The sequence below is a fragment of the Scylla paramamosain genome, chromosome 1, assembly GCF_035594125.1.
Source record: "Scylla paramamosain isolate STU-SP2022 chromosome 1, ASM3559412v1, whole genome shotgun sequence".
In the NCBI taxonomy this organism is placed as follows: domain Eukaryota; kingdom Metazoa; phylum Arthropoda; class Malacostraca; order Decapoda; family Portunidae; genus Scylla; species Scylla paramamosain.
The window spans coordinates 18,825,460-18,897,548 of NC_087151.1; the positions used below are offsets into that span (position 1 = coordinate 18,825,460).

At 32.9% G+C, this 72,089-nt stretch overlaps 1 protein-coding gene across 2 annotated transcripts; it reads left to right on the forward strand.

Annotated features, from left to right (window-relative positions):
- The first annotated feature begins 13,590 nt into the window (after positions 1-13,590).
- Positions 13,591-33,244, forward strand: LOC135101876 (uncharacterized). 2 transcript variants are annotated; one of them, XM_064006186.1, is made up of 3 exons: positions 13,591-14,472; positions 16,170-16,301; positions 32,385-33,244. In XM_064006186.1, the coding sequence occupies exons 1-3, from the start codon at positions 14,422-14,424 to the stop codon at positions 32,526-32,528; spliced, it is 327 nt and encodes a 108-aa protein (XP_063862256.1). In that variant the 5' UTR covers positions 13,591-14,421; the 3' UTR covers positions 32,529-33,244. The 2 variants fall into 2 exon arrangements, with proteins under 2 accessions (XP_063862256.1, XP_063862263.1); XM_064006193.1 differs by lacking the exon at positions 32,385-33,244 and adding an exon at positions 19,889-20,464 and having other exon boundaries at positions 13,595-14,472.
- The last annotated feature ends 38,845 nt before the right edge of the window (positions 33,245-72,089 follow it).

The window sequence follows — 72,089 nt, forward strand, 5'->3', positions numbered from 1 at the left end:
ACTCCAGACAAGGTATTCTACATGCATTCTGTCGTTTTGGTACCTAACTAACCTAAAACACTTAAAACACACGTTTTTGTTAATGTTCTATTTCTCAGTAAAGTGCGTTTTGCATCACTTTTAGAGTTTCGTTGCGTACGAAGCTGAAAAACACTCAAAAGATATGTTTTTGGTAATGTTTTTTTTCTTCTTCTTCTCTTCTTCTATAGGATGCTTTGCATGTACTTTGGCGTTTTGATAACTAACAAATTCAAAAATATTCATAATACATGTTTGTGATCATGTTCTGTTTCTTCACATAAGGTGCTTTATATGTATTTTGGCGTTTTGGTCCCTAACATGGGGAAAAGCACCCATAATACACGTTTTTCGTAATGATGTTCTGTTTCTTCATATAGAATGCTATTTACGTGTTTTAGCGTTTCGTTACATAAGAAACTGAAAAACAGCGTTAATATCTTTTCTTTTCCCCATATCTGAAACTTTGCATGCATTTTGGTGATTAGTTATCTAACAAGCTCAAAAACACTCAAACACGTTTTTTCCTAATATTGTTGTTGTTTTTTTCGTAAATTGTTATCGTTTTGGTACGTAAGAGGCTCAAGAGCACACAAAGGACACGTTTTTGTTGAAGTTGTTTCGTTTTCCCATATAGGGTATTTTCCATGTTTTTTTTTTTCTAGCGTTTTGGTGCCTAATACCCTAAAAAAAACCACCTAAATGACACGTTTTTGGAAATGTCGTTTCGTTACTTCATATAGGGCGCTCTGCATGCATTTTGGCGTTTTACTAATTACGCTGATAATACACATTGCTGGTATCTTTTTTTCTCCACAGTGTTTTCAATGTGTTTTACCGTTTTAGTACGTAAGCTGGAAATATATATATATATATATATATATATATATATATATATATATATATATATATATATATATATATATATATATATATATATATATATATATATATATATATATATATATATATATATATATATATATATATATATTTCCATACATGGTGCTTTGCATGCACTTTGGTGATTTAGCACCTAAGAAGCTCAAAAACATATAAAAGACGTTTTTAGTAATGACGTTCTGTTTCTAGATATAGTGTGCTATTGATGATTTTTAGCGTTTTTTTTTTCTAACCTAAGAAGCTGAAAATACTCATAATACTCATTCATTATCCTTTTTTTTTTATCCAATATCGTGATATTTTCATTGAATTTCTCGTTTTGGTTCCTAACAAGCTGGAAAACGCTCAAATCACACTTTTTTTTTTGTAATGTATGGTAATGGTAATGGTAATGGTAGATAAGAAGCTCAAAACACTCAATAAACACGTTTTATGCAATGTTTTTTTCTGTTTCTCTATAAAGGGTACGTAAGAAGCTTAAAAACACTAAAAATACATGTTTTTGGTTATGTTATTTCCTTTTCCAATATAGAGCTTTCTGGTACATAAGATTTTCAAAAACACTCAAAAAAGAGCTGTTTTTCGTAATCTCTTTCGGCTACTAAAATGGTGAATTCATTCATTTTGCAGTTTCGATAGCTAAGAAGCTCAAGAAGACTCAATATGGTCTTTTTTTGCAATTTTTTTCTTTCTCCATGAAGGATTTTTTGTATGCACTTTTATCGTTTTTGGTAAATAACAAGCTCAAAACACTCATAATACACGTTTTAGATAATGTTCTGATTTCTTTATGTAGGGTGTTTAGTATGCATTTTGGCGTTTTAGCACTTAACATAGAGAAAATCACTCATAATAAATGTTGTTTTTTTTTTTTATATAATGTTGTTCTGTTTCTCCTTATAGATTCCTATTCATGTGTTTTAGCGTTTTGGTACATCAGAAGCTAAAAAAAAAAAAAAAACGCTCATAATACACGTTTCTGTTAATATCGTTTCCTTTAGACATAATCAAATCATTCATTTTGGCATTTTAATACCTAAACCTAACAATCTGGAAAACACACAAATCATACGTTTTTGGTAATGTTGTTCAGTTTCTCTGTAGGGTATTTAACACGTGTTTTAGCGTTTTGGTACGTAAGAAGCTTAAAGAAAAAAAAAACACAAAATACACAGTTTTGATATTTTATAATGAATGTGTTTCTTCCTTTTTACCGTTTGGTGCCTAATATCCTCAAAAAAACACCCTTTTGACACGTTTCTGGGAATGTTGTGTTCTAACCCCGGATAAGATGATTTGTATATATTTTGGAGGGTTGGTATCTAATAAGCTGGAACTACTGAAAAGATGTTTTTGGTATTATTGTTTGCTCTTCACATATAGGGTAATTTGCGTGCATTTTGGCGTTTTGGTACCTAACAATCTTAATAACACTCATAATACACCAATTTAATAATCTTTTTTTTTTTTTTGTCATATAGGGTGCTTGTGTACATTTGACGTTTTAGTACATAACATGGCGAAAACACTTATAATACACGTTTTTGGTAATGTTGTTCTATTTTTCCATATAGAGAGCGATTCACGTTTTGGTATCAATAATGTTGAAAAACACTTATAACACACGTTTCTGTTAATATCGTTTTGTTTCCCAGTAACGGATACTTTGGATGCATTTTGGCGTTTGTTACCTAAATAGCTCAAAAACACTCAAAACACACGTTTTTCTTAATATAGTTTTGTTTCACCTTAAAGGGTGTTTTACATGTTTTAGCATTTTGGTACGTAAGAAGCTTAAGATTTCTTAAAAGACACGTTGTTGATAATGTTGCTTTGATTCCCTCTGCTTTCTAACGTTTTCGTGCCTAATATGCTCAAATCACACAAATTACACGTTTCTGGTGATGTCGATTCGCTACCCAAATAGGGTGCTTTGCATGCATTTTCACGTTTCGGTACCCAACAACTTGGAAAACAATGAAAAGACAAATCCTCGGTTATGTACTTCTGTTTCTCCATAAACAACGTTTTGTATGCGTTTTCGCGTTTTGGTACTAAGAAGCTGAAAAACGTTGAAACGACACGTTTTTGTTATTGTTATTTGTTTTTGCCTTATTGGGAATTTGCATGCACTTTAGCATTTTGGTAAAAACACTCATAATACACATTTTTTTGTAATATTATTATGTTTCTTCTTATAGGGTGTTTTCTTCATATTGGTTGGTTTGCATCCGTTTTAATGTTTTTCTAAGTAAAACACTAAAAAAACACGTTTTCAGTAATTTTGTTTTGGATTCCCATAAAGAGTGACTTCCATATTATTTATCGTTTTGGTGCCTAACTTGCTGAAAAACACTCAAAACACATGTATCTGGTAAAGTCGTTTAATTTCCTCATGTAGGTGGCTTTGCATATACTTTAGGGTTTGGTACATAACAGTCCGAAAAAAAAAAATCTAAAATTAACTTTTTTCATAATATTATTTTTTCACATAATTTCCCTGAAATTTGCCAGAATTTTGGCATCTCGGTACCTATGAAGATAAATAACAAAAAAAAAAAAATAATTTTATTTATTTATTTATTTTCTCTATAAAGAGTGTTATTTGTGGGTTTTAACTCTTTTCGTACTCATGGAACTTAAAAACACTCATAATACACGTTTCTCGTAATGTCCTTTCGTTTCCCAAACATAGGGTTCTTTGCATGTATTTAAGCGTTTTTATACGTAAGAGATCAAAAACACTGAAAATTCATGTTTTTCGTAATGTTATTTTATTTATCAATAAAGGGTATTTTCCATGCATTTTAGCGTTTTAGTATGTAAGGAGCTGAAAGACACTTAAAGACAAGTTCTTGGTAAATGTTGGTTTTATTCCCCTTCATTGCCCTGCTTTTTTGTGCTTTATTGCCTAACACGCTCAAAAACACTCAAAAGACACTTTTTTTCTGGTAATGTCATTTATTTCCAACATAAAGCTGGTTTCGCATGTAATTTCGGGTTTTGGTAACTAAGAATGTGAAAAACACTCAAAATACACGCATTTGGTAAGGTTGTTCTGTTTCTCAATTAAGAGCGTTATTCATGAATTTCAGCATTTTGGTATCTAAGAAAAATCTCCACATACACGAGTTTTTGCGTTTTTTGCCTTATGGATCTTGAAAACTATTAAAACATTCATTATACAGTTTTTTTGTAATATCCTTTTGTTTCCCAATATAGACTGCTTTGCATTCATTTTTGCGTTTTTTGTAGGTAACAAGCTCAAAAACACTCAACTTTTTTGTAATGTTATTCTATTTCTTCATATTGGTTGGTTTGCATCCGTTTTAGCGTTCTACGCTAAAACTGAAAAGACACGTTTTCAGTAATATTGTTGAAATTGCTGAAAACACCCAAAGACACGTTTCTTGTAAAGTCGTGTAATTTCCCCATATAGGTGGCTTTGCATGCACTTCCGGATTTCGTACATAACTCCGAAAAAAGCTAAAAAAAAATTTTAATGTTTTTTTCACATAATTTCCCGGAATTTTTTTCAGAATTTTGACAACTCGGTACCTATGAAGATGATTAACAAAAAAAAATCTATTTTTTTTATTATTTTTTTCTCTATAAAGAGTGTTATTTGTGGGTTTTAGATTTTTGGTACTTAAGGAACTTAAAAATACTCATAATACACGATTTTCGTAATGTCCTTTCGTTTCACAAACATAGGGTTCTTTGCATGTATTTAAGCAATTTTATAGGTAACATGATCAAAAACACTCAAAATACATGTTTTTGGTAATGTTATTCTGTTTCTCCATAAAAGGTTGTTTTGCATGCGTTTAGCGTTTTGGTATGTAAGGAGTTAAAAAACACTTAAAGGCAAGTTCTTCCTAAAATTTGCTTTTATTCCAGTGTAATGTGATTGTTCTGCTTTTTAGTGTTTTGTTGCATATAACGCTCAAAAACACTCAAGACACTTTTCTGGTAATTTTTTTTCCCACATAAAGCTAGTTTCGCATGTAATTTGGGATTTTCGTAACTAACAATGTGAAAAACACTCAAAATACACACATTTGGTAAGGTAGTTTTGTTTTTCAATTAAAAGTGTTATTCATGAGTTTTAGCGTTTTGGTAAGAAACTTCTCTATATACACGAGTTTTTGCGTTTTTTGCCTTGTGGTTCTTGTGAAACTATAAAACACTCATTATACACGTTTCTCGTAATGTCCTTTTGCTTCCCAATATAGAGTGCTTTCCATCCATTTGCGCGTTTTTTGTAGGTAAAAAGCTCAAAAACACTTTTTGGTAATGTTATTCTATTTCTTCATATTTGTTGGTTTGCATCCGTTTTAGCGTTTTTCTACGTAAAACACTGAAAAGACACGTTTTCAGTAATTTTCTTTTGGATTCACATATTGACTGACTTCCACATTATTTATCGTTTTGGTGCCTAACATGCTGAAAAACACTGAAAAGACAGGTTTCTGGTAAAGTCGTTTAACTTCCTTATATAACTGGCATGCACTTTAGAGTTTGGTACATAAAAATCCGAAAAAAGAGCTATAATTAACTTTTTTGATAATGTTATTTTTTACACATAAATTCCCTGAATTTTGGCAGAATTTTGGCATCTTGGTATCTATGAAAATCATTATAAAAAAAAATTTTTTTTTTTTTTCTCTATAAAGAGTGTTATTTTGGGGTTTTAACGTTTTGGTACTTAAGGAACACTTAAAAACACTTAAAAACACTTAAAAAACATGTTTTTAGTAATGTTATTCTGCTTCTCCATAAAGGAGTTTTTTTGCATGCGTTTTAGCGTTTTGGTTTGTAAGGAGGTCAAAAACACTTCAAGGCAAGTTCCTGGTAAAAGTTGATTTTATTCCCATGTAATGTGATTGCCCTGTTTTTTTTTCTGATTTATTGCCTAACACGCTCAAAAACACTCAAAAGACACTTCTAGTAATGTCATTTTTTTTCCAACATAGTTTCGCGTGCTATTTGGGGTTTTGCTAAGAATGTGAAAAACACTCAAAATATACGCATTTGGTAAGGTTGTTCTGTTTCTCAATTAATATTGTTATTCATGAGTTTCATCATTTTGGTATCTAAGAAATATCTTTATATACACGAGTTTTTGCGTTTTTTGCCTTGTGGTTCTTGTGAACCACAAGTTCTTTTGCTCAAAAATAATAAGACACTCATTATACACGTTTCTCGTAATGTTTTTTGTTTCCCAATAGGGAGTGCTTTGCATCCATTTTCGCGTTTTTTGTAGGTAACAAGCTCAAAAACACTCAAAATGTACCTTTTTGGTAATGTTATTTTATTTCTTCTTATTGGTTGGTTTGCATCCGTTTTAGCGTTTTTCTACGTAAAACACCGAAAAGACACTTTTTCAGTAATTTTGTTTTAGATTCCCATATAGACTGACTTGCATGTTATTTACCGTTAGGGTGCCTAACAAGCTGAAAAACACTCATAAGACAGTTTTCTGGCAAAGACGTTTAATTTCCCCATATAGGTGGCTTTGTATGCACTTTAAGGTTTGGTACATAACAGTACGAAAAAAAAAAAAAGCTAAAATTAACTTTTTTGATAATTGACTCATAATTTCCTGAATTTTGCCCAAATTTTGGCATCTCGGTACCTGTGAAGATGAAAAAGAAAAAAAATATCGTTTTTTTCTCAATAAAGAGTGTTATTTGTGGCTTTTAGCTTTTTGGTAAAGATCTTAATAACACTGATAATACACGTTTCTCGTAATGTCCTTTCGTTTCCCAAAAATAGGGTTCTTTGCATGTATTTAAGCGTTTTTATTGGTAACATGATCAAAAACACTCAAAATATATGTTTTTGGTAATGTTATTCTCTTTCTCCATAAAGTGTGTTTTGCATGCATTTTAGCGTTTTAGTATATAAGGAGCTCAAAACACTTAAAGGCAAGTTCTTGGTAAAAATTTATTTTATTTCCATGTAAAGTGATTCCCCTGCTTTTTAGTGCTTTATTGCCTATCACGCTCAAAAACACTCAAAAGACACTTTTCTGGTAATGTCATTTTTTTTCCACATAAAGCTGGTTTCACATGCAATTTGGGATTTTGGTAACTAAGAATGTGAAAAGCACTCAAAATACACGCATTTAGTAAAGTTGTTCTGTTTCTCAATTAAGAGTGTTATTCATGAGTTTCAGCATTTTGGTATCTAGGAAACTTCTCCATATACACGAGTTTTTGCGTTTTTTGGCTTGTGGTTCTTTTGAACTATAAAACATTCATTATACACTTTTCTCAAAATGTCCCTTTGTTTCCCAATATAGAGTGCTTTGTATCAATTTTTGCGTTTTTTTTTTTGTAGGTAACAAGCTCAAAAACACTCAAAATACGAGTATACCTTTTTGGTAATGTTTTTCTACTTCTTGATATTGGTTGGTTTTCATCCGTTTTACCGTTTTTTCTACGTAAAACACTGAGAAGACACGTTTTCAGTAATTTTGTTTTGGTTTGCCATATAGAGTGAGTTCTTCATTATTTATCGTTTTGGTGCCTAACATGCTGAAAAACACTCAAAAGACAGATTTCTTTTAAGGTCGTTTAATTTCCTCAAAAGGCTTTGCATGCACTTTAGTGTTTGGTACACGAAAAAAAGCTAATATCAACTTTTTGATATAAATTTCTTATCATATAATTGCCCTAATTTTTCCCAGAATTTTGGCATCTCGGTACCTATGAAGGTGAATAACAACAAAGAAAAAGAAAATCCTTTTATTTATTTTTTTTTTCTAAATAACGAGTGTTATTTGTGGGTTTTAGCTTTTTGGTAGTTAAGGAACTTAAAAACACTCATAATACACGTTTCTCGTAATGTCTTTACGTTTCACAAACATAAGGTTCTTTGCATGTATTTAAGCGTTTTTATAGATAACATTATCAAAAACACTCAAAATACATGTTTTTGGTAATGTTATTCTGTTACTCCATAAAGCTTTTTTTTCCATGCGTTTTAGCGGTTTGGTATGTATGGAGCTCAAAAACACATATTGGCAAGTTCTTGGTAAAAGTTGGTTTTATTCCCATGTAATATGATTGCCCTGCTTTTTAGTACTTAATTGCCTAACACGCTCAAAAACAATTAAAATACACTTCTGATGATGTCATTTTTTTCCCTCATAAAGGTAGTTTCTAATGCTATTTTGGGTATTGCTAACTAGGAATATGAAAAACACTCAAAATACAGGCATTTGCTAAGGTTGTTCTGTTTCTCAATTAAGATTGTTATTCATGAGTTTCAGCATTTTGGTATCTAAGAAACTTCTTTATATACACGAGTTTTTGCGATTTTCTACGTAAAACACTGAGAAGATACATTTTCAGTAATTTTGTTTTGGATTCCCATATAGAGTGAGTTCCTTATTATTTATCGTTTTGGTGCCTAACATGCTGAAAAACACTCAAAAGACAGATTTCTGGTAAGCTCGTTTAATTTCCTCATATAGGAGGTTTTGCATGCACTTTAGGGTTTGGTACATAACAGTCCGAAAGAAAAGCTAAAATTAACTTTTTTGATAATATTCTTTTGTTCATATAATTTTCCTGAATTTTGCCAGAATTTTGGCATCTCGGTACCTATGAAGATGAAAAAAAATTCCTATTTTTTGTTTTTATTTTCTAAATAGTGTTATTTGTGGGTTTTAGTTTTTTGGTACTTAAGGAACTTAAAAAAACACTCATAATACACGTTTCTCGTAATGTCCTTTTGTTTCCCAAACATAGTGTTCTTTGCATGTATTTAAGCGTTTTTTATAGATAACATGATAAAAATCACCCAAATTACATGTTTTTGGTAATGTTATTCTGTTTCTCCATAAATTTGTTTTGCATGAGTTTTAGCGGTTTGGTATATAAGGAGCTCAAAAACATTTAAAGGCAAGTTCTTAGTAAAAATTGGTTTTATTCCAATGAAAAGTGATTGCCCTGCTTTTTAGTGCTTTATTGCCTATCACGCTCAAAAACACTCAAAAGACATTTTTCTGGAAATGTCATGTTTTCCCACATAAATCTGGTTTCGCATGAAATTTGGGTTTTTGGTAACTAAGAATATGAAAAACACTCAAAATACACGAATTTGGTAAGGTTGTTCTGCTTCTCAATTAAGAGTGTTATTCATGAGTTTCAGCATTTTGGTATCTATGAAACTCCTCCATATACACGAGTTTTTGCGTTTTTTGCCTTGCTGTTCTTTTGAACTATAATACACTCATTGTACACTTTTCTAGCAATGTCCCTTTGTTTCCCAATATAGAGTGCTTTGTATCAATTTTTTGCGTTTTTTTGTAGGTAACAAGCTCAAAAACACTCAAAATATACCTTTTTGGTAATGTTTTTTTTTTCTATTTCTTGATATTGGTTGGTTTGCATCCATTTTAGCGTTTTTCTACGTAAAACACTGGGAACACACGTTTTCAGTAATTTTGTTTTGGATTCCCATATAAAGTGAGTTCCTTATTATTTATCATTTCGGTGCTTAACATGCTGAAAAACACTCAAAAGACAGATTTCTGGTAAGGTAGTTTAATTTCCTTATATAGGAGGCTTTGCATGCAGTTTAGGGTTTGATACATAACAGTCCGAAAAAAACAGCTAAAATCAACTTTTTTGATAATATTCTCTTATCATATAATTGCCTTGAATTTTTCCAGAATTTTGGCATTTCGTACCTATGAAGATGAATAACAAAAAAAAAATCCTATTTTTTATTTTTTTTTATTTATTTTTTTTTTCTAAATAAAGAGTGGGTTTTAGGTTTTTGGTACTTAAACTTAAAAACACTCATAATATACGCTTCTCGTAATGTCCTTTTGTTTCCCAAACATAAGGTTCTTTGCATGTATTTAAGCGTTTTTATAGGTAACATGATCAAAAATACTCAAAATACATGTTTTTGGTAGTTTTATTCTGTTTCACCATAAAGTGTAATTTGCATGCGTTTTAGTGTTTTGGTATATAAGGAGCTTAAAAAGACTTAAAAGCAAGTTCTTATTAAAAATTGGTTTTATTCAAATGTAATGCGATTGCCCTGCTTTTTAGTGCTTTATTGCCTATCAGGCTCAAAAACACTCAAAAGACTTTTTTCTGGTAATGTCATTTTTTTCTCACATAAAGCTGGTTTCGCATGCAATTTGAGGTTTTGGTAACTAAGTATGTGAAAAGCTCTCAAAATACACGCATTTAGTAAGGTTGTTCTGTTTCTCAATTAGGAATGTTATTCATGAGTTTCAGCATTTTGGTATCTAGGAAACTTCTCCATATCCTCAAGTTTTTGCGTTTTTTGCCTTTTGGTTCTTTTGAACTATAAAACTCTCATTATACACTTTTCTTGCAATGTCCTTTTATTTCCTAATATAGAGTGCTTTGCATCAATTTTCGCGTTTTTTGTAGGTAACAAGCTTAAAAACACTCAATATACTCGTATATACCTTTTTGGTAATGTTTTTCTATTTTTTTTTTTTAATTGGTTGGTTTGCATCCGTTTATCGTTTTTTCTACGTAAAACACTGAGAAGACACGTTTTCAGTAGTTTTGTTTGGATTCCCATATAGAGTGAGTTCCTTATTTATTTATCGTTTTGGTGCCTAACATTCTGAAAAACACTCAAAAGACAGATTTCTTTTAAGGTCGTTTAATTTCCTCATATAGGAGGCTTTGCATGCACTTTAGGGTTTGGTATATAACAGTCCGAAAAAAAAGCTAAAATTAACTTTTTTGATAATTTTCTTTTATCATATAGTAGCCCGGAATTTTCCCAGAATTTTGGCATCTCGGTACCTATGAAGATGAATAACAAAAAAAAAAATCCTATTTTTTTATTTTTATTTATTTATTTTTCTAAATAATGAGTGTTATTTGTGGGTTTTAGCTTTTTGGTACTTAAGGAACTAAAAAAACACTCATAATACATATTTCTCGTAATGTCCTTTCGTTTCCCAAACATAAGGTTCTTTGCATGTATTTAAGCGTTTTTATAGATAACATGATCAAAAACACTCAAAATACATATTTTTGGTAATGTTATTCTGTTTCTCCATAAAAGGTGTTTTGCATGCGTTTTAGCGTTTTGGTATGTAATGAGCTCAAAAACACCTAAAGGCAAGTTCTTGGTAAAAGTTGGTTTTATTCCCATGTAATGTGATTGCCCTGCTTTTTAGTGGTTTATTGCCTAACACGCTCAAAAACACTCGAAAGACATTTTCTGGTAATATTTTTTTCCCACATAAAGCTAGTTTCGCATGAAATTTGGGGTTTTGGTAACTAAGAATGTGAAAAACACTCAAAATACAGGCATTTAGTAAGGTTGTTCTGTTTCTTAATTAAAAGGGTTATTCATGAGATTCAGCATTTTGGTATGTAAGATATCTACACGAGTTTTTGAGTTTTTTGCCTTGTGGTTCTTGTGAAACTATAAAACACTCATTATACACGTTACTCGTAATGTCCTTTTCTTTCCTAATATAGAGTGCGTTTCATCCATTTTCGCATTTTTTTGTAGGTGACAAGCTCAAAAACACATCAAAATATATCTTTTTGGTAATGTTATTCTATTTCTTCATATTGGTTGGTTTGCATCCGTTTTAGCGTTTTTCTACGTAAATCACTGAAAAGACACGTTTTCAATAATATTGTTGAAATTGCTGAAAAAAACAAACACTCAAAAGACAGGTTTCTGGTAAAGTCGAGTAATTTCTCCATATAGGTGGCTTTGCATGCAGTTCAGGGTTTGGTACATAACTCCGGAAGAAAGCTAAAATTATTTTTTTATAATGAATTTCTTTTACAAAATTTCCCTGAATTTTTCCAGAATTTTGGTACCTATGAAGATGAATAACAATTTTTTTTTCTCTCTATAAAGTGTTATTTGTGTGTTTTAGCTTTTTAGTACTTAAGGAACTTAAAAACACTCATAATACACGATTTTCTTAATGTCCTTTTCTTATAGGAACATAGGGTTCTTTACATGTATTTAAGCGTTTTTATAAGTAACATGATCAAAAACACTCAAAATACATATTTTTGGTAGTTATTCTGTTTCTCCATAAAGGGTGTTTTACATGCGTTTTAGCGTTTTGGTATGTAAGCAGTTAAAAAAAACACTTAAAGGCAAGTTCTTCGTAAAAGTTGGTTTTATTCCCAAGTTATGTGATTTTTCTGGTTTTTAGTGCTTTGTTGCATATCACGCTCAAAAACACTTAAAAGACGTTTTTCTGATAATGTCATTTAAGCGTTTTTATTGGTAACATGATCAAAAACAATAAAAACACATGTCTTTGGTAATGTTATTCTGTTTCACCATAAAGTGTATTTTGCATGCGTTTTAGTGTTTTGGTATATAAGGAGCTCAAAAAGACTTAAAGGCAAGTTCTTATTAAAAATTGGTTTTATTCCAATGTAATGTGATTGCCCCCCTTTTTAGTGCTTTATTGCCTAACACGCTCAAAAACACTTAAAAGACATTTTTTTTCTGGTAATGTCATTTTTTTCCCACATTAAGCTGGTTTCGCATGCAATTTGGGGTTTTGGTAACTAAGAATGTGAAAAGCACTCAAAATACACACATTTAGTAAGATTGTTCTGTTTCTCAATTAAGAGTGTTGTTCATGAGTTTCAGCATTTTGGTATCTACGAAACTTCTTCATATACACTAGTTTTTGCATTTTTTGCCTTGTGGTTCTTTTGAACTATAAAACACTCATTATACACTTTTCTTGCAATGTCCTTTTCTTTCCCATTATAGAGTGCTTTGCATCAATTTTCGTGTTTTTTATAGGTAACAAGCTCAAAAACACTCATTGTTATCGGTGGTATAGGAATTTTAGATTTATAAATGTATCCGTTATTGGTTATTGGGCAATAAATTTATTGCCAATTATCAGTCATCACTGATAAGGTTATTGTTACCGATTTATCAGTTATCATGATCAATTTTTTTCGTCATCACAACCAGCCATATATATATATATATATATATATATATATATATATATATATATATATATATATATATATATATATATATATATATATATATATATATATATATATATATATATATATATATATATATATATATAGGGAAATGAATATGATTACTTCAAGAACTAAATAAATGTTGATAAATTTGAAAGTGGTGTGTATATATATATATATATATATATATATATATATATATATATATATATATATATATATATATATATATATATATATATATATATATATATATATATATATATATATATATATATATATATATATATATATATATATATATATATATATATATATATATATATATATATATATATATATATATATATATATATATATATATATATATATATATATATATATATATATATATATATATATATATATATATATATATATATATATATATATATATATATATATATATATATATATATATATACACCACTTTCAAATTTATCAACATTTATTTAGTTCTTGAAGTAATCATATTCATTTCTCTAGTGCTACTTCCAAGTTTCTCTCACTCTATCACTTTATTCTACGACCACCCATCTTTGTTTCTTTATCCTCTTGTCCCATTTCCAACATATGCTATTTCTTAGCTCCATTTATCAATCTTGACTCCATCATATTCATGTTAATAATCAGATTGGCTCCATTATATTCAGAATTTTCTGATAATTCTCCACTTTTCATTTTGCATGATTATCTTCATGACTGTAGCATCATTTACAGACATATATTTTCTTTGGTCATTTAGCATATAATTTACATAAAATGATATACAAAATTAGAGCTAGTGTGTGTGTGTGTGTGTGTGTGTGTGTGTGTGTGTGTGTGCAGTTGATAAAGACATGCTGTTGCTACAATGAGACAGATCATTTGTTGTGGGGGCTGTTGAACCACACTTAACAAGCTGAGGGAAGTGTAAAATATGTGGTCATTTATATATTTTGGTTGTGTGCAAGTACTGTGAGACAAGTCATAAAGGTTCACATGACTGCTGTACTGACAGGTGTGACCCTTTTATTCAGTGTGGAGCCTGCAGGGGCTGACAGATGATATGGAGTGTTTAAGTCACTATAACAGCAGTTTTGTTTTGTATCTGATGAAATTTTTAAGGATGCTAATGAAGGTCAGTATTGACTTTTTTTTAAGGAGGCAAGATAAAAGATATTTTGTAGCTTTATTCATCCATATACAGTATGTACAGTATTAGTAACAAGGGGAACCCACCAACCTCCTTGTAATCTCCTAAATTTCATTTTCATCTTCCTTTTTCCCTTCTCCCTTTATTGCATATTTTCAGAAGTTCTTATATCCTTACCCACTGTCTTTTTTCTCTTCACCTCCCCTTCCCTTCTGTTCCATTCCCTGGTGATGGCACAGAATTATCAACAACAAGCTTTTGACGGCTGAGGATGAAGCCCGAATCAACCAGGTACAGGCCAGGTCATTAGCAGCAGGCATGGCCGCCGTGCCCCGCCAAGCCCGGGTGTTGAACCTGAGACCAAGCCAGGTAGGTGTGTGGCCTGTACACCTAGCCACTTGTACTTCTTGTGCTTCACTTCCTATGCTGTCACATGAAACATATTTATTCCTTGTTTTCACAATGTTTCACTCTTAATTTTTGTACTTGTGTTGTGCTATGTATGTATGGCAGCATGTCCTCAAAACACTAAGCAGCATAAGAGGGAAGGAAATGAGGTGGTGATTTATTATTTCTCTTATATGACAATAAAAAAGTTGTCAAAGGCATGTCAAGTTTGTGTGCAGGATTCTGCATTTGAGTGTTGAAGCATGTGTAAATTCACTTGATAAGTATTTAGCTTTTTAAATTGATGTTTGGATGATAATGTGAAGGTTAACATGGCATTGTACTAATCTCCTAAAAAAGGCTGGGAACCATTTGTTCATAATGTGTGTAGGAGCCTCAACGTATCAGGTGTTTAAGCTTTTAGATTGTGATTTGATAGGAGGAATTATGTTAAGAAGGTCACATGACCTTGGTTGTCCATGTTGTATAGAATGTTTTCCAATTAAATTTCTTTCAGTCTCCCTATCTTTTTTACAGAGATGTAGTTTAGATATTTGATTCCAAAGTCAGTTAAGTTTTTCTTTTTTCATTCCTGATCAACTCTGTGCTCTTTCATAAGAGGCATTTAACTGTGCCTTTTCATAGAAGCATGGTCCATGACCTAGTGACATGCAAGGTTTATTGAAGGGACCTGAAACTGATTACAGTGATGAAATTATTCCTTTGAAAGTATTGATGGCTGATCTCTTTCTATAGGTGAGGGTTAGTGTTCTCTACTGTACCAAATACTGAACTGTCTTTTGTACTATTTCTCCATCTGTATCCTACCCAGTAATGGTAATAGACTGAGGAACTCCCCACCTTTGTTAATTTTTACTAAGTATTGTCCTAGTGGTAATCAGATGCAGCATTGATTTGCTTAGGAGTTGGGTATCTGAGAATGAGTGGTTATTGGCACCAAGTGCAGCTCAGTTGTGGGTAACTCCAGATGTTGGGAGCATTCCATGGTACACAGATGGTGGGATAGTCTTGCCTTGGACTCTTGCAAATGTGTACTATGTCCCAGTGAGTTTTGTTTTTATTTGACATGAATCCCAAGTTTATTTAGGCATTTCAGGGACTTATTGTGGGTGATGGAGATCTCCACAGCACTCTTCTCTTGGTGGGTGGGTAGCTGTTGAAAAATTCATATGAATAGAGATGTCAGATGTAGGTAAAATAGAGAAATGTTGATTTGATTGTGAACTAAATCCCACAACTTATATTATCTTTGATAAGAAAGGTTTCGTTTAAACCATGAAAATTGGATAAATGAAGCTGAGCATTATTTTACTGCAACAAGAAGGCACACAAAGTGAAGGAGATTGCATACTTGTCTTTAGTTTGTTGTCCCTTTGATGGGGAACTTGTATCATTGTTAAAAGCTTAAATCCTGTAAAATAGCATGGATCCATCTGAATCTTTATTCAGTCAAAAGTTTATATGATGTGTAGACTATTCAAGCTTGCCAGCCTGGAGCCTGGAGCCTGCTTGTTGTAGAGTTGTCCTATGTTCTGTAGATTTGCTTGATATTATAAACAATTATGGTAAAATTTTTGTAAACAATTTTGTTCTTTATTTCTTTCAGTATCAGATTCAGTATTTTCTCCATCTTATGGCAGCATATATTTTCAACACAGAGTGAGGGCAGTGTCATTCCTCCTGTCCACTACCCCAACTTCTACTCCCAACACTACCACAGCAATGAGCGGTCTGGTGTGGTGGCTGAGGATTCTTTTGAAGAGGACAATGCTTCTGCTTCATCTGAGCAGGTCAGAAGGTGGATAGCAGCAGTACTAGTAGCAGACTGGTGTTACCTTGATGCTACTGCTACATTGCATTATTTGCATAGTTTTTTCAGTTGTCATGGACTTTGTGTAATATGTATAAAAGTATATGAAGCTCAAGAAACTTGTTGATAAGGTTTATGTTCAGCATACAAATTGTAGGATGCAAAGACAAGGATTGAAATATCATTGCCACAAAGCATTTGGTGCCACAGAATATTCAGCAATGTAATGTTTGTTTGGCAAACAAACCAGTTTCCCTGAATGATAGCTTTATTTCTGCAGGTTAATACAGTCTCTCTATGGGGGAGAGTTTGGAGACAAAGCCAAGCATATATATATATATATATATATATATATATATATATATATATATATATATATATATATATATATATATATATATATATATATATATATATATATATATATATATATATGGTTTGTGAGCCAAGCATACTGATCATTACACTATCATGTGTAGTTTTAATATGTAATTTAGATCAAGGACAGTGCAGTGAGAGAGGAAAAATTATTCACTAGATTTTTTCAGAGAAGTTTTATGACATAAAGGATTAATTGAACGATCAGTATATATATTGGCCCACTAGCTGCATCTCTTTAACACAGAAAGCTTTCACTAATTATCTTGGCCCAATTCATTAAGTGCATCGCTGTTGTGGGAGGGAAGATATGCAGTGTTTCCCTGCCATCTGTGGGAGTTACATTCCAGAACCTCCTGCAAATAGTTAAAATCTGTGAATATGGGAAACCATCCTTATAAGGATCAGAACTACCTATATTTATAGTTTAAATCTTAAACTATGCATCTCACATTTACTAAGCAATTCACTTTAAGACAATAAAAAACAGTTATTATATGTATAGTACATGATATTTTAATTAAAAAATACAGTGCACTATAAAATAAAAGGGGAATAAGTTGATATGTACAATAAACCCTTGATATAATGAACTTCTATTTACCAAATTTCAGGTATAACATCCTATTTAAGGCTGCTGTCTGCTGCCTCTCTCTCTCTCTCTCTCTCTCTCTCTCTCTCTCTCTCTCTCTCTCTCTCTCTCTCTCTCTCTCTCTCTCTCTCTCTCTCTCTCTCTCTCTCTCTCTCTCTCTCTCTCTCTCTCTCTCTCTATACACATATATAGCAAATTTTCATCTCAAGTGACCCACTCTCCCCCCATATGTGTTCGTTATATCTTGGGTTACTGTAATTTATAACTGAAAGAATAATTTGGGCTCTTTGGGCTGCAAGACTGAGCTGGTGGTGACACCTGGCAACTCTGAAAACTCCCCATTAGTTAGGTTAGGTTAGGGAAAACTCTGCAAATATGCAAAACCATGAATATGTGAGGGAACGCTGATATATGCTATCTCTTATTTGTTGTAGATGTATTCCATTCTATTGGCATAGAATGATAGGAAAATGGCATCAAGGAAGTAGGAATGCCACCAAACTAAGGAAATAGAGAAGTCAAAATTTAGTCATTGCTCTGTTTTGTGAATTGGTAGATATTGTGCCTGGTGGCTCCACTTCACCATTCCTCAAATCAGGGCAGTCAAGTTCTCAACTTAAGCCAAAAGTATTCTAAAAAAGTAGCTTAAGAAAAATATGTATTTAGAACAGTCCATGTAATGAAAAGGAACTAATCATGATTAAACAAAGAACTCTATGTTCTCCTTTATGAAAGAGTGAGAAATTCATATATTATAAATATGGGGGGTATATATATTACAGTCCCTGTATTGAAGGGGAACTCATCATGATTGAATGGATAACTATGTTCTCTTTTATGAAAGAGTGAGAAATTCATATATTATAAATATGGGAGGTATATATATTACAGTCCCTGTATTGAAGGGGAAATCATCATGATTGAATGGATAACTATGTTCTCTTTTATGAAAGAGTGAGAAATTCATATATTATAAATATGGGAGGTATATATATTACAGTCCCTGTATTGAAGGGAAACTCATCATGATTAAATGGATACCTATGTTCTCTTTTATGAAAGAGTGAGAAATTAATTATGAGCAAAACAAAGTTTACTATGGAGGTTGTTGTTTCGTTTTGAGGGGCCTGGCTCAGTCTGACCATAACCCTATTCAATCGCTAATATCTCCAGAACTATGTGGCTGATCGTAACAAAATTAGCATCATATGATAGCACACCTCTATCAATTTTATATGATATAGCTTTCATCTCTTCTATTGGGTGAAGTTAACTTACTAAAAGTAGAAGGGTGTCAGAAATGGGATTTCTCAAAAACTACTCAACCAGTTTTAATGAAACTTAAGAGGTGTCATGTTATAATTTTAATAAAATTCCTTACATCAACTTTGAAGTAGCACTGTACATGCACAAAGTCAAAATTACAACTTTTTAAGTAATTAACTGATCAAGCTCAAATTTTTGTTGGTAATAAGAGTAATACAAGTTATAATGAAAAATCATATGAAATTTGCAATACTACTGTGCATATGCAAAATACAATACAAAACTTTCTGTAAAGTGACCATCAGTTTTCTGCAATTTTCACCAATTTTCTTTTGTCTCAATGAGAGCGGATAGATACCACTGAACACAAAATGAAATTTCCTATCAAGTGGTATATAGCACAACCACTGGGCTCTTGCAGAGTTTTGAGCTAGAGTGATTTGAATATTAGGCAAGTGTGGGGTGCCTGAAGTTGCCTCTCTCTCTCTCTCTCTCTCTCTCTCTCTCTCTCTCTCTCTCTCTCTCTCTCTCTCTCTCTCTCTCTCTCTCTCTCTCTCTCTCTCTCTCTCTCTCTCTCTCTCTCTCTCTCTCTCTTCTTGAAATACCCCTTCCACTGATGCATTACTGACATCTTTGCTCGTTAATTACCTTCCAAGGCATTTTACTGGTATATTATAACTTTTCTTCATTAAATTGTGTAACATTTGCTGTCTTAGATATAATTTTCTATCTGTACAACATCACCTCTCCTCTAGTAAACCTCATCTTTATTTATGATATGCATGTACAGTATTATGAATAAAATAATAAAAAATAATTAGGTAAAAACCAACTTAAAATTTACTTGATGGGTCCTGTTGATGATGCTCATCAAGGCTAGTGTCTTCTGGTATCAACCCTAAGTCTCTTGAGACCCCCCCCCTCAACTTTTTCTTCATTAATTTCTGCAACATTCACAGTCTTAGATCTAGTTTTCAATTTCTAGAACACAATCTCTCCTCTACTAAACCTTATCTTCTTTTCCTCACTGAAACATAGGTGTCTGAGGCAACTTACAATAGCCCCTTTTCTGTTCCCTCCTACTTTCTTTATTCTCATTTTTCAATCCAAAGCTGAATGTTGCGTTTATGTGCGCAATGACTTAACCTGCTGTTGTGCCCACACTCTTGAATATTCCGAGTTTTTCACCATCTGGCTACTATTACAGAGTCACTCTCAAACTAAATTTATCTGTGCTGTATACCTCTCACCTAACTCCTCAGACTATAAGAAATTCTTTGACTACTTAACCTCCAAAGTGGAGCACATTCTGACTCACTTCCCTTTTGCAGAGACCTCCATTCTTGGAGACTTCAATGTTCACCACCAGCTTTGGGTTTCCTCTCCCTTCACTGACCATCATGGTGAACTAGCCTTCAACTTTGCTATCCTCCAATTGGTGCAACACCCTGCTCATATCCTTGACCGTTTTAGAGATGCATACTAATCAGTCACTTCCTACACTCATACCTTATATTACTTCCCCCCTGATCTTACAAAACTAACCCTACAAAACTTTATCATCTTTCCTGTACTTTATTTTTAAACACATCTATATGATTTCAGTCTCATATATGTATCAATTTATATCACCTAACCCTATGTGTCATCCCATCCATCTTCATACTCAACTTTATAACAATATAGATATATATTATTCTGTATAAACCTTATCATATTATGTTTTTATTTATCTTCATGATAGATTTTTCGATTTTAAGTTGTCTATTGTGTTTACTTTAAGTAATGTACTTTTAAATTTTTCATTTGCCTGAAAAGCATCAAGCTTATACATAGGCTGGCCAATAATGTATACCTATCCAATAATGAAATGTATAAACCTAGGCTATAATAAAGTGTTTAAGTGTTTAAGTGTTTAAGTGATACACCCAATATTCTTGACCTTTTCCTAACCTCTAATCCTTCTGCTTATGCTGTTACCCTATCTTCTCCATTGGGCTCCTCCAATCACAATCTCATATCTGTATCTTGTCCTATTGCTCCAATCCATCCTCAGGATCTCCTAAGGAGAGGTGCCTCTGGTGTTTTGCCTCTGCTAGTTGGGGGGAACTGAGGAGGTATTTTGCTGAATTTCCTTGGAATGACTACTGCTTCTGTGCCAGAGACTGTGTGCCGAGCGCATAACGGAGGTGATAGTGTCTGGCATCGGGCCCTACATTCCTCACTCTTTTTCTCGACCTAAACCTTCCAAACCTTGGTTTAACACAGCCTGTTCTCCTGTTATTCATGATAGAGAGGTAGCTCACAAAAGGTACTTGAGCCTTCCATTACCAGAATCTCTTGCACTTTATATTTCTGCCCATACCTAAACCTTCCAAACCTTGGTTTAACACAGCCTGTTCTCCTGCTATTCATGATAGAGAGGTAGCTCACTAAAGGTACCTGAGCCTTCCATTACTAGAATCTCTTGCACTTTATATTTCTGTCCGGAACCATGCCAAGTCTGTTCTCCAACTAGCCAAAACTCCTTCATTAATAGAGTGTCAAAATCTTTCAAGATCTAACTCCCCTCGTGATCTCTGGCACCTAGCCAAAAACATCTCCAATAACTTTGCTTCTTCTTTCCCTCCTTTATTTCAACCAGATAGTACCACTGTTATCATATCTATCTCTAAAGCTGAACTCTTTGCTCAAACCTTTGCTAAAAACTCTACCTTGGACAATTCAGGGCTTGTTCCTCCCTCTCCTCCATCCTCCATGCTACCTATTAAAATTTTTCACAATGATGTTTTCCATGCCCTTGCTGGCCTAAACCCTCGGAAGGCTTATGGACCTGATGGGGTCCCTCCTATTGTTCTCCAAAACTGCTCCTCTGTGCTTGCACCTTGCCTAGTCAAACTCTTTCATCTTTGTCTATCAACATCTATCTTTTCTTCTTGCTGGAAGCTTGCCTACATTCAGCCTATTCCTAAAAAGCATGACCGTTCTAATCCCTCAAATAACCATCCTGTTGCTGTAATTTCCTGCTTATCTGAAGTTTTTGATGCATCAACAGGAAGATTCTTAAACATCTATCACTTCACAACCTTCTATCTGATCAACAGTATGGGTTCCGTCAATGCCACTCTACTGGTGATCCGGCTTTCCTTACTGAGTCTTGATTATCCTCTTTTAGAGATTTTGGTGAATATTTTGCTGATGCCTTAGACATATCAAAAGCTTTTGATAGAGTGGCACAAAGCTTTGATTTCCAAATTACCCTCCTACAGCCTCTATCCTTCTCTTGGTAACTTGATCTCGAGTTTCTTTTCTGACCATTCTATTGGTACTGTGGTAGATGGTCACTGTTCTTCTCCTAAATCTATTGACAATGGTGTTCCTCAGGGTTTTGTCCTGTCACCCATTCTCTTCCTATTATTCATCAATGACCTTCTAAACCAAACTTTTGTCCTATCCATTCCTATGCTGATGATACCACCCTGCACTTTTCCGCGTCTTTTTGTAGACGTCCAACCCTTCAGGAAGTAAACAGTTCACACAAGGAAGCCACAGAATTCCTGACTTCTGATCTCTCCAAAATTTCTGACTGAGGGAGAGTGAACTTATTATTGTTCAGTGTCCCAAGAATTCAATTCCTCCGTCTATCAACTCGACACAACCTTCCAGACAACTATCCCCTCTACTTCAGTGACACTCAACCGTCCCCTTTCTCTACACTGAACATCCTCAGTCTGTCCTCTGTCCTTTAATCATAATCTAAACTGGAAACTTCACATCTCATCTCTAGCTAAAACAGTTTCTGTGAAGTTAGGCATCAGTCTTCTTCACCAGTTTTTCTCACCCCCACCCCTCCTTATCCGTCCATGTATGTAGTATGCTATCTTTTAGATAGGGTGTAATCAAAAGTTTTCCATCTCATCAACTCCTTTCCTCTAACTGACCGTCTTCAGCCTCATTCTCATTGCTGCAATGTTGCATCTCTTGCTATCTTCTACTGCTATTTTCATGCCAACTGCTCTTCTTATCTTGTGAAGTGCATGCCTCCCCTCCTCCCTTGGTTTTGCTGCATAAGACTTTCTTTTTTCTCTCATCCCTATTCTGTCCACTTCTCTAATGCAAGTTAACCAGTATTCTCAATCATTCATCCCTTTCTCTAGTAAACCTTGGAACTCCCTGCCTGCCTCTGTATTTCCACCTTCCTATGACTTGAACTCTTTCAAGAGTGAGGTTTCAAGACACTTAACTTGTATTTTTGACTAACATTTTTGACTGTTTGGGGACTGGCACCTCAGTGGCTGTTTTTTTTTTTTTTTTTTTGCTGGAATTTTTGTTTCCCTTGGCCTGTGCCACTCCTACATGAAGGGGAAAAAAAGAAAAAAAAGGGAGGTAGATGTGATCAGGGACTGAACCAGGAATGAACATACCAGAATACCAAGCCTTAACTAACTGGACCATGAGGTACCTAACAGCTAATCTAGCTTTGGCTCATATTTGTGTCCTATCACTGCATTACATGGCTCTTCCTTCTAGGTTAATTTCTGATGTTTCTTTAATTTAATGTGGTACAATAAGTATCCAAACAATCCAAAGTGTGTGTCTGGGAAGTGTGGTTCTGGTCTTGCAAGGTTTACCAGAGTATTCACTAGGAAGCCCCTGCTCCATTCATGTTTTCTCCCTTTTTTGGGTGGGACACTCATTTCCTGTTTGACGCAACAAAACAATGCCATCATAAGTTCATACTAGGCTTTATTCTTTCCCCTATATGAAATCTTTTAAGACCATCCCACCACCATGTTGCCAATGTCATAGTTAAACAAAGAAATACATTTCCTATTACAAAATTAAAAATTATGAAAAAAAAATGTATAAACATGGGAAGTGGATGTGACCAGGGATTGAAACCAGATCTGACAAGCTTAAAGGACAAGCCTTTAGCTGACATAATCATAAAGTACATCACATCTAGTTTAGCTTTAGCTCATGTTTTCACATCCTAGCTGAGGTCTAAAAATGTGTACCAAGCATTTATGTTCCTTTTTACATAAGCTACTGTTGTTATTTGTCGACAGTATATAATTTATTTAGAGCTGCCTGTTATTTATTTTTCCAGTTTTTAGAATAACATCTCACAGGTATCAATAATTTTAACCCCCTGAGCAACAAGCAACACAGTGGTGTGCATTTCAGGGCTCTGATGGGTAATGAATGTATGTGCCTCATGATTTTCAATCCTTAAATCAAAATGAAAGTGGGAGAGAGATATTTTGAACATTACTTAGCAACATTTACAAAGCTGCTCCCTACCACTTTTAGTGACTTGCCATCTGGTATTCTATACAAGGCAAGTATCATGGAAGGAGGTGATCTGCCCTCATCCTAATGAATGGCTAAGTGCAAATGCAAGCTAACCTCATCCACTCCCATTAAGTGCTGTTAAACAAGGAGTCACAGTGGAAGAACATTCCTTTTGATATGTGGGGAAAGCAGTGAGGGCAGGTGGGGCAAGTGAGCTGTAGCCAGTACTATATCCAGCATAATGAACACACCTTTACTTCCTGTTGAACTAAAACAATGAGTCAGACAAAAGTACCACTAGAATGGAGAAGGATAGGTGCTTCTTATGCTGTAAGTTTCATTATTCTAGAATCTGTACTAAATGAGATATAACTAGGAATAAGAGTTATTTTTCTCTAAAAACTCATTACAAGAAGAGGTTTCTGCACAAAAAACCCGTTGCTTAGGGGCTAGCAGAAGTTTCTGCATACTGGTAGTCTAGCTGAGTAGGTAATGCTTGTTGAAAGGTGATTACAAAATAATTTTATTACTGTAATATTTAGAGGCACTAGATCATTGATTATGGGGTATTATGAGTGAAAGAATTCACTGAAGAGTGTCTCTGGTATAATTGGCACCCAATCACTAATTGCACATTATGAAGGGACACTGTAATGTCAGTGTCATCAAATTCTGTCCCCCTCCCCACACACACACACACACACACACACACACACACACACACACACACAATGGGCAGCAGAATTCTTATAAAAGAAGGAATAATAACAGACAAACAATATGGCTCCAGGAAAAGAAAATCATGTGTAACAAATCTATTAAGCTTCAGCTCAAGAGTGATGACATCATGTAGGAAAGAGAAGCATTTGTGGACTGTATATAACTAGATCTGATAAAAAGCTTTTGACAAGGTTCCCCCCATGAAAGACTTATGTGGAAACTTGAAAATATTAAGAGACTACATGGGACAAGTATAAAGTGGATGGAAAATTACTTAAAATGATGAGAAATGAGAACAGTAGCTAATGATGAAAAGTTGGTTTGGAAAACAGTAAAGAGTGGTGTGCCACAAGGGTCAGTACTATCACCAATATGGTATTGTTCATTGTTTATATAAATGATATTCTTGAAAAAATTGATAGCTACAACAGCCTATTTGCAGATAATGCTAAATTACAGAAAGAAATAAAAAGTTGCAAAGACTGTGAATATCTACAAAATGACCAATAAAATTTGTGAATGGAGCAAAAAATGGGAAGTTAAATTCGATGTAAGCAAATGTCATATGATGGAGATGTGCAGAAGTGAATAGAAGACCACATTGGACATACAAGGTAGAAAACAAATATATTAAAAGGATCCAGGAAGAAAAGGATCTAGGAGTAGTAAAGCCAGATAACTTCCAACCAGAGAAGCATATAGGTAGAATATGAGGAACATTTACAGATTACTATGAAACATAGTACAGCTTCTCACCTCATGAACAAAAGTAAGATGAGAAAAATAATCCCTATGATAATAAGACCTAGATTGGAATATGCAGCAGTTGTGTAGTCTCTATGTAAGAAGCATGTAAACAAGCTAGGAAGAATACAAACAATAGGAACAAAAATGGTGGCAGAATTTGAGGAATTAAGTTATGAAGAAAGATTAGAAAAAATATACTTACCAATACTGGAACAAAGGAGAGAAAGAGATTTGATAACTATCTACAAGTTGGCAAACAAAATGGAAGTTGGTAATGACAAAACCATTACTAAAAGAGACAAGCAGTCATGACAGTAGAATGGGACACTCACATAAGTAGGGAAAAGAAGATGTCTAAACAACACAAAGAATAGTTTTCCACAAAGACACACTGAAGTTTGGAATGGACTAAAAGAAGATATGTATAGTTTTGGCAACAAGTGTACACAAACTAAAGGAAAAATTAGACATGTATAGGTATGGAGATGGGACCACTTGAGTGTAGCTCGGGCCCTGTAAATTACACCTAGGTAAATACACAACACAGTGCACACCGTGCATGGCTACATGGACTTGTTTCTGACCATTATAGAGATGTTGTGTGATGTTTCAATAAGTGTGATGCCAAGAATGGAGTATTATCTGAACTAAATGTATACTATCTATGGTAAGAAATAGTGGTACAGATATTATAATAACTTTCTAATTAATTATTGATTTGAAAGGTTGCCTGATGGGATCCCTCCTATTGTTCTCCAAAACTGTGCCTCCGTGCTTGCACCTTGCCTAGTCAAACTCTTTCAACTCTGTCAACATCTACCTTTCCTTCTTGCTGGAAGTTTGCCTACATTCAGCCTGTTCCTAAAAAGGAAGACTGTTCTAATCCCTCAAACTACCGTCCTATTGCTTTAATTTCCTGCCTATCTAAAGTTTTTGAATCAATCTTCCTCAAGAGGAAGATTCTTAAACATCTGTCACTTCACAACCTTCTATCTGATCACTGTATGGGTTCTGTCAAGGCCGCTCTACTGGTGATCTTCTGGGTTTCCTTACTGAGTCTCAGTCATCTCTTTTAGAGATTTTGGTGAACCTTTTGCTGTTGCCTTGGATATATCAAAAGCTTTTGATAGAGTGTGGCACAAAGCTTTGATTTCCAAACTACCTTCCTATGGCTTGTGTCCTTCTCTCTGTTAGAAGTTCTGTCTGAAGTTAGGTGTTCTGACACATCTCTGCCAGTTTTTCTCACCCACCCCCACACTGCTAACTCTGTACAAGGGCCTTATCCGTGCATGTATGGAGTATGCTTCACACGTCTGGGAGGTTCTACTATTACTGCTCTTCTAGACAGGGTGGAATCAAAAGCTTTTCGTGTCATCAACTCCTCTCTTCCAGCTGACTGTCTTCAGCCTCTGTTCATCGCTGCAATATTGCATCTCTAGCTATCTTCTACTGCAGTTTTCAAGCTAGCTGCTCTTCTGATCTTGCTAACTGCATGCCTCTCCTCCTCCTGCAGCCTTGCTGCATAAGACTTTCTTCATTCTCTCACCCCTATTCTGTCCACCTCTCTAATGCAAGAGTTAACTGGTATTCTCAATCATTCATCCCTTTCTCTGGTAAATTCTGGAACTTCCTACCTGCTTCTGTATTTCCACCTTCTTATGACTTGAATTCCTTCAAGAGGGAGGAGGTTTCAAGACACTTATCCTTTAATTTTTGACTACCGGTTTGGACCCTTTTCTGGAACTAGCATCACAGTGGGCTTTTTTTTTATTGGATTTTTGTTGCTTAAGGCCAGTGTCCCTCCTAGGTAAAAAAAAAAGAAAAAAGAAAAAAGGGGGGAAGGGGGAAAAAAAAAATTAATTGCACTATCCTATGATCATATTGCATCAGATATTATATGAGGTTCCCAGAGCCAGAGTGATCTAAGTGCCCTTGTGGTCAAAATTACTATTTTATTGCATTGTCATCCCCAACCTTCCTAACGTGACGAGAGAGAGTGCAGACATCAGAATGGACCCCACATTAGGGTCAAAATCCATCCAAGTGAAATTATCCACAGAACCTTTTTGTCACGCTTGAGTGATAGCTATCAGTTGCTGGGGCCAGAGAGAATAACTCCCTCGCCACAGCAGCACGAGAAGAGTCAGCCAATGACAGCTCGTGCAGTGATTCACGTGTCACACTGAGACACTTCCCCACCACGACACCCACACACTTCACACTCTCCCTCCCTCCAGCCTGCTTGCTATCCATAAATAACAGGCTGCTATTTTAATTTTACTTTTACACAACACATAAGCCTTTCATTATTATGACGGACAACAACATACCCCTGAGGAGCCAGAAGCCACATTCCCAGATGTTTCTAAGATTTATCTTAGTGGGCTATGAACATCTTAGTGCTGGTAATTTTTTAAAGCAAAATCATTCGCAACTAAGAACCATGGAACATTCATAGCTATGAATGGGTCAGGGCTTTCATAACTCACTAAGAACAACAGTTTCTCCTCAACAACAACAACAATGTGAACATATCCTTGTCTGAAAATAAAATCAGAAAAAAAACTGAAAGTAAGCATTAAGATGGGTTTTATTATCAATATCAAGTAGTCTTCAAACACACTGAATAGTCTTTTGCTTTGAATAAATCATGTGTGTTTAACTGACTTGCTAGGAGAGTACTGAAATCACATTTCTGGAAATTACACTCATTAATAATCACAGCAGCAACACACATGATCCAGTGTGTGTAGCCAACACAAACTAAGGCTAATTATAGTTAACACAAACATGACAATTGCAAATATAACTTTTTTCATTATGTTCCTTAAAAAGAAAAATTAATTCTGTCAGGGCATTTTCTTTCACATTCACAAAAAAAAAAAAAAAATGTAAGTACAAAAGATGAGTGTTTCTTTTCTATGATCAATATCCCTGTGATAATAAGACAAGCATAATATCTCAGGTTCAAGATACATACTCATAAGAATATAAGAACATAAAAAATGGAAGCTGCAAGAAACCATCAGGCATACATGTGGCAGTTCCTGTATGAAATATACTTACCTATTTCCACCTATCAATCCCCATCCATAAATCTCTAATTTTCTCTTAAAGCTTCCTAATGACCCAGCACCAACAACCTGATTACTGAGTCCGTTCCATTCATCTACCACTCTATTTGAGAACTGATTCCTTCCTATCTCTTTTTTAAACTAAATTTTTCAAGCTTAAAACTGTTATTTGTTGTTCTATCCTGGTTACTAATCCTAAGAATTTTGCTTACATCCCCTGTGTTGTAACCCTTATAGCATTTAAAGACTTCTATCAGGTCCCCTCTTAACCTACATCTCTCTTAATGTAAATTTAACAGCTTCAATCTCTCTTTGTAAGGAATACTCCTCACTCCTTGTATCCTTTTAGCCATTCTCCTTTGTATTGATTCTAAAAGACCTATATACTTCCTGTAATATGGGGGACCAGAACTGCACAGCATTATATAGATGAGGTCTGACCAGCACCAAATATAACTTTAATATTACTTTGGGACTTCTACTTTTAACACTCTTAAAAATAAATCCTAATATCCTATTTGCCCTGTTTCTGGCCTCTATGCATTGCTTTCTTATATGGAATTTAGAGCTAACTATAAATTCTAAATCTTTTTTGTACCCTAAACCTACCAGAGGTTCATTGTTTATTGTGTACCTTCTGTGTGGATTTCCTCTACTTATGCTAAGTACTTTACATTTTTTTATATTAAACTGCATTTGCCATCTGTCTGTCCATTCGTTCATCCTATCCAAATCTGCCTGCAAGGGAATGGCATCCAATTCTAATCTAATTAATCTACCTATCTTCGTGTCATCCTCAAATTTACTAACGTCACAACTAATTCAACTATCCAAGTCACTGATGTATATTAAAAACATCAATGGCCCTTATACTGATCCCTGTGGCACCCCACTAATTACTTAATCCCACTCCGATTTAGAGCTGTTTATTACGACTCTGTCGCCTGTCACTTAGCCACAACCTTATCCACCCTAACACCTTCCCATCTATTCCGTGTGCCCTAACCTTTCTCAGGAGCCTCTGATGGGGTACCTTGTCAAACACTTCACTGAAGTCCAGATATAGGATGTCATAACTATCAGCATTATCTCCTTCCATGTAAACTTTACAGTAAAATCTTGACAAGTTTGTCAGGTAAGACTTCCCCTTTGTGAAGCTATGCTGTGACCAATTTATCAAGTTATGTTTGTCTAAATGTTCTCTAATGTTCTTTACTATTACAGACTTCATTATTTTATCTACAACAGAAGTTAAGCTTAAATCTCCTTTCTTAAAGCTTAAACTTGCCTCCACATTACCGGTATCTCAAGTGATTTCCTAAAGGCAGAAACTAACAGTTCACTAATAACTTCTTTGCATTCCTTAAGTACTCTGGGATATGAACTGTTCATGTTGACAAGTAGTTGGGTTTAGGAAGGGGGATAAAAACCCAGGGAGGAGTTAGGATTCTTTTAATCTCTAACATTTTGGCTGAATAGCCATCCTCAGAGAGACTGATTTACATGAGTGAAAACACACTATTTATAACAACATACAAAATTTTCTCATTTGACATTCGTACAGAGTATTGCCATCCTGGCGTGTACCTCACCTAATTTTATTTTCCTAGTCAGGTGGCATTATCCGCCTACGTGACGAGCCTTTACTGGGGATTTTCCTTGTACCTGACCTGAGGGCCAATCTGGCGGAATTACCCGCCCACCTGATAAAACCTTCTCTGTGGTTAATGACTCCCCTAGTTGTTATGAGGGCTGCCTCTATAGCTTTTCTTATTCTTTTCTTCAATCCAACTTTAATTTCTTAGCCTCTTCCCATTTTGGTAGGTGTTTACATTTTTCTATGTGCAATACAAGGGAGTTTGATGTGTTGCATTTTAAAACATCTTTCCTATCCTCTGCTATTCTTGTTTTAAGTCCCCTGCCTGTTTCTCCTATGTACTGCTTTGTACAACCTTTGCATGGTATGCTGTACACTACGCTGTTATTATTAACAAGTGAATGAATGTCCAATAAGGACGATTTCATTCACTACCTTTCAGCCCACAGCATGAGAGTCAAATCTGATGTGATTATTGGTTTTTACTTAAGAGCGTTCAGAATTTGCAGCAACAACTTCCTAGAGCAAGAAATATGATATATCATATCAACTTTCAAAAAGCTGGGTTATCCTGAAGGGCTCCTTGTTAGGCTTAAGAATAAGGCAAAGAAAATAACAACTGAAAACAAAGAGAATAAAGATCTCTGTACAACCAGCAAAAGAGAGAGTTATACATGTGTACCAAATTCGGACAAGGCTTCCATAATTAATAAATATTTGTCTAGAACAGGATTAAAAATAGCAACATTAGCGGGAGAGAAAATTGGTGAGCTAACGAGGACTAAAGAGACCGGACTTGTTAATAATAACAGCGTAGTGTACAGCATACCATGCAAAGGTTGTACAAAGCAGTACATAGGAGAAACAGGCAGGGGACTTAAAACAAGAATAGCAGAGCATAGGAAAGATGTTTTAAAACACAACACATCAAACTCCCTTGTATTGAACATAGAAAAATGTAATCACCTACCAAAATGGGAAGAGGCTAAAGAAATTAAAGTTGGATTGAAGAAAAGAATGAGAAAAGCTATAGAAGCAGCCCTCATAACAACTAGGGAAGTCATTAACCACAGAGAAGGTTTTATCAGGTGGGCGGGTAATTCCGCCAGATTGGCCCTCAGGTCAGGTACAAGGAAAATCCCCAGTAAAGGCTCGTCACGTAGGCGAATAATGCCACCTGACTAGGAAAATAAAATTAGGTGAGGTACACGCCAGGATGGCAATACTCTGTACGAATGTCATATGAGAAAATTTTGTTTGTTGTTATAAATAATGTGTTTTCACTCATGTAAATCAGTCTCTCTGAGGATGGCTATTCAGCTGAAACGTTAGAGATTAAAAGAATCCTACCTCCTCCCTGGGTTTTATCCCCCTTCCTAAACCCAACTACTCTGGGATATATTTCATCTGGTCTTGGTGTCTTGAACTTTCTTAGCCTATCTATCACCTGTTCCACTATCTCCTTAATTATGGTAATATCTTTCAGCTTCTCATTCTCTTCTGCTCTAAAAATTTCACTATCCAGCATTTCCTGCATGTTTTCCTGGGTGAAGACAGTTAAAAAATACTTCTTCAGAATTTTACTAATCTACTCCCCAGAACTAACCAGCAACCTCAATCCTCACCAAACTTGTAGAACAATCAAGCACTTTCATTCATTGATGATACAAAATTCATTTCTTGGATTGGAATTTAGACTATCAGTTGTCAACTGGTTTTAAAGTGAACCCTAACTTTCATTATGAAATCAGAAGCATCTGAGATCACTGTAGCACAATGGTGATAAGGCAGCATAGTGAAAACTGTGATGACAAAATGATTATGCTTATGAAGTGGTTAGTCTAGAAATAGTTCTGATATAAATTATAAAACTTGTGGCATGCAGTGAAGCAGAATTTATAGAGAAAGGGTGTCAGTTCTTTCCTTCCAAGCACAAAGTTTGTCTCTCATCAGTGGTATTACACATTACCAACAAATAGAAACAAAAGTGTTCAAAATTGTTATTTCTGACTCAAATCACTCCAATATGCCATTCAAAAATGGTGAAAAAAAATTGAAAGAATGTACAGATTTATAAATGCTTATCAAAGCTTTAATTATGCTTCATTCTGTCTCTCAAATCTCTAATATTAGAGTTACTAGTTTTAAAAGATTGGACTCCCAACTTTTTTTTACAAGGCCCATGGATCTCATTTGGAGGAAAGTAGAGACAAGGATTTAATATGGTATACATTCACATTTGGAATCATTCCATCACATCTCAACCTCCAGGCTAGATATACAGAAGATGGTATAACTATTAATCATATGACCTTAATCATGTAAGATTAAAATGGAAATTAAAAAAGCTCTTCCCTGGCAGGCAGTGAGGTTAAAAAAGCTTTTCTCTGGCAGGTGGTGAGCTACAGCTACCTGGCTGCACCTCAAGGCCAAAGCCACTCCAAAGATGTGGTCTATGGGTCTGGTGCAGCAGCCAAGCCTCCTTCCTCTGGCCACAGCTTCTCTGCCAGATCTCCAACTCTTAGCCAGACACTTTGACTGGAAATTCAGAAATCTGGTCATACAGCAGCTCCTGGCCATGCCTCAGACCATACTCACCTCAGCACTACACCACCTGTTATTACTGCCTTTGAGTCTTCAAAATTATCTCACATTTTCCCTTCCCCATTAGTCCATTCCTCATCATTCTCTGCACCATCACCTTTTTTCTCCTCATCCTTCTCACCTTCTGCTCACTCATCATCTCCCCCACAACCATCACTCCCTCCTGCCTCTCCATTTACTCATCCTGAAGCCATATTTGCCATGCACCAAACTTCTACCACAGTTCACCCTGCTGATCCCAGCCAATTTATCATCAAGGACTCCACTTTCCAGGTTAGTAGGTATTTGTGATTTCTCTCTCTCTCTCTCTCTCTCTCTCTCTCTCTCTCTCTCTCTCTCTCTCTCTCTCTCTCTCTCTCTCTCTCTCTCTCTCTCTCTCTCTCTCTCTCTCTCTCTCTCTCTCTCTCTCTCTCTCATTAAAAATGGTAATTTAGATTTGGGTCAATCTGTGAAAATACAAATAAGAAACAAATGCAAACACACACAAATGTACAAATTTGATTTTGGCTACCTTCTGTTCATTCATCTCCCTTTCCCCTTGTTTCTCCACCTTTTTTATTTTTTGTTTGAGAGAGAGAGAGAGAGAGAGAGAGAGAGAGAGAGAGAGAGAGAGAGAGAGAGAGAGAGAGAGAGAGAGAGAGAGAGAGAGAGAGAGAGAGAGAGAGAGAGAGAGAGAGAGAAAATTGCCTCAGACCAGGGTATTTCCACTTGTATAGTCTTAAAACAGGCCATAGCCATTTTCTTCCATGTCCTGTCCTTTTTCTTATTTGCTTCTACACACCTGCCATTATACCGTTCTTGTTTCCCAATTTTCATTTTATAACCGTACAAACTGTTGCATCCTCTCTCTATACTTGCTGAAAAATATCTCATATTTTTCTTGCACTACTTTACCTTCAAATTGCTCTTTCCATTTAATCTTTCAATAAAACTTACTAAGCTCTGCAAAGTTTGCCTTAGCATAGTTCTGTCTCCAATTTCTGTATCGTTCTTTCCTGTGCAACACTGTTTCCTCCTGTAGTACTATCTCTATTGTCACATGATCACTTCTTCCCATTGAACTCAGACAATGTATACTTGGTCTACTTTCTGGGGTTTTCATAAACATTAAATCCAGCTGTGATGGTTCTTCTTCTCTTCTACATCTTATAGGCTCATTCACCCACTGTCTCGTTGTATTCATCATCATGGTTTGCATAAGTTCTTCACTCCATGACCCAACATTTTCTGTTACTTCCATCTCCTCTCAGTTAATTCTTTTAGTGTTGAAGTCACCTACTAAGAGTACTTTGTTACCTTTCCTTATCATTTCCTCCATACTATTTTTTTGTTTCTAGCTGCATACTTTTGAATTTATTAGTCTACCATGCATTAGTTTTTGGTGGTATGTATTTCACAATGATTTTCCTTTTTTCACATCTTTTGATCTTAATCACAACACTCATTGTTTCTACCATTCCATCACCATATTCCACTTCCTCAACAACAATATCCTTTTCTTACCAATATCATCACTTCTCTTCCCTTTCCTTTTCTGTCCCTCTTCCATGTACTGTATCCTTCCTTTGCAAATCCCAACTTTATTTCCTCTTCTAGTTTGGTTCCTGTTAAACATACCACATCTGGTTTATTGTTCTTTAAATAGTCTTCAAGTTCCAGTAGGCTGGACACCAAACCATCTACATTAGTATACATAATCTTTAAACTTCTGTTTGGTGGTCTTGTGTGGCATCTTTGTGCCACCATTTAATCACTTTCATGTCCACAACTTTCCTGTGTTCTCTATTCATTTTTTGACTTTTAGTTTACTTCTCTATTCTTCGTTCATGTCTCTTTTTATCCATATTTCCTTCAATCCTTTTGCTTTTGCCAATTTTCCTGTTCTTTGCAAGACATGTTCTGCTGCTGTTTGTGACATGATTCTTGTTTTACATTGGCTTTGTTCTATTTTTGTCATACTTTCCGATCCTGTAAACCTCTTCAATTTGTTCGACTCTCCCCTCTCCTTCCTCTGCCACTTGTGCTATAATTTCCTTAGTTCTTTTCACTTCTTTCTCTCTAGCTGTTTTCATGGGTAGGTTCTTTTCCTTGACCCCAAATACCACCATACACATCTTTCTCTGTACTGTGTCTCTCACAAGATTACTTTTTTCCTTTATTATTTTAATCACTTGCTTTTCCATATCCTTGTTGTTTCTGTTGCTGTTGCCTTGTTATGTCCTCCATGTCCACCTTTTGCTGTTCTCTCTCTTTCCAACCTTTGACTTCCTCTGTAACTAACTCTCACTCCTCCAACCCTAACCTCTCTTGCAAAGTTTTCTTTAATTCTTCATTCTCTTTCTTGAGTTTCTTAATCTCTTCACAGTATTTCTTATTTAAGTCCACTATTTTTGTCACCTCTTCTCAGTTCTTTGTTTTCTTTTTCCCTTTCCATCTCTATTATATCATTGGATATCTTTTTTACATTGTCGCCACCCACTTCTGTTTCTTCCTTCCATGCCTTTATCATCGCTGTTAAGCTTCTTGTATTTTCACATTTTCTTCTTTAGTTATCCACATTCATGTATTTGTATGAGTTACATTGAGATCCTCTTCCTTGAAGCCCTCAAAAATACCTGTATGTGTGTGTGTGTTAACCTAGTTGATTACACTTATCTAGTTGTGACATACAGAAAAATACTGTTCCATCATTACAGTGCATGTGTCAAGGCTGAAGGAAGGACTTGGATAGTGAATGTGATAGTGTGGGTGATTGGGCCACTCAGGAAAAATTATACGATCAATCATACAAAAGTGTGATGCATGCTTCAAGTGCCAATGAAGAGCATTATGAAGACAAGGATATATATATATATATATATATATATATATATATATATATATATATATATATATATATATATATATATATATAATATATATACACACACATTGTATAGGTCTTCTTGATAGCTTTTTTTGCAGGGAAACTCCAGTTTCCTTCAACTTTATTCTTTCGTCAGTTGCTGTTTTGCCTATTTCTGCAGGCAGCTTCAAGCTAGAAAAAACAATAAAATACTATGTAAAAGTTGTATAAAATTCACATCATATGACACTACACACAAAAAACAAAACACTACAAGCACCAAGATTATAAACTGGATTGACAGAAAACAATAAGTATCCACACACATCTTGCCTGTATGGCAATGAGAGAGGGACTGAAAAAGTTGGGTTCCTAACACTATGATAATGGTATTGGAACGGGCCTCCGAAACATTATCTTACAATATGTGATTGACTTGATGTTAAGTTATTATTCAGTACTGGATTTATGTGTTTAATATATATTGCCACTAATAATTTTGTATCCATATTGGACTCTGTCTTGTGTAGTATTCTAAAAACTTTGTCACAAAAAGGGATGATCATGTTCATGTGAATGGGGACTTATTGCTGAAAATGATGGAACAGCTGGTTGATTATTAGTTCAAGGAGAAATACCTTTATGTTCAGCAATTCTATGTGCAAGGTTATGTCTAGTCTCATAAAGTTTGGTGGCATCCCTACTTCCTTGATGCCATTTTCCTATCGTTCTATGCCAATAGAATGGAATACATCTACAACAAATAAGAGATAGCATATATCAGCGTTCCCTCACATATTCATGGTTTTGCATATTTGCAGAGTTTTCCCTAACCTAACCTAACTAATGGGGAGTTTTCAGAGTTGCCAGGTGTCACCACCAGCTCAGTCTTTCAGTCCAAAGAGCCCAAATTATTCTTTCAGTTATAAATTACAGTAACCCAAGATATAACGAACACATATGGGGGGAGAGTGGGTCACTTGAGATGAAAATTTGCTATATATGTGTATAGAGAGAGAGAGAGAGAGAGAGAGAGAGAGAGAGAGAGAGAGAGAGAGAGAGAGAGAGAGAGAGAGAGGTAGGAGACAGCAGCCTTAAATAGGTTGTTATACCTGAAATTTGGTAAATAGAAGTTCATTATATCAAGGGTTTATTGTACATATCAACTTCTCTATTCTTCGTCTTATATGCATGATAAAATCCCTTGGGTTCCATCTTCGCTTGGCTGGCTACCTTTAATTCATAACTATTTTTAGCTTTCCTTGTTAAACTCCTGACTTTTCTAATTCATTATATTATGGCACTTCCCCTGTCTTTAATCTCATATATACTTCTCTTTCGCCCTATGTAATGTTTTAACCTCAGTCATGCATTTAGGATCATTCTTCTGCGATCTTATTCTTCTGCAAGAGATATTCCCTAACTGTCCTGAATGTAATTTAACAACGAAATATTTATTTCGCTTCTCTATAAAGGGTGTTTTGCTTGAGTTTTAGCGTTTCTGTACATAAGAACCTTTAAAACCGGTTTTTAGTAATATTATTTTGTATTCCTTTATGGAGCGCTTTCCATGCTTTTCAGTGTTTTGGTGTCTAACACGTTGAAAAACACTCAAAAGACACGTTGATGATAATGTCGTTTCGTTTCCCGATAAAGGGGGCTTCCAATGCATTTTGTCTTTTGGTACTTAACAATATAAAAAAAAAGTTTAAGTAAAAGTTTTCGGTAGAGTTATTTTTCCATATAAAGTTCTAATCATGTGTTTTTGAGTCTGGGTACCTAAAAAGCTCAAAATCTCTCATAATACACTTTTCTCGTAATGTCCTTTCTTTTTTCCATGTAGGATGCTTTGCGTATAATTTGGCACTTTTATACTTAACAAGCACAAAAACAATCAAAATACAAGTTTTTGGTAATGTTAATTTGTTTCTCCGTAAAGGTTGTTTTGCATGCTTTTCAGCGATTTCGGATGTAAGAAGGTGAAAAACACTCTAAAGACACTTTCTTGGTAATGTTATTTTATATTGCCAAATAGGGTTCTTTCAATGCTTTTTAGGATTTTGATTCCTAACACTCAAGTAAACACTAAAAAGACACGTTTCCTGTAATATCGTTTTACTTCTTCATATAGGGATCTGCCCGCATTAAGATGTTTTGCTACATAATGTGAAAAACACTCAAAATAAAGATTTTAGATAATGTTGTTCTTTTTCTCTATATAGGGTGCTATTCATCCTTTTTAGCGTTTTGGTACTTAGGAAGCTTACTTAGGAAGCTCAAAAACACAAATAAAACTTGTTTCTCCAAACGTCTTTCCATTTCCCCATATAGGATGCTTCGTATGTATTTTGACGTTTTGGTACATAAAAAGAAAAAAAAAACACTCAAAAACATGTTTTTGGTGATGTTCTGTTTCTCTATTAAGAGATATAGAATATATTTAATTTTCATTCAGGCGGTTTAGTGTTTGGTACCTAAGAGACTCAAAACTCTGATAATGCACGTTTCTCGTAATGTTCTTTCGTTTCCTCATACAGGGTGTTTTACATGCATCTTTAAGATGATGTACGTAACAGACTCAAAAAGACTCAAAATACACGTTTTTGGTAAGTTTTTTTTTTTTTCTGTTTGGTAAGATTATTCGTGTTTGTTGCACGTGTTTTAGCGTTTTGGAACGTAAAAAGACTTAAAAAGACTTAAAAGACATGCTTATTATTTTGCATTTCTATATAAGGTGCTTTCCATGCTATTTAGCGTTTTCGTGCCTAACACGCTGAAAAACACATAAAAACACATTTCTTATATTGTTGTTTAATTTTCTCGTATAGCGATCAAGCATTATGGTGTTTTGCTACCTGACAATGTGAAAAACATTCAAATTACACGATTTTGGTAATGTTTTTTCTTTCTCCATTTTTGCGTTTCGGTACCTAAGCTAAAAAAAAAAAAAAACTCATAATACACATTTTTTGTCATGTCCTTTCGTTTCCTCATATAGGCTGTTTTTGGTGCTTTCTTACCTAACAGGGTGTTTGCATGTATTTTGACATTTTAGTTCGTAAGAACCTAAAAAAAACACTCTAAAGACACGTTTTAGTAAAGTTGTTTTGTATTCCCCTATGGGGTGATTTCGTTACTTACTGATTTGGTGCCTAACACGCCCAAAAAATAACAAAAGACAAGTTTCTAGTGATTTCGTTTTGTTTCTTCATATAGGTTGCATGTTGGCGTTTTGGTAATTATCAATGTAAAAAAAATACCTGTTTTTGGTAAGTTTGTTCTTTTTCTTCAGAGCACTATTGAAGTACTGATTTGGTACATAAGAAAGTAATAAAAAAAAAAGAAAACACACACAACAAACGTTTCTCGTAATGTCGTTTTTATTTCCATATGCAGGGTGATTTGTTTGATGACAGGCGATTTTGTACATAATAAACTCAAAAAAAAAAAAAACACACAAAATACACGTTTTTGGTTAGTGTATTCTGTTTCTCTATATATGGTATTTTCATACGTTTTTAAAGTCGTTTCATATATCTAGATATGGGTCTTTGCATGAATTTTGGCTTTTTGGTAACTAACAATGTGATAACACTCAAAATGCATGTTTTTTTTGGCAGTATTGTTCTGTTTCTCCATATAGAGTGTTTTTCATGCGTTTTACCCTTTTGATACTAAGAAAATAAAAAAAACACTCATAATACACGTTTCTCGTAATGTCTTTTAATTTTTCCCATATAGGATATTTCCGATTCATTTAGGCGTTTTTTTACGTAACAATCTTACAAAAGACTCAAAATACTTGTTTTGTATGCGTTTTAGCGTTTTCGTATGTAAGGAGCTTAAAAACACTTAAAGGCAAGTTATTGGTAAAAGTTGGTTTTATTCCCATGTAATGTGATTGCCCTGCTTTTTAGTGCTTTATTGCCTAACACGCTCAAAAAAATTCAAGACACTTTTCTGGTAATATTTTTTTTCACACATAAAGCTAGTTTCGCATGCAATTTGGGGTTTTGGTAAGTAAGAATGTTAAAAAGATTCAAAATACACCCATTTGGTAAGGTTGTTCTCTTTCTCAATTAAGAGTGTTATTCATGAATTTCAGCATTTTGGTATCTAAGAAACATCTCCATATACACGAGTTTTTGCGTGTTTTGCCTTGTGGTTCTTGTGAAACTATAAAACACTCATTATACACGTTTCTCGTAATGTCCTTTTCTTTCCCAATATAAAGTGCTTTATAACTATTTTCGCATTTTCTGTAGGTAACAAGCTCAAAAACACTCAAAATATAACTTTTTAGTAATATTATTCTATTTCTTCATATTGGTTGGTTTGCATCCGTTCTAATGTTTTTCTAAGTAAAACACTAAAAAGACACATTTTCAGTAATTTTGTTTTGGATTCCCATAAAGAGTGACTTCCATATTATTTATCGTTTTGGTGCCTAACTTGTTGAAAAACACTCAAAAGACAGGTATCTGGTAAAGTCGTTTAATTTCCTCATGTAGGTGGCTTTGCATACACTTTAGGGTTTGGTACATAACAGTGTGAAAAAAAAAGGTAAAATTAACTTTTTTCATAATATTATTTTTTCACATAATTTCCCTGAATTTTGCCAGAATTTTGCCATCTCGGTACCTATGAAGATAAATAACAAAAAAAAAAAAAAAAAATCCTAGCTTTTTATTTATTTATTTATTTTCTCTATAAAGAGTGTTATTTGTGGGTTTTAACTCTTTTCGTACTCATGGAACTTAAAAACACTCATAATACACGTTTCTCGTAATGTCCTTTCGTTTCCCAAATATAGTGTTCTTTGGACGTATTTAAGCGTTTTTATACGTAAGAGATGAAAAACACTGAAAATTCATGTTTTTCGTAATGTTATTTTGTTTCTCAATAAAGGGTGTTTTGCATGCATTTTAGCGTTTTGGTATGTAAGGAGCCGAAAAACACTTAAAGACAAGTTCTTGGTAAATGTTTGTTTTATTCCCATGTAATGTCATTGCCCTGCTTTTTTGTGCTTTATTGCCTAACACGCTCAAAAACACTCAAAAGACACTTTTTTTCTGGTAATGTCATTTATTTCCAACATAAAGCTAGTTTCGCATGTAATTTCGGGTTTTGGTAACTAAGAATATGAAAAACAATCAAAATACACGTATTTGGTAAGGTTGTTCTGTTTCTCAATTAAGAGTGTTATTCATGAATTTCAGCATTATGGTATCTAAGAAAAATCTCCATATACATGAGTTTTTGCTTGTTTTGCCTTGTGGTTCTTGTGAAACTATACAACACTCATTATAAACGTTTCTCGTAATGTCCTTTTGTTACCCAATATAGAAAGATTTGCATCCATTTTCGCTCAAAAACACAAAAAATACCTTTTTGGAGATATTATTCTATTTCATGATATTGGTTGATTTGCATTCGTTTTAGCGTTTTTCTACGTAAAATACTGAAAAGACACGTTTTCAGTAATTTTGTTTTGGATTCCCATTCAGTGACTTCCATATTATTTATTGTTTTGGTGCCTAACATACTGAAAACAGGCAAAAGACAGGTTTCAGGTAAAGTCGTTTAATTTCCCCATATAGGTGGCTCTACATGCACTTTAGGGTTTGGTACATAACGGTCTGGAAAAAAAAAGCTAAAATTAACTTTTTTGATATTTTTTTTTTCATATAATTTCTCTGAATTTTATGAAGATCAATAACAAAAAAAAAAAAGCTATTTTTTAATTTATTTATTTTTTCTCTATAAAGAGTGTTATATGTGAATTTAAGCTTTTTTTAGTACTTAAGGAACGTAAAAACACTCATAATAGTCGTTTCTCGTAATGTCCTTTTGTTTCCTAAAGATAAGGTTCTTTGCATATATTTAAGCGTTTTTATACGTAACATGATCAAAAACACTCAAAATATACCTTTTTGGTAATGTTATTCTATTTCTTCATATTGGTTGGTTTCCATCCGTTTTAGCGTTTTTCTACGAAAAACACAGAAAAGACACGTTTTCAGTAATTTTGTTTTGGATTCCCATATAGAGTGACTTCCATATTATTTATCGTTTTTGATGCCTAACTTGCTGAAAAACAGTCAAAAGACAGGTTTCTTGTAAAGTAGTTTAATTTCCCCATATAGGTGGCTTTGTATACACTTTAGGGTTTGGTACATAACAGTCTGAAAAAAAAAAAACTAAAATTAACCTTTTTCATAATATTTTTTTTCACGTAATTTTCCTTAATTTTGCCAGAATTTTGGCATCTCGGTACCTATGAAGATCAATAAAAAAAAACTATATTTTACTTGTTTTTTTTTTCTCTATAAACAGTGTTAATTGTGGGTTTTAGCTTTTTGGTACTAAAGGAACTTATAAACACTCATAATACACATTCCTCGTAATGTCCTTTCATTCCCAAACATAGGGTTCTTTGCATGTATTAAAGCGTTTTTATTGGTAACAAGCTCAAAAACACTCAAAATACATGTTTTTCATAATGTTATTCTGTTTATCCATAAAGGGTGTTTTGCATGGGTTTTAGCGTTTTGGTATGTAAGGAGCTGAAAAAAACTGAAAGGCAAGTTCTTGGTAAAAATTGGTTATATTCCCATGTAATGTGATTGCCCTGCTTTTTAGTGCTTTATTGCCTAACACGCTGAAAAACACTAAAAAGACACTTTTCTAGTAATTTCATTTTTTTCCACATTCTCGCATGTAATTTGGGGTTGGACCACTAAGAATGTGAAAAACACTCAAAATACACTCATTTCCTAAGATTGTTCTGTTTCTGAATTAAGAGTGTTATTCATGAGTTTCAGCATTTTGGTATCTAAGAAACTTCTCCATATATACGAGTTTTTGCGTTTTTTTGCCTTATGGTTCTTGAAAACTATAAAAACATTCATTATACAATTTTCTTGTAATATTTTTTTGTTTCCCAATATAGACTGCTTTGTATTCATTTTTGCGTTTTTTGAAGGTAACAAGCTCAAAAACACTCAACTTTTTTGTAATGTTATTCTATTTCTTCATATTGGTTGGTTTGCATCCATTTTAGCGTTTTACGCTAAAACTGAAAAGACACGTTTTCAGTAATATTGTTGAAATTGCTAAAAACGCCCAAAGACACGTTTCTTGTAAAGTGTAATTTCCCCATATAGGTGGCTTTGCATGCACTTCCGGGTTTCGTACAAAACTCCGGAAATAGCTAGAATTATTTTTTTTTTCACATAATTTCCCTGAATTTTCTCAGAATTTTGGCATCTCTGTACCTATGAAAATGAATAACAAAAAAAAAAAAAAAAAAATTTTAATTATTTTTTTTCTCTATAAAGAGTGTTATTTGTGGGTTTTAGATTTTTGGTACTTAAGGAACTTAAAAATACTCATAATACACAATTTTCGTAATGTCCTTTCGTTTCACAAACATAGGGTTCTTTGTATGTATTTAAGTGATTTTATAGGTAACATGATCAAAAACACTCAAAATACATGTTTTTGGTAATGTTATTCTGATTCTCCATAAAGGTTGTTTTGCATGCGTTTTGGTATGTAAGGAGTTAAAAAACACTTAAAGGCAAGTTCTTCGTAAAATTTGGTTTTATTCCAGTGTAATGTGATTGTTCTGCTTTTTAGTGTTTTATTGCATATAACGCTTAACAACACTCAAAAGACACTTTTCTGGTAATGTCATTTTTTTCCCACATAAAGCTAGTTTCGCATGTAATTTGGGATTTTCGTAACTAAAAATGTGAAAAACACTCAAAATACACACATTTGGTAAGGTAGTTCTGTTTTTTCAATTAAAGGTGTTATTCATGAGATTTAGCGTTTTGGTATGTAAGAAACTTCTCTATATATACGAGTTTTTGCGTTTTTTGTCTTGTGGTTCTTGTGAAACTATAAAACACTCATTATACACGTTTCTCGTAATGTCCTTTTGCTTCCTATTATAGAGTGCTTTCCATCCATTTGCGCGTGTTTTGTAGTTAAAAAGCTCAAAAACACTTTTTTGGTAATGTTATTCTATTTCTTCATATTTTTTGGTTTGCATCCGTTTTAGCGTTTTTCTACGTAAAACAGTGAAAAGACATGTTTTCAGTAATTTTGTTTTGGATTCACATATTGACTGACTTCCATATTATTTATCGTTTTGGTGCCTAATATTCTGAAAAACACTGAAAAGACAGATTTCTGGTAAAGTCGTTTAACTTCCTTAAATAGGTGGCATGCACTTTATAGTTTGGTACATAAAAATCCGAAAAAAAGAGCTATAATTAACTTTTTTGATAATGTTCTTTTTTTCACATAAATTTCCTGAATTTAGGCAGAAATTTGGCATCTTAGTACCTATGAAAATCAATTACTACTTACGGAACAGTTAAAAACACTTAAAGGTATTTAAGGAACACTTAAAAACACTTAAAAACACTTAAAACACATGTTTTTAGAAATGTTATTCTGCTTCTCAATAAAGGAGTTTTTTGCATGCGTTTTAGCGTTTTGGTTTGTAAGGAGGTCAAAAACACTTCAAGGCAGGTTCTTGGTAAAAGTTGATTTTATTCCCATGTAATGTGATTGCCCTGTTTTTTTGTGTGATTTATTGCCTAACACGCTGAAAAACACTCAAAAGACACTTCTAGTAATGTCATTTTTTTTCCAACATATTTTCGCGTGCTATTTGGGGTTTGCCTAAGAATGTGAAAAACACTCAAAATACACGCATTTGGTAAGGTTGTTCTGTTTCTCAATTAATATTGTTATTCATGAGTTTCAGCATTTTGGTATCTAAGAAACTTCTTTATATACACGAGTTTTTGCGTTTTTTGCCTTGTGGTTCTTGTGAACCACAAGTTCTTTTGCTCAAAAATAATAAGACACTCATTATACACGTTTCTCGTAATGTCTTTTTGTTTCCCAATAGGGAGTGCTTTGCATCCATTTTCGCGTTTTTTGTAGGTAGCAAGCTGAAAAACACTCAAAATGTACCTTTTTGGTAATGTTATTTTTTTTTGTTTTTGGTTGGTTTGCATCCGTTTTAGCGTTTTTCTACGTAAAACACCGAAAAGACATTTTTTCAGTCATTTTGTTTTAGATTCCCATATAGAGTGATTTACATGTTATTTACCGTTAGGGTGCCTAACAAGCTGAAAAACACTCAAAAGACAGTTTTCTGGCAAAGACGTTTAATTTCCCCATATAGGTGGCTTTGTATGCACTTTAGGGTTTGGTACATGACAGTACGAATACAAAAAAACTAAAATTAACTTTTTTGATAATCGACTGATAATTTCCTAAATTTTGCCCAAATTTTGGCATCTCGGTACCTGTGAAGATGAAAAAGAAAGAAAAAAATATCGTATTTTTTTATTTATTTATTTTTTTTCTCAATAAAGAGTGTTATTTGTGGGTTTTAGCTTTTTGGTAAATAATGATCTTAAAAACACTGATAATACACGTTTCTCGTAATGTCCTTTCGTTTACGAAAAATAGGGTTCTTTGCATGTATTTAAGCGTTTTTATTGGTAACATGATAAAAGACACTCAAAATATATATTTTTGGTAATGTTATTCTCTTTCTCCATGAAGTGTGTTTCGCATGCGTTTTAGCGTTTTGGTATATAAGGAGATCAAAACACTTAAAGGCAAGTTTTTGGTAAAAATTGATTTTATTTCCATGTAAAGTGATTCCCCTGCTTTTTAGTGCTTTATTACCTATCATGCTCAAAAACACTTAAAAGACACTTTTCTGGTAATGTCATTTTTTTTTCCCACATAAAGCTGGTTTCGCATGCAATTTGGGATTTTTGGAACTAAGAATGTGAAAAGCACTCAAAATACACGCATTAGTAAAGTTTTTCTGTTTCTTAATTAAAAGTGTTATTCATGAGTTTCAGCATTTTGGTATCTAGGAAACTTCTCCATATACACGAGTTTTTGCGTTTTTTGGCTTGTGGTTGTTTTAAACTATAATACATTCATTAAACACTTTTCTCGCAATGTCCCTTTGTTTCCCAATATAGAGTGCTTTGTATCAATTTTCGCGTTTTTTTGTAGGTAACAAGCTCAAAAACACTCAAAATATACCTTTTTGGTAATGTTTTTCTGCTTCTTGATATTAGTTGGTTTGCATCCTTTTCAGCGTTTTTTACGTAAAACACTGAGAAGAGACGTTTTCAGTACTTTTGTTTTGGTTTGCCATATAGAGTGAGTTCCTTATTATTTATCGTTTTGGTGCCTAACATGCTGAAAAACACTCAAAACACAGATTTCTGGTAAGGTTGTTTAATTTCCTGATATTGGAGGCTTTGCATGCACTTTAGTGTTTGGTACATAACAGTCCGCAAAAAAAGCTAATATCAACTTTCTTGATATAATTCTCTTATCATATAATTGCCCTAATTTTTCTCAGAATTTTGGCATCTCGGTACCTATGAAGGTGAATAACAAAAAAAAAAAAAAAAAAAATCCTTTATTTATTTATTTATTTTTCTAAATAACGAGTGTTATTTGTTGTTTTTAGCTTTTTGGTAGTTAAGGAACTTAAAAACACTCATAATACACGTTTCTCGTAATGTCCTTACGCATGCACTTTAGGGTTTGGTACATGAGTCCGAAAAAAAAAAAACTAAAATTAACTTTTACGATAATGTTCTTTTATCCACATAATTTCCCTGAATTTTAACAGAATTTTGGCATCTCGGTACCTATGAAGATGAATAACAAAAAAAAAAAAAAAAAAAGAAAAAATTATTTTCTTTTATTTCATTTATTTATTTTTCTTTTTCTTTTTCTTTTTTGTTTCTTCATAAAGAGTGTTATTTGTGGGTTTTAGCTTTTTGGTACTTAAGTAACTAAAAAAACACTTATAATACACGTTTTTCGTAATGTCCTTTCGTTTCCCAAACATAGGATTCTTTGCATGTATTTAAGCGTTTTTATAGGTAACATGATCAAAAACACTCAAAATACATGTTTTTTTTAATGTTATTGTGTTTCTCCATAAAGGATTTTTTGCATTCGTTTTAGCGTTTTGGTATGTAAGGAGCTCAAAAATATTTAACGGCAAGTTCTTGGTAAAAGTTTGTTTTATTGACATGTAATGTGATTGCCCTTCTTTTAAGTACTTTATTGCCTAACACGCTCATAAACACTCAAAAGACATTTTCTGGCAATATAATTTTTTCCTCACATAAACCTAGTTTCGCATGCAATTTCGTGTTTTGGTGACTAAGAATGTGAAAAACACTCAAAATACACGCATTTGGTAAGGTTGTTGTATCTCAATCAAAAGTGTTATTCATGAGTTTCAGCATTTTGGTATCTAAGAAACTTTTGCCTTGTGGTTGTTGTAAAACTATAAAACACTCATTATATAGGTTTCTCGTAATGTCCTTTTGTTTCCGAATATAGAATGCTTTGCATCCATTTTCGCGTTTTTTTGTAGGTAACCGGCTCAAAAACACTTAAAATATACCTTTTTGGCAATTTCTTCATATTGGTTTGTTTGCATCCGTTTTAGCGTGTTTCTACGTAAAACACTGAAATATCAAGTGTTAAGTGATTTTGTTTTGGATTCCCATATAGAGTGACTTCCATATTATTTACTGTTTTGGTGCCTAACATCCTCAAAAAACACTCAAAAGACACTTTTCGGGAAATGTCTTTTTTTTTTCTCTCCACATAAAGCTAGTTTCGTATGCAATTTGGGGTTTTGGTAACCAAGAATGTGAAAAACACTCAAAATACACGCATTTGGTAAGGTTGTTCTGTTTCTCAATTCATGAGTTTCAAGGTTTTGGAATCTAAGAATCTCTTAAACACTTATAATGCACGTTTCTCGTAATGTCCCTTTTTTTCGTCATTTAGGGTGCTTTGCATGCATTTTGGCATTTTATTTTTCACGGAATAGCTGAAAAACACTGAAAATACACGCTTTTGGTAATAAGAACATAAGAACATAAGAAATAAGTAAATATGCAAGAAGGCATCAGGCCTACACGTGGCAGTACTTGTATGAAGTATGCCTACGTATTTCCACTATCATCCCCATCTATAAATGTGTAATTTTCTCTTACAGTTGCCAAATGCCTCAGCACTAACAGCTTGATTACTAAGTCCGTTCCAATCATCTACTACTGTATTTGAAAACCAATTCCTTCCTGTTTCCTTTTTGAACATCAATTTTCAGGCTCAAGCCTGAAAACTTGATGTTCTATTTTTCTTGTTCTATCATGGTTACAGATTCTAAGAATTCTCCTTATGTTCCCCTACCCATATACCACTTAAAGACTTCTATCAGATCCACTCTTAACCTACGTCTCTCTAAAAGAATGTAAATTTAACAGCTTGAATCTCGCTTCGTAAGGAATACTCCTCATCCCCTGTATCCTTTTAGTCATTCTCCTTTGAAGTGATTCTAAAAGACCTTTATCCTTCCTGTGATGTGGTGACCAGAATAGGACTGCGTAGTCTAGATGAAGTCTGACCAGCGTTAAATGTAACTTTAATATTACTTCGGGAATTTTACTTTTAGATCCTGAAAATGAATCATAATACACTATTTGCTTTGTTTCTGGCCTCTTTGCATTGCTTTCTTAGACGGAGTTCAGAGCTAACTTTAAATCTCAAATCTTTTTCTAACCCTGAACCTGCCAGAACTTGGTTGTTCATTGTGTAACTACTGTGTGGGTTTCTTCTACTTACGCTAAGTGCTTTGCATTTGTTGATATTAAACTGCATTTGCCATCTGTCTGTCCATTCGTTCATCCTATCCAAATCTGCCTGCAATGCGATGGTATGCGATTCTGACCTAATTAATCTACATACTCTCGTGTCATCCGCAAATTTACTAACAACACTACTAATTCCACTATCCAAGTCATTGACATATATTACAAACAACATCGGCCCAAATACTAATAATCCCTTTGTCACCCCACTAATTACTTGACCCCACTCGGATTTAGAGCCGTTTATTACAACACTCTGTCGCCTGCCGCTTGGCCATGACATTATCCAGATTACTTATAACCTTTTTCCAATTCTTAAATACTGTGGAATATATTTCATCTGGTCCTGGTGACTTGAACTTTTCAGCTTATCTATCTCCTGTTCCACTATCTCTTTAGTTATGGTAATATCTGTCAGCTTCTCATTTTCTTCTACTCTAAATATCTTGTCACTATTCGGCAAATCCTGCAAGTTTTCCTGGGCAAAGACATTTAAAAAATACTCGTACACAATTTTACTAATCTCCTCCCAACAACTAAGCAGGTCCCATTCTGCTGTCTTTAAGGAACTATTGTTTCTCTATTCTTCGTCTTATATGCATGATAAAATCCCTTGGGGTCCATCTTCGCTTGGCTGACTACCTTTAATTCATAACTATTTTTAGCTTTCCTTGTTAAACTCCTGACTTTTCTAATTCATTATATTATGGCACATCCCCTGTCTTTAATCTCATATATACTTCTCTTTCGCCCTATGTAATGTTTTAACCTCAGTCATCCATTTAGGATCATTCTTCTGCGATCTTATTCTTCTGCAAGGGATATTCCCTAACTGTCCTGAATGTAATTTAACAACGAAATATTTATTTCGCTTCTCTATAAAGGGTGTTTTGCTTGAGTTTTAGCGTTTCTGTACATAAGAACCTTTAAAACCGGTTTTTAGTAATATTATTTTGTATTCCTTTATGGAGCGCTTTCCATGCTTTTCAGTGTTTTGGTGTCTAACACGTTGAAAAACACTCAAAAGACACGTTGATGATAATGTCGTTTCGTTTCCCGATAAAGGGGGCTTCCAATGCATTTTGTCTTTTGGTACTTAACAATATAAAAAAAAAGTTTAAGTAAAAGTTTTCGGTAGAGTTATTTTTCCATATAAAGTTCTAATCATGTGTTTTTGAGTCTGGGTACCTAAAAAGCTCAAAATCTCTCATAATACACTTTTCTCGTAATGTCCTTTCTTTTTTTCATGTAGGATGCTTTGCGTGTAATTTGGCACTTTTATACTTAACAAGCACAAAAACAATCAAAATACAAGTTTTTGGTAATGTTAATTTGTTTTTCCGTAAAGGTTGTTTTGCATGCTTTTCAGCGATTTCGGATGTAAGAAGGTGAAAAACACTCTAAAGACACTTTCTTGGTAATGTTATTTTATATTGCCAAATAGGGTTCTTTCAATGCTTTTTAGGATTTTGATTCCTAACACTCAAGTAAACACTAAAAAGACACGTTTCCTGTAATATCGTTTTACTTCTTCATATAGGGATCTGCCCGCATTAAGATGTTTTGCTACATAATGTGAAAAACACTCAAAATAAAGATTTTAGATAATGTTGTTCTTTTTCTCTATATAGGGTGCTATTCATCCTTTTTAGCGTTTTGGTACTTAGGAAGCTTACTTAGGAAGCTCAAAAACACAAATAAAACTTGTTTCTCCAAACGTCTTTCCATTTCCCCATATAGGATGCTTCGTATGTATTTTGACGTTTTGGTACATAAAAAGAAAAAAAAAACATTCAAAAACATGTTTTTGGTGATGTTCTGTTTCTCTATTAAGAGATATAGAATATATTTAATTTTCATTCAGGCGGTTTAGTGTTTGGTACCTAAGAGACTCAAAACTCTGATAATGCACGTTTCTCGTAATGTTCTTTCGTTTCCTCATACAGGGTGTTTTACATGCATCTTTAAGATGATGTACGTAACAGACTCAAAAAGACTCAAAATACACGTTTTTGGTAAGTTTTTTTTTTTTTCTGTTTGGTAAGATTATTCGTGTTTGTTGCACGTTTTAGCGTTTTGGAACGTAAAAAGACTTAAAAAGACTTAAAAGACATGCTTATTATTTTGCATTTCTATATAAGGTGCTTTCCATGCTATTTAGCGTTTTCGTGCCTAACACGCTGAAAAACACATAAAAACATATTTCTTATATTGTTGTTTAATTTTCTCGTATAGCGATCAAGCATTATGGTGTTTTGCTACCTGACAATGTGAAAAACATTCAAATTACACGATTTTGGTAATGTTTTTTCTTTCTCCATTTTTGCGTTTCGGTACCTAAGCTAAAAAAAAAAAAAACTCATAATACACATTTTTTGTCATGTCCTTTCGTTTCCTCATATAGGCTGTTTTTGGTGCTTTCTTACCTAACAGGGTGTTTGCATGTATTTTGACATTTTAGTTCGTAAGAACCTAAAAAAAACACTCTAAAGACACGTTTTAGTAAAGTTGTTTTGTATTCCCCTATGGGGTGATTTCGTTACTTACTGATTTGGTGCCTAACACGCCCAAAAAATAACAAAAGACGTTTCTAGTGATTTCGTTTCGTTTCTTCATATAGGTTGCTTTACATGCATGTTGGCGTTTTGGTAATTATCAATGTAAAAAAAATACCTGTTTTTGGTAAGTTTGTTCTTTTTCTTCAGAGCACTATTGAAGTACTGATTTGGTACATAAGAAAGTAATAAAAAAAGAAAAACACACACACAACAAACGTTTCTCGTAATGTCGTTTTTATTTCCATATGCAGGGTGATTTGTTTGATGACAGGCGATTTTGTACATAATAAACTAAAAAAAAAAAAAAAAACACACAAAATACACGATTTTGGTTAGTGTATTCTGTTTCTCTATATATGGTATTTTCATACGTTTTTAAAGTCGTTTCATATATCTAGATATGGGTCTTTGCATGAATTTTGGCTTTTTGGTAACTAACAATGTGATAACACTCAAAATGCATGTTTTTTTTTGGCAGTATTGTTCTGTTTCTCCATATAGAGTGCTTTTCATGCGTTTTACCCTTTTGATACTAAGAAAATAAAAAAAACACTCATAATACACGTTTCTCGTAATGTCTTTTAATTTTTCCCATATAGGATATTTCCGATTCATTTAGGCGTTTTTTTACATAACAATCTTAGAAAAGACTCAAAATACTTGTTTTGTATGCGTTTTAGCGTTTTCGTATGTAAGGAGCTTAAAAACACTTAAAGGCAAGTTATTGGTAAAAGTTGGTTTTATTCCCATGTAATGTGATTGCCCTGCTTTTTAGTGCTTTATTGCCTAACACGCTCAAAAAAATTCAAGACACTTTTCTGATAATATTTTTTTTCACACATAAAGCTAGTTTCGCATGCAATTTGGGGTTTTGGTAAGTAAGAATGTTAAAAAGATTCAAAATACACCCATTTGGTAAGGTTGTTCTCTTTCTCAATTAAGAGTGTTATTCATGAATTTCAGCATTTTGGTATCTAAGAAACATCTCCATATACACGAGTTTTTGCGTGTTTTGCCTTGTGGTTCTTGTGGAACTATAAAACACTCATTATACACGTTTCTCGTAATGTCCTTTTCTTTCCCAAGAGTGCTTTGCAACTATTTTCGCATTTTCTGTAGGTAACAAGCTCAAAAACACTCAAAATATAACTTTTTAGTAATATTATTCTATTTCTTCATATTGGTTGGTTTGCATCCGTTCTAATGTTTTTTTCTAAGTAAAACACTAAAAAGACACATTTTCAGTAATTTTGTTTTGGATTCCCATAAAGAGTGACTTCCATATTATTTATCGTTTTGGTGCCTAACTTGCTGAAAAACACTCAAAAGACAGGTATCTGGTAAAGTCGTTTAATTTCCTCATGTAGGTGGCTTTGCATACACTTTAGGGTTTGGTACATAACAGTCTGAAAAAAAAAAGGTAAAATTAACTTTTTTCATAATATTATTTTTTCACATAATTTCCCTGAATTTTGCCAGAATTTTGCCATCTCGGTACCTATGAAGATAAATAACAAAAAAATAAATAAATCCTAGCTTTTTATTTATTTATTTATTTTCTCTATAAAGAGTGGTATTTGTGGGTTTTAACTCTTTTCGTACTCATGGAACTTAAAAACACTCATAATACACGTTTCTCGTAATGTCCTTTCGTTTCCCAAATATAGTGTTCTTTGGATGTATTTAAGCGTTTTTATACGTAAGAGATGAAAAACACTGAAAATTCATGTTTTTCGTAATGTTATTTTGTTTCTCAATAAAGGGTGTTTTGCATGCATTTTAGCGTTTTGGTATGTAAGGAGCCGAAAAACACTTAAAGACAAGTTCTTGGTAAATGTTTGTTTTATTCCCATGTAATGTCATTGCCCTGCTTTTTTGTGCTTTATTGCCTAACACGCTCAAAAACACTCAAAAGACACTTTTTTTCTGGTAATGTCATTTATTTCCAACATAAAGCTAGTTTCGCATGTAATTTCGGGTTTTGGTAACTAAGAATATGAAAAAGAATCAAAATACACGTATTTGGTAAGGTTGTTCTGTATCTAAGAAAAATCTCCATATACATGAGTTTTTGCTTGTTTTGCCTTGTGGTTCTTGTGAAACTATAAAACACTCATTATAAACGTTTCTCGTAATGTCCTTTTGTTACCCAATATAGAAAGATTTGCATCCATTTTCGCTCAAAAACACAAAAAATACCTTTTTGGAAATATTATTCTATTTCATGATATTGGTTGATTTGCATTCGTTTTAGCGTTTTTCTACGTAAAATACTGAAAAGACACGTTTTCAGTAATTTTGTTTTGGATTCCCATACAGAGTGACTTCCATATTATTTTTTGTTTTGGTGCCTAACATACTGAAAACAGGCAAAAGACAGGTTTCAGGTAAAGTCGTTTAATTTCCCCATATAGGTGGCTCTACATGCACTTTAGGGTTTGGTACATAACGGTCTGGAAAAAAAAGCTAAAATTAACTTTTTTGATATTTTTTTTTCATATAATTTCTCTGAATTTTATGAAGATCAATAACAAAAAAAAAAAAGCTATTTTTTAATTTATTTATTTTTTCTCTATAAAGAGTGTTATATGTGAATTTAAGCTTTTTTTAGTACTTAAGGAACGTAAAAACACTCATAATAGTCGTTTCTCGTAATGTCCTTTTGTTTCCTAAAGATAAGGTTCTTTGCATATATTTAAGCGTTTTTATAGGTAACATGATCAAAAACACTCAAAATATACCTTTTTGGTAATGTTATTCTATTTCTTCATATTGGTTGGTTTCCATCTGTTTTAGCGTTTTTCTACGAAAAACACAGAAAAGACACGTTTTCAGTAATTTTGTTTTGGATTCCCATATAGAGTGACTTCCATATTATTTATCGTTTTTGATGCCTAACTTGCTGAAAAACAGTCAAAAGACAGGTTTCTTGTGAAGTAGTTTAATTTCCCCATATAGGTGGCTTTGTATACACTTTAGGGTTTGGTACATAACAGTCTGAAAAAAAAGCTAAATTTAACCTTTTTCATAATATTTTTTTTCACGTAATTTTCCTTAATTTTGCTAGAATTTTGGCATCTCGGTACCTATAAAGATCAATAAAAAAAATGCTATTTTTTACTTGTTTTTTTTTCTCTATAAACAGTGTTAATTGTGGGTTTTAGCTTTTTGGTACTAAAGGAACTTATAAACACTCATAATACACATTCCTCGTAATGTCCTTTCATTCCCAAACATAGGGTTCTTTGCATGTATTAAAGCGTTTTTATTGGTAACAAGCTCAAAAACACTCAAAATACATGTTTTTCATAATGTTATTCTGTTTATCCATAAAGGGTGTTTTGCATGGGTTTTAGCGTTTTGGTATGTAAGGAGCTGAAAAAAACTGAAAGGCAAGTTCTTGGTAAAAATTGGTTATATTCCCATGTAATGTGATTGCCCTGCTTTTTAGTGCTTTATTGCCTAACACGCTGAAAAACACTAAAAAGACACTTTTCTAGTAATTTCATTTTTTTCCACATTCTCGCATGTAATTTGGGGTTGGACCACTAAGAATGTGAAAAACACTCAAAATACACTCACTTCCTAAGATTGTTCTGTTTCTGAATTAAGAGTGTTATTCATGAGTTTCAGTATTTTGGTATCTAAGAAACTTCTCCATATATACGAGTTTTTGCGTTTTTTTGCCTTATGGTTCTTGAAAACTATAAAAACATTCATTATACAATTTTCTTGTAATATTTTTTTGTTTCCCAATATAGACTGCTTTGCATTCATTTTTGCGTTTTTTGTAGGTAACAAGCTCAAAAACACTCAACTTTTTTGTAATGTTATTCTATTTCTTCATATTGGTTGGTTTGCATCCGTTTTAGCGTTTTACGCTAAAACTGAAAAGACACGTTTTCAGTAATATTGTTGAAATTGCTGAAAACGCCCAAAGACACGTTTCTTGTAAAGTGTAATTTCCCCATATAGGTGGCTTTGCATGCACTTCCGGGTTTCGTACAAAACTCCGGAAATAGCTAAAATGATTTTTTTTCACATAATTTCCCTGAATTTTCTCAGAATTTTGGCATCTCTGTACCTATGAAGATGAATAACAAAAAAAAAAAAAAAAAATTTTTTAATTATTTTTTTTCTCTATAAAGAGTGTTATTTGTGGGTTTTAGATTTTTGGTACTTAAGGAACTTAAAAATACTCATAATACACAATTTTCGTAATGTCCTTTCGTTTCACAAACATAGGGTTCTTTGTATGTATTTAAGTGATTTTATAGGTAACATGATCAAAAACACTCAAAATACATGTTTTTGGTAATGTTATTCTGCTTCTCCATAAAGGTTGTTTTGCATGCGTTTTGGTATGTAAGGAGTTAAAAAACACTTAAAGGCAAGTTCTTCGTAAAAATTGGTTTTATTCCAGTGTAATGTGATTGTTCTGCTTTTTAGTGTTTTATTGCATATAACGCTTAACAACACTCAAAAGACACTTTTCTGGTAATGTCATTTTTTTCCCACATAAAGCTAGTTTCGCATGTAATTTGGGATTTTCGTAACTAAGAATGTGAAAAACACTCAAAATACACACATTTGGTAAGGTAGTTCTGTTTTTTTAATTAAAAGTGTTATTCATGAGATTTAGCGTTTTGGTATGTAAGAAACTTCTCTATATATACGAGTTTTTGCGTTTTTTGTCTTGTGGTTCTTGTGAAACTATAAAACACTCGTTATACACGTTTCTCGTAATGTCCTTTTGCTTCCTATTATAGAGTGCTTTCCATCCATTTGCGCGTTTTTTGTAGTTAAAAAGCTCAAAAACACTTTTTTGGTAATGTTATTCTATTTCTTCATATTTTTTGGTTTGCATCCGTTTTAGCGTTTTTCTACGTAAAACACTGAAAAGACATGTTTTCAGTAATTTTGTTTTGGATTCACATATTGACTGACTTCCATATTATTTATCGTTTTGGTGCCTAACATTCTGAAAAACACTGAAAAGACAGATTTCTGGTAAAGTCGTTTAACTTCCTTAAATAGGTGGCATGCACTTTATAGTTTGGTACATAAAAATCCGAAAAAAAAGAGCTATAATTAACTTTTTTGATAATGTTCTTTTTTCCACATAAATTTCCTGAATTTAGGCAGAAATTTGGCATCTTGGTACCTATGAAAATCAATTATTACTTACGGAACAGTTAAAAACACTTAAAGGTATTTAAGGAACACTTAAAAACACTTAAAAACACTTAAAACACATGTTTTTAGAAATGTTATTCTGCTTCTCAATAAAGGAGTTTTTTGCATGCGTTTTAGCGTTTTGGTTTGTAAGGAGGTCAAAAACACTTCAAGGCAAGTTCTTGGTAAAAGTTGATTTTATTCCCATGTAATGTGATTGCCCTGTTTTTTTGTGTGATTTATTGCCTAACACGCTGAAAAACACTCAAAAGACACTTCTAGTAATGTCATTTTTTTTCCAACATAGTTTCGCGTGCTATTTGCGTTTTGCCTAAGAATGTGAAAAACACTCAAAATACACGCATTTGGTAAGGTTGTTCTGTTTCTCAATTAATATTTTTATTCATGAGTTTCAGCATTTTGGTATCTAAGAAACTTCTTTATATACACGAGTTTTTGCGGTTTTTGCCTTGTGGATCTTGTAAACCACAAGTTCTTTTGCTCAAAAATAATATGACACTCATTATACACGTTTCTCGTAATGTCTTTTTGTTTCCCAATAGGGAGTGCTTTGCATCCATTTTCGCGTTTTTTGTAGGTAGCAAGCTGAAAAACACTCAAAATGTACCTTTTTGGTAATGTTATTTTTTTTTGTTATTGGTTGGTTTGCATCCGTTTTAGCGTTTTTCTACGTTAAACACCGAAAAGACATTTTTTCAGTCATTTTGTTTTAGATTCCCATATAGAGTGATTTGCATGTTATTTACCGTTAGGGTGCCTAACAAGCTGAAAAACACTCAAAAGACAGTTTTCTGGCAAAGACGTTTAATTTCCCCATATAGGTGGCTTTGTATGCACTTTAGGGTTTGGTACATGACAGTACGAATAAAAAAAAGCTAAAATTAACTTTTTTGATAATCGACTGATAATTTCCTAAATTTTGCCCAAATTTTGGCATCTCGGTACCTGTGAAGATGAAAAAGAAAGAAAAAAATATCGTATTTTTTTATTTATTTTTTTTCTCAATAAAGAGTGTTATTTGTGGGTTTTAGCTTTTTGGTAAATAATGATCTTAAAAACACTGATAATACACGTTTCTCGTAATGTCCTTTCGTTTACGAAAAATAGGGTTCTTTGCATGTATTTAAGCGTTTTTATTGGTAACATGATAAAAGACACTCAAAATATATATTTTTGGTAATGTTATTCTCTTTCTCCATGAAGTGTGTTTTGCATGCGTTTTAGCGTTTTGGTATATAAGGAGCTCAAAACACTTAAAGGCAAGTTTTTGGTAAAAATTGATTTTATTTCCATGTAAAGTGATTCCCCTGCTTTTTAGTGCTTTATTACCTATCATGCTCAAAAACACTTAAAAGACACTTTTCTGGTAATGTCATTTTTTTTCCCACATAAAGCTGGTTTCGCATGCAATTTGGGATTTTTGGAACTAAGAATGTGAAAAGCACTCAAAATACACGCATTAGTAAAGTTTTTCTGTTTCTCAATTAAAAGTGTTATTCATGAGTTTCAGCATTTTGGTATCTAGGAAACTTCTCCATATACACGAGTTTTTGCGTTTTTTGGCTTGTGGTTGTTTTAAACTATAATACATTCATTATACACTTTTCTCGCAATGTCCCTTTGTTTCCCAATATAGAGTGCTTTGTATCAATTTTCGCGTTTTTTTGTAGGTAACAAGCTCAAAAACACTCAAAATATACCTTTTTGGTAATGTTTTTCTGCTTCTTGATATTAGTTGGTTTGCATCCTTTTCAGCGTTTTTTACGTAAAACACTGAGAAGACACGTTTTCAGTACTTTTGTTTTGGTTTGCCATATAGAGTGAGTTCCTTATTATTTATCGTTTTGGTGCCTAACATGCTGAAAAACACTCAAAACACAGATTTCTGGTAAGGTCGTTTAATTTCCTGATATTGGAGGCTTTGCATGCACTTTAGTGTTTGATACATAACAGTCCGAAAAAAAAGCTAATATCAACTTTCTTGATATAATTCTCTTATCATATAATTGCCCTAATTTTTCTCAGAATTTTGGCATCTCGGTACCTATGAAGGTGAATAACAAAAAAAAAAAAAAAAAAAAAATCCTTTTATTTATTTATTTATTTATTTTTCTAAATAACGAGTGTTATTTGTTGTTTTTAGATTTTTGGTAGTTAAGGAATTTAAAAACACTCATAATACACGTTTCTCGTAATGTCCTTACGTTTACCAAACATAAGGTTCTTTGCATGCATTTAAGCGTTTTTATAGATAACATTATCAAAACAACTCAAAATACATGTTTTTGGTAATGTTATTCTGTTTCTCCATAAAGTTTGTTTTCCATGCGTTTTAGCTGTTTGGTATGTACGGAGCTCAAAAACACATATTGGCAAGTTCTTGGTAAAAGTTTGTTTTATTCCCATGTAATGTGATTCCCCTGCTTTTTAGTACTTCATTGCCTATCACGCTCAAAAACAATTAAAAGACACTTTTGGTAATGTCATTTTTTTCCCTCATAAAGCTAGTTTCTTATGCTATTTTGGGTATTGCTACCTAGGAATATGAAAAAACACTCAAAATACAGGAATTTGCTAAGGTTGTTCTGTTTCTCAATTAAGATTGTTATTCATGAGTTTCAGCATTTTGGTATTTAAGAAACTTCTTTATATACACGAGTTTTTGCCTTTTTCTACGTAAAACACTGAGAAGATACATTTTCAGGAATTTTTTTTTGGATTCCCATATAGAGTGAATTCCTTATTATTTATCGTTTTGGTGCCTAACATGCTGAAAAACACTCAAAAGACAGATTTCTGGTAAGATCGTTTAATTTCCTCATATAGGAGGCTTTGCATGCACTTTAGGGTTTGGTACATAACAGTCCGAAAAAAAAGCTGAAATTAACTTTTTTTATAATATTCTTTTGTTCATATAATTTTCCTGAATTTTCCCAGAATTTTGGCATCTCGGTACCTATGAAGATGAAAAAAAAATTCCTATTTTTTGTTTTTATTTTCTAAAAAAAGTGTTATATGTGGGTTTTAGCTTTTTGGAACTTAGGGAACTTAAAAAAAAACACTCATAATACACGTTTCTCGTAATGTCCTTTTGTTTCCCAAACATAATGTTCTTTGCATGTATTTAGGGGTTTTTATAGATAACATGATAAAAAAACACCCAAATTACATGTTTTTGGTAATGTTATTCTGTTTCTCCTAAAGTTTGTTTTCCATACGTTTTACTGGTTTGGTATATAAGGAGCTCAAAAACATTTAAAGGCAAGTTCTTGGTAAAAATTGTTTTTATTGCAATGAAAAGTGATTGCCCTGCTTTTTAGTGCTTTATTGCCTATTACGCACAAAAATACTCAAAAGACTTATTTCTGGAAATGTCATATTTTTCAACATAAATCTGGTTTTGCATGAAATTTGGGTTTTTGGTAACTAAGAATATGAAAAACACTCAAAATACACGAATTGGGTAAGGTTGTTCTGTTTCTCAATTAAGAGTGTTATTCATGAGTTTCAGCATTTTGTGATCTAGGAAACTTCTCCATATACACGAGTTTTTGCATTTTTTTGCCTTGTTGTTCTTTTGAACTATAATACACTCATTATACACTTTTCTAGCAATGTCCCTTTGTTTTTCAATATAGAGTGCTTTGTATTAATTTTAAATATAAATACCTTTTTGGTAATTGGTGGGTTTGCATCCATTTTAGTGTTTAGTTTAAATGCTGAAACTCCTGAATAAAACTCTTAATTAAGAAACAGAATAACATTACTAAATGCGTGTATTTTGAATGTTTTTCACATTCTTAGTTATTAGAACCCCAAATTGCATGCGAAACAAGCTTTATGTGGGAAAAAAATTATATTACCAGAAAAGTGTCTTTTGAGGGTTTTTGAGAGAGTTAGGAAATAAAGCACTAAAAAGGAGGACAATCACATTACATGGGAATAAAACCAACTTTTACCAAGAACTTGCCTTTAAGTGTTTTTTAACTCCTCATATAGCAAAACGCTAAAACACATGCAAAACATCATTTATGGAGAACCAGATTAACATTACCAAAAACATGTATTTTGACTGTTTTTGATCATGTTACCTCTAAAAACGCTTAAATACATGCAAAATAAGTACCAAAAAGCTAAAACCTCTTTATAAAGAAAAAAAAATAAAGAAATAATTTAAAAAATAGGATTTTTTTTTTTTTGTTTTTCTTCTTCATAGGTACAGAGATGCCAAAATTCTTGCAGAATTTAGGGAAATTATGTGTAAAAAGAACATTATCAAAAATGTTAATTTTAGCTTTTTTATGTACCAAATCATGAAGTGCATGCAAAGCCAATTATATGGAGAAATTAAACGACTTTACGAGAAACCTGTGTTTCTAGTGTTTTTGAGCATGTTAGTCACCAAAACAATAAATAATATTGAAGTCATTCTATGTGGGAATCCAAAACAAAATTACTTTAAACGTGTCTTTTTCGTGTTTTACGTAGAAAAACGCTAAAACGGATGCAAACGAACCAATATAAGGAAATAGAATAAGATTACGAAAAACGTATAATTTGAGTTTTTTTTTTTTTTAGCTTTTTTACTTACAAGAATCACAAGGCAAAAAACGCAAAATTCATATATATGGAGAAGTTTCTTAGATACCAAAATGCTGAAACTCCAGAGTAACACTCTAAATTGAGAAACAGAACAACCTTACAAAATGCGTGTATTTTGAGTTTTTCATATTCTTAGTTACCAAAACCCCAAATTTTATGTGAAAGTAGCTTTATGTGGGGAAAAAAATGACATTACCAGAAAAGTATCTTTTAATTGCTTTTTTTTTTTTTTTTAGCATGATAGGCAATAAAGCACTAAAAAGCAGGGCAATCACATTACATGGGAATAAAATTAACTTTTACTAAGAACTTGCCTTTAAGTGTTTTTGAGCTCCTTATATACCAAAACGCTAAAACGAATGCAAAACACCCTTTATGGAGAAACAGAATAACATTACCAAAAACATGTATTTTGAGTGTTTTTTATCATGTTACCTATAAAAACGCTTAAATACATACAAAGAACCTTATGTTTAGGAAATTGAAGGACATTTCGAGAAACATGTTTTGCGAGTGTTTTTAAGTTCTTTAAGTACCATTTAGCTAAAACCCATAAATAACACTGTTTATAGAAAAAAAAACAAATAAATAAAAAAATAGGAATTTATTTTTTTTGTTATTTATCTTCATAGGTACTAAGATGCCAAAATTCTGGCAAAATTCAGGAAAATTATGTGAAAAAAGAAAATTATGAAAAAAATTTATTTATTTTTTTTTTTCGGACTGTTATGTACCAAACCGTAAAGTGCATGCAAAGCCATCTATATGGGGAAATTAAATGACTTTACCAGAAACCTGGCTTTTGAGTGTTTTTCAGCATGTTAGGCACCAAACCGATATATATAATATGGAAGTCACTTAATATGGGAATCCATCACAAAATTACTGAAAAAGTGTCTTTTCAGTGTTTTACGTAGAAAAACGCTAAAACGGATGCAAACCAACGAATATGAAGAAGTAGAATAACATTACCAAAAAAGGTATATTTTCAGTGATTTTGAGCTTCTTATCTACAAAAAACGCGAAAATGGATAGAAAGCACTCTATATTGAGATACAAAAGGACATTACGAGAAACTTGTATAATAAGTGTTTTATAGTTTCACAAGAACCACAAGGCAAAAAACACAAAAACTCGTGTATATGGATAAGTTTCTTAGATACCAAAATGCTGAAACTCAGGAATAAGACTCTTAATTGAGAATACAGAACAACATTACGATATGCGTGTATTTTGACTGTTTTTAACATTCTTAGTTACCAAAACCCCAAATTGCATGCAAAACTAGCTTTCTGTGGTAAAAAAATGACATTACCAGAAAAGTGTCTTTTGAGTGTTTTTGAGCGTGTTAGGCAATAAAGCACTAGAAAAGGAGGGCAATCACATTACATGGGAATAAAACCATTTTTTACCAAGAACTTGCCTTTAAGTGTTTTTGAGCTCCTTATTTACTAAAACGCTAAAACACATGGAAAACACCCTTTATGGAGAAACAGATTAACATTACCAAAAACATGTATTTTGAGTGTTATTGATCATGTTACCTCTAAAAACGCTTAAATACATACAAAAAAACCCTATATCATGAAAACGAAAGGACATTACGAGAAACGTGTATTTTGAGTGTTTTTAAGTTCCATAAGAACCAAAAAGCTAAAACCTCTTTATAGGGGGAAAAAAAAGTAAATAAATAAATAGGATTTTTTTTTTTTTTTTTAAAGCAGGGCAATCACATTACATTGGAATAAAACCAACTTTTAAAAAGAACTTGCCATTATGTGTTTTTCAGCTCCTTACATACCAAACCGCTAAAACGCATGGAAAACAAACTTTATGGAGAAACAGAATAACATTACCAAAAAACATGTATTTTGAGTGTTTTTGATAATGTTATCTATAAAAACGCTTAAATACATGCAAAGAAGCTTATGTTTGGGAAACGTAAGGACATTACGAGAAACGTGTTCCTTAACTACCAAAAAGCTAAAACCCACAAATAACACTCGTTATTTAGAAAAAAATAAAAAATAAAAAAATAAATAAAAGGATTTTTTTTTTTTTGTTGTTATTCACAATCATAGGTACCGAGATGCCAAAATTCTGGGAAAAAAGAGGGCAATTATTGGATAAGAAATTTATATCAAAAAGTTGATATTAGCTTTTTTTTCGGACTGTTCTGTACAAAACACTAAAGTGCATGCAAGACCTCCCATGTGAGGAAATTAAACGACCTAACCAGAAATCTGTGTTTTGAGTGTTTTTCAGCATGTTAGGCACCAAAAACGATAAATAATGAAGAACTCACTCTATATGGCAAAGCAAAACAAAATTACTGAAAACGTGTCTTCTCAGTGTTTTACGTAGAAAAACGCTAAAACGGATGCAAACCAACCATTATCAAGAAGTAGAAAAACATTACCAAAAAGGTATATTTTGAGTGTTTTTGAGCTTGTTACCTACAAAAAAAAAACACGAAAATTGATACAAAGCACTCTATATTGGGAAAGAAAGGGACATTGCGAGAAAAGTGTATAATGAATGTTTTATAGTTCAAAAGAACCACAAGCCAAAAAACGCAAAAACTCGTGTATATGGAGAAGTTTCCTAGATACCAAAATGCTGAAACTCATGAATAACACTCTTAATTGAGATACAGAACAACTTTACTAAATACGTGTATTTTGAGTGCTTTTCACATTCTTAGTTACCAAAATCTCAAATTGCATGTGAAATCAGCTTTATGTGGGAAAAAAATGACATTACCAGAAAAGTCTCTTTTGAGTGTTTTTGAGCGTTAAAGGATATCAAGCACTAAAAAGCAGGGGAATCACTTTACATGGAAATAAAATCAATTTTTACCAAGAACTTGCCTTTAAGTGTTTTGAGCTTCTTATATACCAAAACGCTAAAACGCATGCAAAACAAACTTTATGGAGAATGAGAATAACATTACCAAAAACATATATTTTGAGTGTTTTTGATCATGTTACCAATAAAAACGCTTAAATACATGCAAAGAACCCTATTTTTGGGAAACGAAAGGACATTACGAGAAACGTGTATTATCAGTGTTATTAAGATCTTTACCAAAAAGCTAAAAGCCACAAATAACACTCTTTATTGAGAAAAAATAAATAAATAAAAAATACGGTATTTTTTTTTTTCTTTTTCATTTTCACAGGTACCGAGATGCCAAAATTTGGGTAAAATTCAGGAAATTATGAGTCAATTATCAAAAAAGTTAATTTTAGCTTTTTTTTCGTACTGTTATGTACCAAAACCTAAAGTGCATGCAAAGCCACCTATATGGGGAAATTAAACGTCTTTGCCAGAAAACTGTCTTATGAGTGTTTTTCAGCTTGTTAGGCACCCTAACGGTAAATAACATGCAAGTCACTCTATTTGGGAATCTAAAACAAAATTACTGAAAAAGTGTCTTTTCGGTTTTTTACGTAGAAAAACACTAAAACGGATGCAAACCAACCAATAAGAAGAAATAAAGTAATATTACCAAAAAGGTACATTTTGAGTGTTTTTGAGCTTGTTACCTACAAAAAACGCGAAAATGGATGCAAAGCATTCCCTATTGTGAAACAAAAAGACATTACGAGAAACGTGTATAATGAGTGTCTTATTATTTTTGAGCAAAAGAACTTGTAGTTCACAAGAACCACAAGGCAAAAAATGCAAAAACTCGTGTATATAAAGAAGTTTCTTAGATACCAAAATGATGAAACTCATGAATAAGAATATTAATTGAGAAACAACAACCTTACCAAATGCGTATATTTTGAGTGTTTTTTTTCACATTCTTAGCAAAATCCCAAATAGCACGCGAAACTATCTTGGAAAAAAAAATGACATTACTAGAAGTGTCTTTTGAGTGTTTTTGAGCGTGTCAGGCAATAAATCACACAAAAAAAAACAGGGCAATCACATTACATGGGAATAAAATCAACTTTTACCAAGAAATTGCAATGAAGTGTTTTTTGACCTCCTTACAAACCAAAACGCTAAAACGCATGCAAAAACTTCTTTTATGGAGAAGCAGAATAACATTATTAAAAACATGTTTTAAGTGTTTTTAAGTATTTTTAAGTGTTCCTTAAGTACCAAAACGTTAAAACCCCAAAATAACACTCTTTATAGAGAAAAAAATAAATAAATAAAAAAATAGCTTTTTTTTATATACATTTTCATAGGTACCAAGATGCCAAAATATTGCCGAAAAACCCAAATTACATGCGAAACTAGCTTTATGTGGGAAAAAAATGACATTTCCAGAAAAATGTCTTTTGAGTGTTTTTAAGCGTTATATGCAACAAAACACTAAAAAGCAGAACAATCACATTACACTGGAATAAAACCAAATTTTACGAAGAACTTGCCTTTAAGTGTTTTTTAACTTCTTACATACCAAAACGCTAAACGCATGCAAAACAACCTTTATGGAGAAACAGAATAACATTACCAAAAACATGTATTTTGAGTGTTTATGATCATGTTACCTATAAAATGGCTTAAATACATGCAAAGAACCCTATGTTTGTGAAACGAAAGGACATTACGAAAATCGTGTATTATGAGTATTTTTAAGTTCCTTAAGTACCAAAAATCTAAAACCCACAAATAACACTCTTTTATAGAGAAAAAAAAAATAGATTTTTTTTGTTAGTCATCTTCATAGGTACCGAGATGCCAAAATTCTGAGAAAATTCAGGGAAATTATGTGAAAAAAAAACATAAAAAAAATAATATTAGCTTTTTCCGGAGTTATGTACGAAATCCGGAAGTGCATGCAAAGCCACCTATATGGGGAAATTACACGACTTTACAAGAAACGTGTCTTTGGGTGTTTTCAGCAATTTCAACAATATTACTGAAAACGTGTCTTTTCAGTTTTTAGCGTAGAACGCTAAAAGGGATGCAAACCAACCAATATGAAGAAATAGAATAACATTACAAAAAAGTTGAATGTTTTTGAGCTTGTTACCTAAAAAAAACGCAAAAATTAATGCAAAGCAGTCTATATTGGGAAACAAAAGAATATTACAAGAAAATTGTATAATGAATGTTTTAATAGTTTTCAAGAACCATAAGGCAAAAAACGCAAAAACTCGTGTATATGGAGATTTTTCTTAGATACCAAAATGCTGAAATTCATGAATAACACTCTTAATTGAGAAACAGAACCTTACCAAATGCGTGTATTTTGAATGTTGTTCACATTTTTAGTTACCAAAACCCGAAATTACATGCGAAACTAGCTTTTTGTTGGAAATAAATTACATTAAAGAAAAAAAGTGTCTTTTTAGTGTTTTTCAGCGTGTTAGGCAATAAAGCACAAAAAAGCAGGGAAATGACATTACATGGGAATAAAACCAACATTTACCAAGAACTTGTCTTTAAGTGTTTTTCAGCTCCTTACATACTAAAACGCTAAAATGCATGCAAAACACCCTTTATTGAGAAACAAAATAACATTACGAAAAACATGAATTATCAGTGTTTTTGATCTCTTACGTAGAAAAACGCTTAAATACATGAAAAGAACCCTATGTTTTGGAAACGAAAGGACATTACGAGAAACGTGTATTATGAGTGTTTTTAAATTCCATGAGTACGAAAAGAGTTAAAACCCACAAATAACACTCTTTTTAGAGAAAATAAATGAATAAATTAAAACGGATTTTTTTTTTGTTATTTATCTTCATAGGTAACGAGATGCCAAAATTCTGGCAAATTTCAGGGAAATTATGTGAAAAAAATAATATTATGAAAAAAGTTAATTTTAGCTTTTTTTTTTCGGACTGTTATGTACCAAACCCTAAAGTGTATGCAAAGCAACCTACATGAGGAAATTAAACGACTTTACCAGATACCTGTCTTTTGAGTGTTTTTCAGCAAGTTAGGCACCAAAATGATAAATAATATGGAAGTCACTCTTTATGGGAATCCAAAACAAAATTACTCAAAACGTGTTTTTTTAGTGTTTTACTTAGAAAAACATTAAAACGGATGCAAACCAACCAATATGAAGAAATAGAATAATATTACTAAAAAGTTATATTTTGAGTGTTTTTGAGCTTGTTACCTACAGAAAACGCGAAAATACTTGCAAAGCACTTTATATTGGGAAAGAAAAGGACATTACGAGAAACGTGTATAATGAGTGTTTTATAGTTTCACAACAACCACAAGGCAAAACACGCAAAAACTCGTGTATATGAATATGTTTCTTAGATACCAAAATGCTGAAATTCATGAAGAACACTCTTAATTGAGAAACAGAACAACCTTACCAAATGGGTTTATTTTGAATCTTTTTAAGATTCTTACTTACCAAAACCCCAAATTGCATGCGAAACTAGCTTTATGTGTGAAAAAAATAATAATACCAGAAAAGTGACGAATTTTTTTTGAGCGTGTTAGGCAATAAAGCACTAAAAAGCAGGTCAATCACATTACATGGGAATAAAACCAACTTTTACCATTAACTTCCCTTTAAGTGTTTTTAAGCTCCTTACATATGAAAACGCTAAAACGCATAGAAAAGCAAGTATTTTGAGTCTTTTGTAAGATTGTTACGTAAAAAAAACGCCTATATGAATCGGAAATATCCTATATGGGAAAAATTAAAAGACATTACGAGAAACGTGTATTATGAGGGTTTTTGATTTTCTTGGTATCAAAAGGGTAAAACGCATAAAAAACACTCTATATGGAGAAATAGAACAATACTGCCAAAAAAAAAATAATAAAAACATGCATTTTGAGTGTTATGACATTGTTAGTTAGCAAAAAGCCAAAATTCATGCAAAGACCCATATATAGATATATGAAACGACTTTAAAAACGTATGAAAATACCATATATAGAGAAACAGAATACACTAACCAAAAACGTTTTTTTTGTGTTTTTTTTTATTTTTTTTTAAGCTTATTTTGCACAAAATCGCCTGTCATCAAACAAATCACCCTGCATATGGAAATACAAAGGACATTACGAGAAACGTTTGTTGTGTTTTTTTATTTTTTTTATTACTTTCTTAAGTACCAAATCAGTACTTTAATAGTGCTCTGAAGAAAAAGAACAAACTTACCAAAAACGGGTATTTTTTTACATTGATAATTACCAAAACGCCAACATGCATGTAAAGCAACCTATATGAAGAAACAAAACGAAATCACTGGAAACTTGTCTTTTGTTATTTTTTGGGCGTGTTAGGCACCAAATCAGTAAGAAGCAACGAAATCACCCCATAGGGGAATACAAAACAACTTTACTAAAACGTGTCTTTAGAGTGTTTTTTTTTTAGGTTCTTACGAACTAAAATGTCAAAATACATGCAAACACCCTGTTAGGTACCAAAGCACCAAAAACAGCCTATATGAGGAAACGAAAGGACATGACAAAAAAACGTGTATTATAAGTTTTTTTTTTTTTAGCTTCTCAGGTACCAAAACGCAAAAATCGAGAAAAAAAAAAACATTACCAAAATCGTGTAATTTGAATGTTTTTCACATTGTCAGGTAGCAAAACACCATAATGCTTGCTCGCTATACGAGAAAATTAAACAACAATGTAAGAAATGTGTTTTTATGTTTTTCAGCGTGTTAGGCACGAAAACGCTAAATAGCATGGAAAGCACCTTATATAGAAATGCAAAATAATAAGCATGTCTTTTAAGTGTTTTAAACTTTTTACGTTCCAAAACGCTAAAACGCGTGCAACAAACACGAATAATCTTACCAAACAGAAAAAAAAAACCTTACCAAAAACGTGTATTTTGAGTCTTTTTGAGTCTGTTACGTACATCATCTTAAAAATGCATGTAAAGCACTCTGTATGAGGAAACGAAAGAACGTTACGAGAAACGTGCATTATCAGAGTTTTGAGTCTCTTAGGTACCAAACACTAAACCGCCTGAATGAAAAGTAAATATATTCTATATCTCTTAATACAGAAACAGAACATCACCAAAAACGTGTTTTGAGTGTTTTTTTTTTTTCCTTTTTATGTAACAAAACGTCAAAATACATACGAAGCATCCTATATGGGGAAATGGAAAGACGTTTGGAGAAACAAGTTTTATTTGTTTCTGAGCTTCCTAAGTAAGCTTCCTAAGTACCAAAACGCTAAAAAGGATGAATAGCACCCTATATAGAGAAAAAGAACAACATTACCTAAAATCTTTATTTTGAGCGTTTTTCACATTATGTAGCAAAATATCATAATGCATGCAGATCCCTATATGAAGAAGCAAAACGATATTACAGGAAACGTGTCTTTTGAGTGTTTATTTGAGTGTTAGGAATCAAAATGCTAAAAAGCATTGAAAGCTCCCTATTTCGCAATATAAAATAACATTACCAAGAAAGTGTCTTTAGAGTGTTTTTTCCCTTCTTAAATCCGAAATTGCTGAAAAGCATGCATAACAACATTTACGGTTTTTTGAGTGTTTTTCAGCATGTTAGGCACCAAAACGAGAAATAATAAGGAACTCACTCTATAGAATCCACAACAAAATTCCTGAAAACGTGTTTTTTCTTTCTTTTACGTACAAAAACGCTAAAACGGATGCAAACCTACCAATATCAAGAAATAGAAAAAACATTACCAAAAAAGATATATTTAGAATGTTTTTGAGTTTGTTACCTACAAAAAACGCGAAAATTGATGCAAAGCACTCTATATTAGAAAAAAAAAGGATTTTGCAAGAAAAGTGTATAATGAGTTTTTTTTATAGTTCAAAAGAACCAAATGCAAAAAACACAAAAACTCGTGTATATGGAGAAGGTTCCTAGATACCAAAATGCTGAAACTTATGAATAACACTCTTAATTGAGAAACAGAACAACCTTACTAAATGCGTGTATTTTCAGTGCTTTTCACATTCTTAGTTAACAAAACCCCAAATTGCATGCGAAACAACCTTTTGTGAGAAAAAAATGACATTACCAGAAAAGTGTCTTTTAAGTGTTTTTGAGCGTAATAAGCAATAAAGCACTAAAAGCAAGGCAATCATATTACATTGGAATAACACCAATTTATACCAAAAACTTGCCTTTAAGTGTTTTTGAGGTCCTTATATACCAAACCGCTAAAACAAACTTTATGGAGAAAAAGAATAAAATTACCAAAAACATGTATTTTGAGTGTTTTTGATCATGTTATCTATAAAAACGCTTAATTACATGCAACGAACATTATGTTTGGGAAACAAAAGGACATTACGAGAAACGTGTATTATGAGTGTTTTTTTTAAGTTCCTTAAGTACCAAAAAGCTAAAACCCACAAATAACACTCTTTATTTAGAAAATGAAAAATAAAAATATTTAAAAAAATAGGATTTTTTTTTTTTTTTTTGTTATTCATAGTCATAGGTACGAGATGCCAGAATTCTGGGAAAATTCAGGGCAATCATATGATAAAAGAATATTATCATAAAAGTTAGTTTCCGTTTTTTTTTTTTTTTCGTACTGTTATGTACCAAACCTTAAAGTGCATTTAAAGACTCTTATATAAGGAAATTAAACGACCTTACCAGAAATATGTGTTTTGAGTGTTTTTTTAGCATGTTAGGCACCAAAACGATAAATAATAAGGAACTCACTCTATATGGGAATCCAAAAAAAAGTTACTGAAAACGTGTCTTCTCAGTGTTTTACGTAGAAAAACGCTAAAACGGATGTAAACCAACCAATATCAAGAAATAGAAAAACGTTACTAAAAACGTATATTTTGAGTGTTTTTGAGCATGTTACCTACAAAAAACGCGAAAATTGATGCAAAGCACTCTATATTGGGAAACAAAAGGACATTGCAAGAAAAGTGTATAATGAGTGTTTTATAGTTCAAAAGAACCACAAGGCAAAAAACGCAAAATCTCGTGTATATGGAGAGGTTTCCTAGATACAAAAATGCTAAAACTCATGTATAACACTCCTAATTGAGAAACAGATCAGCCTTAATAAATGCGTGTATTTTGAGTGCTTTTCACATTCTTAGCTGGCAAATCCCCAAATTGCAAATCCAAAACAAAATGACTGAAAACGTGTCTTTTAAAAGATTAACGTAGAAAAACGCTAAAACGGACGGAAACCAACCAATATGAAGAAATAGAATAACATTACCAAAAAAGTATATTTTGTGTGTTTTTGAGCTTGTTACATAAAAAAAAAAGCGAAAATGGATGCAAAGCACTCTATATAAGAAAAAAAAAAAAGGACATAATGAGAAACGTGTATAATGAGTGTTTTATAGTTTCACCAGAATCACCAGGCAAAAAACGCAAAAACTCGACTGTATGGAGAAGAATCTAAGATACCAAAATACTGAAACTCATGAATAACACTCTTAATCAAGAAACAGAAAAACCTTACTAAATGCGTGTATTTTAAGTGTTTTTTTTTACATTCTTAGTTACCAAAACCCCAAATTCCATGCGAAACTAGTTTTATGTGGGAAAAAAATGGCATTACCAGAAAAGTGTCTTTGGGTGTTTTTGAGCGTGTTAGGCAATAAAGCACTAAAAAACATGGCAATCACATTACATGGGAATAAAACCAACTTTTACGAAGAACATGCCTTTTAGTGTTTATGACACGCATTTAGTAAAGTTGCTCTGTTTGTCAATTAAGAGTGTTATTCATGAGTTTCAGCATTTTGGTATATAGGAAACTTCTCCATACACACGAGTTTTTGCGTTTTTTGCCTTGTGGTTTTTTTGAACTATAAAACATTCATTATACACTTTTCTCGCAATGTCACTTTGTTTCCCAATACAGAGTGCTTTGTATCCATTTTCGCATTTTTTTTTTTTTTTTGTAGGTAACAAGCTCAAGAACACTCAAAATATACATTTTTGGTAATGTTTTTGTGCTTTTTGATATTGGTTGGTTTGTATCAGTTTTAGCGTTTTTTTTTTACGTAAAACACTGAGAAGACACGTTTTCAGTAATTTTCTTTTGGATTCCCACAGAGAGTGAGTTCCTTATTATTTATCGTTTTAGTGCCTAACATGCTGAAAACACTTAAAAGACAGATTTCTGGTAAGGTCTTTAATTTCCTTATATGGAAGGCTTTGCATGTCTTTTCAGTATTTTTGAGCGTGTTACGCAATAAAGCACTAAAAGCCAGGGCAATCACATTACATGGAAAATAAAAACAAATTTTACCAAAAACTTGCATTTAAGTGTTTTTGAGCTCCTTACATACCAAAACGCTAGAACGCATGCAAAGTACATTTTATTGAGAAACAGAATAACATTACCAAATGCATGTATTTTGATTGTTTTTTATCATGTTATCTATAAAAACGCTTAAATACATGCAAAGAGAATTTTATGTTTGGGGAAAGAAAGGACGTTACGAGAAACGTGTATTATGAGTGTTTTTTAAGTTCCTTCAGTACGAAAAAGCTAAAACCCACAAATAACACGTTTTAGAAAAAAAATAATAATAAATAAAAAATTTAAAAATGGGAATTTTTTTTTTCATCTTCATAGCTACCGAATTGCCAAAATTCTGCCAAAATTCAGGGAATTTATGTGA

Excerpts from the sequence above, each read along its gene's own strand:
- LOC135101876 (XM_064006186.1), top strand. The coding sequence starts at position 14,422 with ATGGCCGCCGTGCCCCGCCAAGCCCGGGTGTTGAACCTGAGACCAAGC. Across the intron at positions 14,473-16,169 it reads TGAACCTGAGACCAAGCCAG|AGTGAGGGCAGTGTCATTCC; the intron begins GTAGGTGTGTGG and ends TTTTCAACACAG. Across the intron at positions 16,302-32,384 it reads CTTCTGCTTCATCTGAGCAG|GTGGTGAGCTACAGCTACCT; the intron begins GTCAGAAGGTGG and ends TTTCTCTGGCAG.